We start from the raw sequence: 72,089 nt of genomic DNA, 5'->3' as shown, positions 1-72,089 counted from the left end.
ACTCTAGGACCATGATGGCACGCGGAGCCATATTTGCCAGCACGGCAGCCCTCAGCTCTGGCATGCCAACATGCACCGGCCAGTTGATTTTCGGCCTTCCGAAGTGCTGGGGAAGGTCGTTTTCGCGGTTCCACCACAAAGCCGCGTTCGACTAAAGCGCGCTCGACGAAACTGCGTAGCTGACGTCATCACAGGGCGACAACAGTGCAGAGACAGAAGCACGCTGTAAACGCTAAACCTAAAATTAACCCCTAAACCTAAACCTAACCCCCCTAAACCTAATCCTAAACCTAACCCTTAACCTAACCCTAAACCTAACCCTAAACCTAACCCTTAACCTAACCCTAAACCTAATCCTAACCCTTAACCTAACCCTAAACCTAACCCTAACCCTTAACCTAACCCTAAACCTAACCCTAAAGCTAACCCTTACCTTAAGTTGAATCGGCTTGCTTTCAAAGCGCTATTTAAAGCGCCCTTCTTTCTCCGCGCTTGCTGTTGTCGCCCTGTTGATGACATCAGCGACGCGGTTTAATCGGGCGCGCTTTAGTCGAGTGTGGTTTTGTCGTGCCACGGTTTTCGCCCTTCCCAGGCTTCAGGAAAGTCTCCGGAGCCTGGGGAGGGCAAAAATTCCCCCTCGCATGCGAGGATCACTTGCACATGCGCGGGTGGGTGGGCACACATGCGCAATTGCGTGTCCACACACCGTTTTGCCACACCTTCAGAAAAAGGTTCGCCATCACTGCTTTAGGATACAATATCAGCAAATCTGAATTAGTTCAATTGGAGTTCGTTTGGGGCTGTGTTTGATATCAAGATGTTATACAGAATGAAGGCAAATATACTGTACATGTCCAGGATAATGTTGCGGGATTCAATCATCTATCTCCAGGCCATCACACAGTCCTTTCAACAGTTGCAAGGAGGCGCGGCACCCATTTGCACTACTCAGATGACCCTGATGATAGAGATAAACCTCCAGGTGGCCTCAAAGACTCTCTAAAAGAATGCAAATGACCAGCTTTCTGCAAGGAGTATAAATCCTTCCATTCCTCACCATCCAGTTCAGAGCTGAAGAAACTTCTTGGATGACAAGCGAAACATCTTCAGAGAGAAACTGGAAAGACCAGTTGTCTCTTGAAAAAAAACAAACCCACCCTTGAGATGATCACTCTGGAATGGCATTCTGGAGAGAGAAAGAAGTTACCTGAGGATGGGCTTTAAAAGTCCAAAATTTTCAAAGACTAAACCTCTGGTCCCAATGACCGATTCAGATTGGATCCTAAAGTACTGAAAAAAACACATGAATGTCACTCTGAATATCTTTATAGTGTATGCATTTGGAATGAGTTGTGGGATCTCAGCAAGATGTTGCTACTGTAGGAGCACTTTACAAATATATTATCCACCGCAGGTCATATAAATATTTTTCCTTTGGAGCATACAAGGCTACCAACCATTATCTTCCCCACAGTAATATGTGATGCTGTAGGAAGTTATCACCCAGCCGTCTCCCAGAAAAATGAAATATCCTAGGAAATATTGAAAAGGCAGAATATTTCTCTGGATGTGAAAAGGAAGAAACATGTTTTAAAAGACAGAATAGCTGCCTGCAGCTTCCTGCCCATCCCCCTTTGTCAATGAGCCATTAAAGTCTGAGCTAGTCCACTTTACATAATAAAGAGTGCTCTCCTTCAGCTCCAGAGTGATGGGATTAAGGCATGATAATATTGGCCCTTTACCCAAATCGCCACATGGCATCTGAGAACTCAACCCAACCTGGATTCAAAACGCAGCCTAGAGAGTTGCCCCTGCATGGCCCCATGGGAGTCTGACAACCAATCAGAATACAAGCTGAAGATCAACGGCCAGAGGGGGATAAAACCAGGAACTCAGCTTCTCTTCCTCCCTTGCCTTCCCTTCTTGTCTCTTCTCCACCAACATTGAAGCATGTGATCACCTTTTCTGTTCAGGACTCAAGCCATGTGGTCCTGTCCACCATTAAAATCATCTTTCCAAGCAGCCTCCATGTTTCCAGTGTCTTTTTCTCCACTTGGAGCCGAACCCAGAAGGACATTTCTTCCAACAATGCCATACACATTAATCTGGAAACATCTGATTCGATCTACCTTATTCCTATTCCAACGTGAATTGCAGAAGAAAAACACCTCTTAGATCAGTGGTACAGAAATCATTGATCGGCTCTGACATACATTTGCCAAGACCCTTTTTGTATGTCTAAAGAATCCCCTGGGAATATTTGAAGCTGATGAATAATTATTTTGAAAATTGTACCAATTATTAACTGCAAATGCAGCTACTTCCCCCATCTCTTTTTATCCCCGATCACACATTTATTTTAAAGTAAGACAGATGTGGATGCATATGCTTAAGGCATTCCCTCAAAGATAACTTTTAATTGTGATGCATATTTTGGCTAGTTCCAATAATAACTGACACTGGATTGCCCAACTATAATTGTACTGAGGTAATCAGTATTAAAGATAAATTATGCACATCGTTCGGATATTCATTGTCGCCAACTTCGCTTTGTATTACAATATTTAATGAAGATGAATGCACATTTTCTCTCTCTAGATAAGAATGAATGTGGTGAGAAAGATGCCTTAGAATTGAATCAGTCAAAAACTTAGAACAGGTTGTCCTAGACTTACAATAGTTTGTTTAGTGACCATTCTATGTTACAAAAGCACTGAAAAAGTGACCTTATGATCCTTTTTCACAGTTATGACCTTGGCAGCATTTTCATAATCATGATCAAAATTCAGATGCTTGGTAAGTAGTTCATATTTATGACCATTGCTGTATCCTAAGATCATGTGATCACCTTTTGCGATCTTCTGACGTACAAAGTCGATAGAGAAGTCAGATTCACTTAACAACCAGGTTACTAATTTATGAACTGCAGTGATTCACTTAGCAGCCGTGACAAGAAAGGTTGTAAAATGGGGCAAAACTCATATAACAAAGGTCTCACTTAACAATAGAAATCTTGGCCTCAATTATGGCTGTTAGTCGAGGACTGTATAATACAGTGACGTGCGGTGAGGTTTATGGCTGGCGAGGCAAGCAGAGAAAAGCCGCCCTATGTCAGACACAGTGGCGGGGCTTTCCAAAAGCCCCGCTGAAGCCCCGCAGGCTGCCTCTATGGCAGACACCAGTGCTGGGGCTTTTGGTGTTGTGTCTGCCAGCGGCGGGGCTTCGGTGGGGCTTTCGGAAGCCCCAGCGCTGTGTCCGCCATAGAGGCGTTCCGCGGGGAGGCAAGCAGGCAAAAGCCGACCTATATCGGACACGGTTTTCAAAAAGCCCCCCGAAGCCCCGGCACTGTGTCCGCCATAGAGGCTTTTGGATGCCCCGGCGCTATGTCCGCCATAGAGGCGGGATGCTTTCAAGAGGAAAAAGCCGCCCTGCTGCTCCGGTGCAATGTCTGCCCTAGCACTATGTCCGCCATAGAGGAGGGACGCTTTCAAGAGGCAAACGCCGCCCCACCGCTATGTCCGACCGACATAAAAAGCGAAAAAGCCCTGCCGCTGTGTCCCACATTAAAAAAAGTGCCAGTAAAACACACACACACACAGAGACAAATTACTTACAATAATAAAATTACATACAAATTACATTAATTTTGAATTCCTCCCCCTCCCTCCGACCCACATACCTTTTCCAGCTGTTTCACAGAGGATTTCAACTCTGCTCTTGTCTGCCATGATGAAAATGTAAAAAGGGAAAAGGGAAAAGGCAAGAGCTGCTGAGGTCAGGCTGGGTTAGGTGCTGCCAGAGTCCCCAATGGATGACTCTGCTTAACAGTTTAAAAAAGCCCTTTTAAAAAGTGCCCTCTACAGGAGGAGGCGAGAGAACCACGTGCCTCATCTACATAAGGAATTTTTCGGCTTTTAACCCTTGCTTAACTTTGCTCAAGTGATCATAAAGATAGACTAAATGAGGCACGTGGTTCTCCCGCCTCCTCCTGTAAAGGGCACTTTTTAAAGAGGCTTTTTTAAACAGTTAAGCACTAAGCAGAGTCATCCACTGTGACTCTGGCAGCAACTACCTCAGCCTTTTTCCTTTTAATTTTTTTTCCTTTTCATGATGACAGTGGTGAGGCTCTGCCTCCCCTGACTGCACGTCCCTGGTATAATAGAAAAGAGAAGAGATACTATTTATTTAATGCCTATGTTCACAATATTAACTGATTTAACATGTCAGTTAAAGATTTAAAAGCTGCCCTACATATAGAAAGAGATAAAGATCTTAGAGAGGAATATGGGAGACAAGTCAAAAAGTGGGGGGGAAAGCATAGCAATTAAAGTATTGAAGCGGACAAAAGATAATGGACAGATGCTTTTTCATTTTTGGTGTTGTTTTGATTTGATTTGATTTTCCTCTCTCCTTCCTTCCTTTTTTTTTGTAGGTAGGTGACATGATTAGGTGTTAGGTAGGATAGAAAGAAAATGTTTTTAACAAGGATGACACAATTAAAAGTTAGAATAAGAGATAGAAATAAGAGAAAAGGGGAACATTAGTGAATACACTTTTATCTAATAAAATAAGAGAAATTAATAAGAGAAAACATGGAATAATTGAATAATGACAGATTGGCTAGCTGATGAGAGCTAAATAGATTGAAATAAATCTATACTAGTCTCCCTTTATTTATTTATCAGCACAAATACAATATGTGTGTGTGTGTGTGTGTGTGTGTGTGTGTGTGTGTGTGTGTGTGTGTGTGTGTATATATATATATTGCCTTTTTGCCTTTATAAATAAAACCAGATCAATATAATTTTCCAAAAGTATCGTAGAAGGTTGGAAGGAAATTTGCAAATTGTTTTGTCCAAACCCTCACCTAATACAGGATTTCCCACAATGGAATGTCTGTAGGAACGTTCTGGGGAAAGATCAGGGAATAGTTAGAGAAGGGACCACATAGCTCACAGCTGCATAATGGGCACAGTAAGAGCTCAGAAGGGACTCCCTCCCCCCCCAGCTTTGTAAAGGAGATGGCATGTGTGTCAATGTTCCCACAGATGCCCTAATTAATTCATGAGTCTCGAGCCAAGTTTCAAAAGAAAAGAAAGTTATTTATTACGAGCAGCATGTTGGCAGCTACTTGAGTGAGGTGAACCTTGTACCTTCAGACTTGCAAGATTAATGTTAGCCTTCCCAAGAATGACCAGAAGAACTAATTATACTTTATTGCAAGGTAAAATTAAAAGAAACTTGCAAGCCTGAAAGAACCACATTTTCTAAGTTAATTCATATCAATTGTTTCTTTTATACTTCCATTTGTTGTTATCTGAGGTTTTTTTCTATTATATAATTGTTTGGGGCGTTTTCATTTAAAAAAATATATTCCAAATCGTTTCTAGTTCTGCTTCCCTGAATATACCTCCGAGCATTCCTCATTTTTTTTTTCCTTCCAGGCCTTTTTCACCCTTGATTGCTTCCTCTGGATTATTCCCATTTGTCAGCATCCTTCCTGAAGTGCGTTACCTGAATTTTAGACTTAGACAGACAACACAAAATAAGGAGGAATGACTTTTTTTTGCCATTCTGTATAAATATCTATTTCTAACCCATGATCTAATAAAATTTAATTTTGTTGTACTGTAAATTACTTTTCTTAGGTAGCAGAGACATCTGGTGGTGGTTGCCATAAATTATTTTCTGAAGCTTTAATTTTATGATCCCTTTTTATTGCCTTTAAAAAAAATGTTAATATTATTAGTTTTTCACATCTTGAAATTTTCCAAATGACTTACTGACAAGCTGTGCATGCTAATTATCCAAGATTACAAACAGCATTTATTTATATTTCACTTTTTAATGTTTGTTATTGCTAAATCATATTTCCCTTGCATTTTTAGAAAATGTAGTAAATGAAACACATTTTTCAAAAATAATGGCAATAAGGATTTCATTTATTTACAGAATACTTCCCGCTTTGCCAATTATTGAAGTCACACTGTAATTTAACTCAGATGACTAAAGTATGTGGGCAGATCCATATATATATTTCTGGATAGTAATACAAGTGGTTTGGCTTTGCCTTCCTCTGAGAGATATTTAACTGGTGATCTCTATCTATCTATCTATCTATCTATCTATCTATCTATCTATCTATCTATCTATCTATCTATCCATCCATCCATCCATCCATCCATCCATCCATCCATCCATCCATCCATCCATCCATGATAAATACATAACTTCCCACTCTGGTCAAAAGCTTTGGCCTTCCTGAAAATATTTTCTCTGATCCTAACTGGATGAAAATAATTGTCTCAAATTTTGCATACAATGCTTGTATTTTGCATCATTACAATGCCACAAATTCTTCTGGATAGGTTTTCTGGATAGAGGAAACCTAGGTTCGTGTGTGTGTGTGCGTGTGTGTGTACTGAAACTTGAAAAATTAAAATATCGTGCAAAAGTTCATTTATTTCAGTAATGCAACTTAAAAGGTAAAACTAATATATGAGATAGACTCATTACCAGATGCCAGATGGAAACCAGCCCTGGTAAACAAACGAGCCCCACCCACCACCCAGTCCGTTACAACACAAAACAACAATGGACACACAGCCAGCACCAATCTACCAATCATGATACAGCCACACAGCCAATCAATCCACTTATTGAAGCAACGCCAGCACTCCACACGCCCCCACCAAGATTTATAGAAAGACGGCATCTCCGACCCTCGCTTTAAGCCAAAAATGCCAGCCTGAGGATGGCGAGTGAGACCTCGCCGAAACGTTGTCAAGACAATCTCAATCTTACATGGGAAAAGACCCAAATACAACAAGACCAGCATACCTACACCCGTGAAAATCTACGAAAACACCCACACACACCCACACACACTTAAAAATACTGTATGTGAATAAAAGCTTTCTCCCATAGTATCTATCATAGTTTTTTTCTTGCTTAATTTTCTATTATTTTTCTTTGTGTTTTTAATCTCTGAACCACTCAGAGTTGGCAGTGTAAAAAAAAAAGTAGATCGAAAATAAATAAATCATAAAAATAGGGAGTAAGAAATGAGTGCTGTATCATCTATCCAAACATGCATCTCTTAAAGAGTAAATATGCCTGTAATGAGTTGTATGAAGCAACTTAGGAAGTTGCACTCAAGACTATTTTAGAAATCCCATGGCAAATCCTATGAAATAGTAGCTGGGGTCATAAGAGGTGTAAAACACAATGTTTAAAAAATTGATTCAATGTATGTGGCCACCCAACTTACATACAGGACCTTGGACAGCTTACACAATTAAAACTAGCATGGTTTATTGAATAAATAAAAATGGCATTAAATGAAATTATACTTATTTATTTATATTTCATGTTTCTACACTGCCTGTTTCCGTCAAGGAGGGGCTCGGTTTAACTAAAATTTAGTTTAACATATATTAAACTCTCTCTACTGACAATACAAACTAAGAGTATTTCCAGCAAAGCAAAAAGTGCTTATTTGAATGGGTTATGTAGGGTATAGAAATAAATGATTACATACATTTGATATACTGTATATGATATGTTTCAGAAAGCAACAAATCACATAATAAAAGCCACTGATGTGCAATGAAAGCTTTATTTTGTTAGACATGAGAAAAGACAGGCATCACCACCTTTGCAACCCAGATTTTTCTTAACATTTGCAACACTCAAGGACTTCAGAATACTGCTTTATTGTTTGATTGAGAGTCCCTTTTAAAGTGTAGTTTTTGTACATCAAAGGAAACACCTTTGATGTTTCCTAAGCTACAAAAGGAAGCATGGATGCCAAAATACTATTATCAACTTTGATATTTAATAATTAGTTGTGGGAACAACTAATTCGCACAACACTGTCCTACATCCTGGTTTGTCAAACTACCTAGTAGGGCTGTATTACTATTAACCTTCTCATTTTTTTCTATTTCCTTAGCTTCTTATGACTAAAACTTTGTTGTTTGCATCTATGATGTATGTTGCTTTTATTTAGTATCCTATTATGTTTTATATTGATTGCTTGTTTAGTATCCTATGACTATCACTAAGTGTCATATCTTATGATTTATGATGATTGTATTTTATGATCATGATTTATCACTTGTTTGTATGTACAAAGAGCTTATATACCAGAGATAAATTCCTTGTGTGTCCAATCACACTTGGCCAATAAAGATTTCTATTCCATTAAAGTACTAAAACAAAGTCTAAAGTTCAATGTAAAAACAATACAGCAACTTAAAAAACCCCAATGTGAATAAGAGGTTGGTGTGTCAACCATTGTTTACAAACTGTGACCGAGTTCACACAACACGTGAAAACCAAAGCCATGCAAACTGAATGAATTGCTTAGTCCGTTGTGTGAATTTTGTGGATTAAACCTATATTCAGCCATTTGTTGAGGGAGAACAACTAGTGTAACTTGTTGCCCCCCGTTGCCTCAAATATTGATTCAGGTTATGAGTTATGAGTTATGAAAGTTTATTTATATGCCGCCCTTTTCCCTGGGGGGACTCAGGGCGGCTTACAACTCGAGGTTCTCGGTTTAAGCTCAGGATTGCCACTCAAATCTTCTGAAACTGGCTAGCGAAAAACTGAATTTAGGTGAGGAGAATCGTAGTCAACTATAGCAGTTAGACTTATATACCGCTTCATAGGGCTTTCAGCCCTCTCTAAGTGGTTTACAGAGTCAGCATATTGCCCCCAACAACAATCCGGGTCCTCATTTTACCCACCTCGGAAGGATGGAAGGCTGAGTCAACCCTGAGCCGGTGAGATTTGAACAGCCGAACTGCAGAACTGCGGTCAGCTGAAGTAGCCTGCAGTGCTGCATTTAACCACTGCGCCACTTCAACTATATCTAAAAGTCATCCAAGCAAGCCGTGTGATGGGGAAGCACTCCGATGGATCATTGGCAGGAATAACAAAACTGGTAGGAGTAGCCAACACCCCAGAAGACAAACTCAGGATCCAGAAAGATCTTGACAAACTTGACCAATGGGTCCTATCCAACAAAATGAATTTTAATGTGGAGAAAAGCCAAGATTTACATTTAGGCAGGAAAAATTAAAGGTATAAGTACAGATTAAGTGAGACCTGGCTCAAAAACAGTAACTGTGAGAGGGACCTTGGAGCACTAGTGGATGATCACTTGAATATGAACCAGCAGTGTGCAGTAGAAGTCAAAAAGGCTAATACAATCCTGGGTTCTATAAACAGAGGCATATAATCAAGATCACGTGAAGTATTAGTACTGTTGGAAGAAATGTCCTTCTGGGTTCGGTTCCAAGTGGGGAAAAAGACACTGGAGACATGGAGGCTGCTTGGAAAGATGGTTTTAATGGTGGACAGGACCACATGGCTTGAGTCCTGAACAGAAAAGGTGATCACATGCTTCAATGTTGGTGGAGAAGAGACGAGAAGGGAAGACAAGGGAGGGAGAGAAGCTGAGTTCCTGGTTTTATCCCCCTCTGGCCATTGATCTTGAGCTTGTATTCTGATTGGTTGTCAGACTCCCATGGGGCCATGCAGGGACAACTCTCTAGGCTGCGTTTTGAATCCAGGTTTGGTTGAGTTCTCAGATGCCATGTGGTGAGTTGGGTAAAGGGCCAATATTATAATGCCTTAATTCCATCACTCTGGAGCTGAAGGGGAGAACTCTTTATTATGTAAAGTGGACTACCTCAGGCTTTAATGGCTCATTGACAAAGGAGGATGGGCAGGAAGCTGCAGGCAGCTATTCTGTCTTTTAAAACATGTTTCTTCCTTTTCACATCCAGAGAAATATTTTGGCTTTTCAATATTTCCTAGGATGTTTCTTTTTTTCTAGGAGAGGGCTGGGTGATAACTTCCTACAGTACTGTGTTATAAAACCTTAGTAAGACCACACCTGGAATACTGCAACCAACTTTGATCATCATACTATAAAAAAGATGTTGAGACTTTGGAAAAAGTTCAGAGAAGAGCAAGGAAGATGATCAAAGGCTTGGAGACTAAAACATGAAGAACAGTTGCAGGATTTGGGTTTGGCCAGTCTAAAGAAAAGACGAATTAGGGGTGACATGATAGCAGTACTCTAGTATTTGAGGAGCTGCCACAAAGAAGAGGGGGGTCAAATTATTCTCCAAAGCACCAGAGGGCAGGACAAGAAATAATGGTTGGAAACTAATGAAAGAGAGAAGCCAATTAACCAATGGAACAGCTTGTCTTCAGAAGTTGTGGGCACTTCATCACTGGAGGTTTTTAAGAAGATAGGACAGTCACTTGTCTAAAATGGTATAGGTTCCTCCTGCTTGAGCAGGGGGCTGGACTAGAAGACCTCCAAGGCCCCTCCCAACTCTGCTATCCTATCCTATCCCATCCTGATTCACATCAGTTCCGTTCCCTTCTGTTCTCAATAGGGAAAGTCAAGGGCGGGAACGGAGCGAAGTAATCAACCCAGAGTCCACAGGAAATCCTCGGAATCTCTTGAGCGCGCGGCTCGAGACGAGTGCGAGACTGTAGACTTGAGAGAATTTATGCAACTACATTATAGACGTGAGGACTTTTAGCTCGAACGGTGTGAGGTAAAAAATAAGGCGCAGTCCCCCCTCAAAGAGACAAAAAAAAGCAGCAGCGGACGCCGTTTGACAATTCAAAACCGTTACTCGTCCCACCCACCCCCGACTAAGTCACCCTCTGATTGGCCGAACCGGCCCCGAAGGCTGGGAAAGCGAATGGAGGCGAAGGTACAAAGAACCGCTCCCCCCCATTCAGGCGCCTATCTCCCTCCTGATTGGCTCCGTTTAGCCACGAAAGCAGCGATTGGTGCAAAAGCGCTTCGCTCTGCGTCGATTGGCTGAGGGAAGAAGTGGCGCCTCTCAACGTTCTTACCGGCCCCCGCGGATGGTAGCGGAGCTTGTGAGGGAAGCCGAGTGAGGGTGCTGTACTTTTCACGCGCTGCCTCGCATCCCTTTCCGTGGTGGTAATAGCATTCCTTAGTGGGGTTTAGTCAATAATAGGGCCCGATTGTCCTTCCAACCGCCTCAGGAATAAGAAACGACGAGAGGGCGGAGGTATCCGCAAGACATGGTCAGAAAAGTCAATGACGGCTTTCAAGACGCGATCGAACCCCCACCTTTTCTGTGTGAGGCATGATCGTGGCTGCCATTTTGACTTTTTTGACCCTGCTCCTGCTTGCCACCAATGCTTTCCTTCCCATTTCCATTTCTTTACTGTGGCGTATATTGAATATTCTGCCTAATATTTTTTTTTCTAATGCTGTTGTCTTCTAAAGGATTTATAGGGTTTGACAATCACAGCAGAAAGAAGTGATCTGAAACGATCTAAGCAAGGTCAACGGGACCTGGGATTTGGAATCCCATTGCTGGAGACTGACTGGGAATAGAGTATGCTTGAAGAAGCAGTGGGGTTGACTTTTGTACTGTTAGGTAAAGCAAGGCTTATGGCCCCAGGATTGCAGCTCAGTAAGGAAACTTTTGCTTTGTAGAGCACTGCAGTCTGTGTAGTAAGAAGACCTGCCTCTTTTTGTGAGTTTTTGTCATTGAATTATAGCATTGAAGGACATAATTCACTAGAGCTCTGCAGGCATCAAACCTTGCACAAGCACAACATTGCTCTTACTGTATGAAGCCATTCCTTTTGCCAGCTTTTGAGCTGGTGGGGACAAAAGTGCATCTTCCATACGATATTGCAATAATTTCAATTCTTTAAAGCAGCTATGCTTTTATTAGCCTGAGAAAAAAACTGCTTTAAGGACATGGATAGAGACATAAAGTGCTCAAACAAAGTCAAAACATTTCCTTGCAAATTACCTTTAAAGTGCAGAGCCTAATAATTCACTATTGGATAATTGCAGTAAATGGCATTGTATTTAGATCCAGTCATTCAATAGTATTGACCATTACACTGATGGTTAACGTTAAAGTTCAAAACTTCTGGAGGACATTAGCTTGCCTATCCTAGCATGAATTAGTCTAAAGTTTACAAAAATATCGGCCCCTATGCTTAGGTTATAATCTAAAAACAAGTACATTCAGTTACCAATTTCTCCCGTCTTTCAACTTCCATCTCCTGAAATTAATTACTTCCCTCACAAGCACACATTTTGTTTGTTTTGAAACAGACATAGCAGATGATTTCTGTTGCAAGCTTACTTCACACAAAGCTAACATGGTCTGGATAGTCCTTGTTTAGTATGTTGTGTAAACCTATTCAGTGGTTTGTATAGCTGAGTGTTGTAATTCATTTTATTAACCCAACCTTTGCCTTATTTCAGGAGAAAGCCTTCAAGCCTCTTTCATATTCTAAAGATACAATAAAAGTATATAAAAAAGACTGGATTGTTCTGCAAAACAGTACTTTCACTTTCCAAACTTGTCATATTGTGTAGGTAAATATTCTGACATTGTGTCATTCCAAGCAGCTGCGGTGGGCGGGGGGGGGGGGGGAGATGGTGGGAACAATTGAACCCTGTCCCTTCCTGCCTATGTGACTACAATGCACATACAAAATTGGATTTTGATCATGTAGCTGCACTTATCATCTTGGCCTTTTAGACTCAGCTTTTCAGGGAAAACAAGCTGTGCTTGGAGGTGATAAGCTCAGTAGAGAACTTTGAGAAAATAGAATTGCGTGTTGCAAAATAATGCAAACCTTTTAAAATGCAGTATCCATTTTTAAAAAAATAATCTACTAATTATTATAATTTAATAATTTAAGCCATTTTAGTTCATTCACATAACCTTAAGATTTGAATTTTTTCAACTACTTTATGGCAATTACTGTATGATCAATGTAATGGTTTTCTTTTATTGTATAATAAAGAATTGTTTTGATAGTTACTGTTGCTTTGATTGTTTAATGAAAGCTAATCTAATAAATGCAGAGCTTGAAGTATAAATAAGTTACAGAAATAATTGCTGAGAATGTTGTTATTATATTCCTGTAGGGCCATGAGAAAATATCTTGTGCTTAAATACTTTGTTTTGGTTCTTTTTTAAGCTATGTGATTTGTGGTAGATTCAGGATTTGTTAAGTTTGGCGGCTACAAACTGTAGCCAAAATTAAACACTAATGAATTATAAATCAACTTTATCAAGCAAAAGATACAGAATCAGATACCATGATCAACTTTCCTTCCTTCAGAAGGAGATCCGGAGTATAGTTTGTTATATGTTTAGTTGTGAGTGCATGTTGTGTATGGCTTGCAGAAGAATGAAGAAAAATATATTGCTTGAATCCTCCTACAGATCACCAAAATTCTTATGCAGTATTACTTATCTAGCAGAACTGGAACCCCAAAGATATTTTCAGGATTCTAAATTCTAAGAACTAAATTTACATATTACACTCATTCAGAATATGATACATTTATGTAGGTATAAAGCAGAGATGGGGAACAATGACACTTTATGGCTTGCAGATTTCAACTGCCAGAATGCTGACTCAGTTCTGGGAATTGAAGTCCACAAGTCGTAAAGTGGCCACCCCTGGTGTAAGCAATATGCACAAAGGCTAATCCAATAATATTGGCTTAGTGTAATTTGAGAATTCTATTTAAGACCTTTTGCAGTCTATTTACTGAATATAGCTCATAGTATACATCTTATTGTTTAACATAATTATGGTCATTCATCTTTCTAAATTTGCATGACACATTGAAGTATAAATTGACTTTCTCCATGCTGGTCTTAATATTATATGTTGCTTCCAGAGACTTGGAGGGCACTTTCCATTCTGGCATTCACAAAAACAATAGAACTTCTGTTTTTCAACAGACTTAAACTGATTGGTACTTGGAGATTCTGGAACACATTTATATTTTTATTGCATTTTTATTTGATTAGTATTTGTATATGTTTTGTTTACTCAGTTGTATGTTATCCAAAAATTTAAAATGGGAATGATTAACAAATGCAGTAAATAAATAAACATGTGACCATCATAAAGGAGTAGATACAGTTTTTTGTTTCTTTAGCTTGCACACAATACTGTGCAGGTTCAAAAGGCAAAATTGAAGAACAATTATTCACAATTATTTAAAAATTTACATTCTGTGATAAATTTGTTAATAAAAATGTGCTATATCTAAAAATAGTGAATTCAATGGTCATTCCAAGTTTATTCTGAGTTGCAAATATGGCTTAGAAGTATAATAATAAAAATGAAGTTTTTTGTTAATGTTTTGTTAATGTAATGAAAATTATGTAAGATGAAATAGGATAGAATAGGAAACACAAATAATTCAGGCATAAAATCCTAATGCTACATAACATTATATATTTATATTTTTTGATGGCCTGCTATAACAGTTTTTTATTACTCTTATTGAAAAATAAAATAATAATTGAAATGTAGCTAGACGTTTTTGTTTCTATTAAGATAAATGAGATGAAAGCATTTCAGGGGAAAAAAACATCAATTTTGGTCTTTTAATTGAATAACTATAGCCCTGCTTCTGGTCTATGATATGTATGTAGCATTATGAAATAGTTGCTGGATCACTAATGGATGAGGAAAAAGATTAATAATGATGGCTTCTCAAAATAGTTGGATAGTTTCTATCTTTACCTTACTACAGTATGAAGGAATGGTTTGCTTTTGATTATGTTCCATCAGTTGAGTGTCAGCTCTCAGTAACCACATATGGTAAACAAATTTTCTTTAGGAGAAAAAATGGTTACTAAATACTAATAAGCACATAGTAACGTAAAGCAGATGTTTAGAGATTTGATGTAAAAAAAATCTTGATTGTTTTAATACAGAGCATTTTAAATGAAAACAGTATTAATAGATTGTCCTACTTTTCTACTTTAAACATAATTGTGCAGATACAAACATAAATATATAACATTCATTATTTTTTCTTTCATTGTAGATTATATTGCTTAAGTATATGAAACAGCCAAAATGCCTGTTAGGCGTGAAGGACAGGTATCTTTAGATTGTAGAATTATTTTGTAATAATTGATATTTGAAAGATATAATTATGCTCCAGCACTTACCTACTTTCAGAATAGTCTGGAATTAAAATGAAATCCTGGAGAAAAGAAATAGCTTTACCATTTATAATTTATTTGGTTTCTCACATAGAATAATTGAAATGATCTCATACCTCTCATCAGAAGTAGAAAGAAAAAGAAAGATACAGATTAATTTCCATTTCTTAGGCCCGGGATGGCAAACCTATGGCATGCGTGCCACAGGTGGCACACGGAGCCATTTGTCAGGGCATGTGAGTTAAGCCTTTTTTAAAGCCATTTTTTGCCCTTCCCAGGCTCCAGAGGCTTTATAGGAGCCTGGGGAGGGCGAAAACAGCCTCCCCCGAGGCCCTCCAAAAGCTTCAGGAGCTTCTCTGAAAGCTTCCTGTGTGCAAAAAAACAGCCCTATGGGCAAACCGGAAGTTTGGGAACGGACCTCCGGCTTGCTCGTAGGGCCAGTTTAGGCCCTCCGGAGCCTTCAGGAGGCTTCCCTGAATGCTCCAGAGGACTAAAAATGACCCTATGAGCAAACCGGAGCTCATAGAATTGCATGCACACTGGGGTGTGTGTGTGTGTCGCGCATTGCTTTATGGATGCGGCATGCCCATGGCACACGACCCAAAAAAGATTTGCCATCGCTGTCTTAGGCCTTTCCATCTTTACCAAATCCAAAACAGGTTCCATGAAATGTTTTGACTCAATGTTATATTGAGAAAGACCTATAGTTGTCATGAAGGCAATTGAAATTTAGACTGCCCCCATTCTGAATAGTAAAACCCCATGGCACCAAAGCTTATGAGTTATTCCTGCCTTCCATTGAGGATGAGTCAAAAAGAGGGCTGTGAAAATATATACAGACCCCCTCACATTCTGGACATAAATTGTTTCAACTTCTACTCTCAAAATGATGCTATAGGGCACTGCACACCAGAACAACTAGACAAAAGGACAGTTTTTCCCCGAATGCCATCACTCTGCTAAGCAACTAATTCCCACAACGCTGTCAAACTATTTACTAAGACTGTATTACAATCATTCTTCTCATCCTTCCTATTACCTATCTCCTCTCACTTATGACTATAACCATGTTTCTTGTATTTTTATGATTTATATTGTTCTGTTTGTTTGCTAGTATTATTTGATTGCTTATTAGTAACCTATGACTATCACTAAGTGTTGTATCTTATGATTCTTGATGAATGTATCTTTTTTCTTTTTATATACACTGAGAGCATATGCACCAAAGACAAACACACTTGGCCAATAAAGAATGCTATGCTATGCTATGCTATGCTATGCTATTCCTATTCTATTCCTATTTCTATGCTGTTCTATTCCTATTCCTATTCTATTCTATTCCTGTCTAAGTGGACTGTAGACCAAATGAGATCTATTCTGCTTCTCTGATGTAAAATCATGTGCAATGTCTTGAATCTGATCTCCAACTGGATGGGCCTTCTGGCAGAGTTAGTATATTACTGTGATGTAGAATAGTGGCCCCCAACCTTTTGGGCACTAGAGACTGGTTCCATGAAGAAAGGTTTTTCCATGGACAGGAGGGAGTGTAGTTTGCATGCTTCCTGCACCCCACAAATGGGGCTTTATTTGCACGGGCTGGTTTCTGGCATCCCATGACTCAATGCCCATCCACGGACTGGGAGTTGGGGAACCCTGGTCTAGATTGAGAGTATTGGTTAAGATATCAGGCTATAAACCATGAGTTCTAGTTTCACCTTAGGCACTAAGCCAGCTGGGTGACGGTGGACTAATCACTTTCACTCAGCCCTAAAAGGAGGCAATGCCAAATCATCTCAGGAAATCCTTGGCAAGAAAACTGCAGGGATTAATCCAGACAGTTTCTAAGAAATGGATCCAATTGAACGGAAGAAAAAAATGATTTGGTGTAATTTGGTGTAATTGGTTATCAATTGTTTAACATGCCCTTTTGTCAACAAACTTGCAATACATGTTTTATAGTTAACCACTTTAAATTATTCTCTTATTTTTCCATCTGGGCCCCAGTCATAAATAAGATACATGGTGATAGAAATTATTGTTAAATAGTGTACTAAAATAATATGTATGCATGTTATTTTTGACAGCTTGAAAAATGTGTGGATGAAGCTATAAGAAAACATGATTTTCACGCATTGCAACAGTTTTTGCAAACAGATTTTTCTGATGATATATCCCATAAATGCAGCAAGCAGTTTCTCAACAAATTAGACAAGCTTATATGCCAGGTGATGAAAATTTTTTGAACTGTATAAATTAAGATGGGAATTTATATACAATATAGTTTTAAATAGTTTTAACTTTTAAAATTATTCATAGTATTATAAATGCAACATCAAACCTTGGAGATGAAAAGCCTGCAGTACATATTTATGATTACTAGGTGGCAGTGATTGATTGTTTGACTGATTATGTGCTATTAAGATGGCATTGACTCATAGCAATCAGAATAGATTTCTCCAAGGACAATCCGTCTGTAACCTGGTCCTTGAGGTCTTCCAACAGTCTGCCCATTTCTGCTGTAACTGAATCCTTCTGCTTTGTTGCTGGCATCTTCTCATTCCAACTTTCAAAGCATTATAGATCTTTCAAAGTCTTTGCACAATGTGTGTCCAAAGTATGGTCATTGGAGCCCGGTCATTTGAGTTTGAAATGAGAACTCTGGCCTGATTTGTTTGGTGATCTATTTGTTTTCTTGGCTATTTGTGGTATTCACAGAGTTTTCTCCAGCTGCAGATGTGCATATATGTGTCAATATTCTGCTTCTTCAAGATCTGTAAGTGGTTAGTGGCCTTTTGTTAATTAAGTGACTTACCCAGTCAATATTGCCTAATTTCAAAAAGCTAAACAGTTTCAGACTTAGTTAAATCGGAGACTAGTTTAATGAAAAGAAGGACTAGGGATGACATGATAGCAGTGTTCCAATATCTCGGGGGCTGCCACAAAGAAGAGGGAGTCAAGCTATTCTCCAAAGGACCTGAGGGTAGGACAAGAAGCAATGGGTGGAAATTAATCAAGGAGAGAAGCAACTTAGAACTGAGAAGGAATTTCCTGACAGTTAGAACAATTAATCAGTGGAACAGCTTGCCTCCAGAAGTTGTGAGTTCTCCAATATTGGACAACCATTTGTCTGAAATGGTATAGGGTTTCCTGCCTGAGCAGAAGGTTAGACTAGAAGACCTCCAAGGTTCTTTCCAACTCTGTTATTTTGTTCTGTTTTGACACCACCAGGAAAACTCAGGGCTCTGCAAAGGTATGTTTTGCAATGTGCAGAAGTATATATAATGCATCTCTTCATAAGTCATTAAAACAGGCATATTTTTTGCCTGATCTGAACAATTTCTAGCATTATTCCAGCAAAGTAGGATGAAGGGAAAATAAATCCAGGCAGTCCTCGACGTATGACTACAATTAGGCCCAAAATTTCTGTTGCGAAGTGAAGATATGTGTTAAATGAGCCTGTTGCCAGGTGTCTGCATTTTGATCACATGACCATGGGGATGTTGCATGATCATGAGTGTGAAAAATGGTCATGTCACTTTTTTTTAGAGCCATTGCAACTTTGGTCAGTAAACCAACTCTTGTTAGTCGAGGACTACCTGTATTCCCCCTCCGTTCATATTCCCTGTGCCTTTTTCCTTTTTTTTTTTTTTTTTTGCTTTTTCTAAAGATGGTGCTCTGAATGAAAACAGGATAGTTTTATTACGGCAGTCTGTAATATGATTTTGATAGTCACAACATTTCAAAACTCACACACAGTTATATGGCAATTTAGGCATTCCTTGTTAAATTGTATTTTTAATATATTCCCAAATAAACAACTGACACGATCTCTGCATGGTACAAATTTAAACAGAACAACTTTCTGTAGATTTGACAGCAAATGTTCTACTGATTGCAGGTATATATTTATTTATTAAAATAATATATAGTTGCTATAGAATTCAGGCACCAAGTTTTGTTATTGTATTAAATATGGATTTTTCCATAAAAACTGAAGCAAGTTTTGATTTTCCTTATGTGCACTTTTTTTTACAATTTCAGCAACTTGACAGTGAAGAAATTAACAATGTTTCCACTTTGTTGAATACTCTTCAGAACCATGGCAGAAATATTAACATAGTAGATGAAGTTGGGTTTCCAGCCATGATTGAATATGGTCTTATTCAAAAGATAAGTATATAATATTTGAAAATAATTCTAAGACTAATTAGATAGCAGGTCTGCATAGGTTTGATATCTGCATATGTTTGACTGCTTAGTGGTTTAACATTATTGTTAATGCTATTCTGCAATTGTTTTTTGCATAAATGAACAAATAACCATAGTAATTATACAATTTTTTTATTTTCTTTTTGTACATGGTTAATTGGTTTGAAAAGGCCAAAGAGATTTTGGGGAAAAAAGACAGTGAATGTAATGAGGCATTTACTACTATCTTTGAAGATTTCTTTGATGTCCTAATGGTAAATATATCCCACATATATTTGACAAATTAGGTGATAAACTTAATATTCACATTACTTTGAAGAGCTTTTTTTCTTATTTGGCTTTATTTTTCCTCATTGATATGCCTAGAATAAGATGGGCTGAGATTTACTAAACAACAACTTAAAGTATATTTAATTTCAATTCTTACCATATGCAGATGATGACTATAACACTTAGGAATTCATTTTACATTAATCTCAAAAAGAATAGGTCCCATTTATGTATATTCAAAGAAATTCATTATTTATTGTTTTTTGAGAAAAAAATCTGAAACTGTGGTATGTGCTACCCAGGACTTAGAGTATAATAGTTATTTTCTGTGTGCAGTGTAATTTTAATACATTGTTTATTTTAATTGTAGATAGTACATGATACCAGCAGTGAAGGTATGTCTGAAAATCAATTACACAGTTTTGAATAAAGTTTTGTAATTTAAATGCAGCTATTTTGTTTTGAATATTCAATGATTGTAAGTGCCCTTGAAGTTAAATTATATGGTTCTGTAAATAATGTCTTACATTTTCATCTAGGTAAAATTCAAACACTTGAAAATTTCATATTGCGAATATGTGCTCTTGTTGCTGATAACAGAATTAGTATTTATATTCAGCAGGAGGTAAAAATTCTTTTTAATATTATTTTTCTTGGCTTTTAAACTTTGAATCGGCAATCTTGCTATGCTTTAATAGCAATATTAATTTTCTGTATCTCAGATATTTGAATAAGATATTAGACACGTATATCTAGTGCTCAAGCTTCCCTTCTAAATATTAGAAAAAGAGTAAATCTATTTATTTTTTTAAAAAAACCTACTGTATTTATTTAATTAACCATAAAAATGTATTCAGTAATGTATTTTATTTACCCATTTGTTCCTTTCTATAATTTCTAGTATCTAGATCAGTGGTTCTCAACCTGTGGGTCGGGACCCCTTTGGGGGTTGAACGACCCTTTCACAGGGGTCACTTAAGACCATTGGAAAACACATATTTTCAAAAAAATGTGGGGCAAGTGTCTACTGGAAGAGCCAACTTTTAAGGCCTTCTAAATGATAGCAGAGTTGGGGTCACATGGACCTAAAGAGAAACGTTGTCCCAGATGGCAGACATGACAACAGAGCTGGTGTGCCTATAAGATGCCGTTGTTTTGTCGATTGAGACTCAGAGCACACTGACCTTTTGTGGTCTTAAACAGTGTCCAGAAACAATGAAAGAAAGATGGCCTCTAAATATCTAGATCCTGAGCCACAAAAGATACTTTCAGCACCTTGAATTACACCTGGAAACCAACTGGCAACCGACGCAACTTGCAGATAGAGGTGTCATACCCATGTGCCCATAACCATTTGTGCTGTTGCATTATATACTAGCTGTAGTTTATGAGTGGTCTTGAGGGCGGTTCTAAAGAAAGTGTGTTATAGTAATCCAAACATCAGAGCCTAAGTGACAGTGATGGTGAGAAGGCTCTCCCTGTGCAGGAATGAGCCCAACTGGTACAGAAGTTGACTCTGTGAAGACCCTTCTAACCATTACTACTACCGCTTTGAGCAGAGGTGCAGGGCTGGGAGGACTTTCAAAACATAGGCTCCATGTAGAGAAATGCAGTGCTACACAGAAACTAAAGCTGGAGAGTCCCTGGAAAACTCTGCATTCCTCACTGCTCAGATCTCCTAGGGTTGAGCCTCAGGCTGTTTCTTCCCATCCAGACCTGCAACAATCTCTTGACGCTATGACAGAATCTTGATGCACCAAGATTGTAGCACTTGGTAAAGCCAGGGGCTAAGATGTACAACTGGGTGTTACCAGTACAGCTAGTCCTTGACTTACGACCACAACTGCGTCCAAAATTTATGCTGTTAAGTGAGATATTTGTTAAATGAGTCTTGCCCCATTTTATGACTTTTCTTGTCATAGTTGTTAAGTGAACCACTGCAGTTGATCAATTGGTAACCTGAATGGTTCAGTGAATTTGACTTCCCCATTGTCTTTGCGTGTTGGAAGGTTGGTGATCACATGATCCTGGGACACTGCAACTCTCATAACAATGAGTCAGTTGCCAAGCATCTGAATTTTGATCAAGTGATCATGGGGATACTGCAAAAGTCGTAACTATGAAAAACGGTCATAAGTCCCTTTTTCAATGCCGTTGGAACTTTGGTCACTAAATGAACTGTTGTAAGTCGATGACCACCTGGATATTAATGATACCTGATCTCATACAGTTGCATACTTCACCACTGAGATATCTTTTGTAAATATTAAATAGAGATAAGAATGTTGAACCCTGAGAAACCCCACAGAACTAAACCTTAGGCTTGATACTACCTCCTGCTCAGCATTGATTCTGGCATTAATTTTGATTCCATGGTTTATTTTTCTATACATTTGTTTAGATGGTCACTGTGATTGTGTCAAAATTTAATTCCCTTGTAAGGGAAGGTCTTCCTTTTGCTCCATTGATTGCCTTTAGTGTGCTAGGAAATATAATTGCACATAGCACAACTAACACATGAGAGGCACAGTAATTAAAACTAAAATCTCCATTACATTGTGTGGGTATTTAAAGATGTTTTGGGCTTCACACTGAGTCTTTTTTTAATATGCTTAATATTCAATTACCTCTTTTTATTATCTTTAGGCAGTAAGAAAACTGAACTACATGCTTACTGCTATGCCTCGAGATATTAGAAAGAAAACAATTTCTACAAAGGAAATGCTACAAGTCATGTAATTAACTTTAATATAATGTTCACATTTAACTTTAATATAACCCTGGGATCCCTTGTGGAAACCTAAAATCTTGTTAGGATAATGTTATTGCATGTTGAGATCATTTCATTTATGTTTAAGCAGAATTTGTTCAAAGTTAAACATTTTTAAAATTATTCTTAAAAACCTGAAGTAAATATGATACAGTTCTATTAATTAAGAATAATATGCAGTGTTTTAAATAAACCACAACTTATACGCAGTTTAAATTGGTTTATGGATATCCTATTGCACTTTCCAAAAACTTCTTCTCCTAGATGGAATAGAGATTGCATTTGGGGTGTCTTCTTCAAATTTTTATCTCACTTGTTTCAGATGACACTTTAAAGATGGAATATTTGTATTACACTATTGTATCAGTAAGACCATTGGTAACTTTTGACCAAGAGGGAAATCAACTTACATTTGCTACTGGTTTGCAAATGTGAGCACGTGCATGCGCAGAGCATCAAAAACGGGACGTGATGACGTCCAGGCGGTTGGGTGGAGCCTCCCGCTGCCACTGCTACTGGTTTGCCCGAACCGGATAAAACTGGATGAATTTCACCACTGCTTTTGACTCTGTGAATAAGACACAGGCAGCTTATCAATTTAAATGTCTCCTTCAGGCAAGAGAGTTTGAATAACTAGGAGTTGTAAGAATATTTCTGTAATCCTTATAGATTAATTGATACACTCTAATAGACTGGAATTCCTTTCCTGAAGAACTAGAACTTATAAATATTTTTAACAATATATCTCCTATATCATTTACCATAGCTAAATTGTCCTGGTTAAGAGAAAAGTTGATTAATAAATACATTCAGTATCTATTTATCAGTTCAATCCTCCTTAGTTTAAAAGCTCTGAAAAGGAGAGATTGGTCCATGAGAAGAAGCAAATATAAAAGAAGGGAGAAGTAGGATATACATCCAATAAATAATAAAATATATAAACTATTGAAAATAATGATTATTAAATCATATCAATAGTTATTATATCAAACATTTCTTATTTGTACTTTTTTTGTAGAATCAAAAGCTAAAAACAAATCATTAACAAAAACATTACATGCAAATAAGTTTAGATACATGCAGATTTTTAAGTAGTAATTCTTCAAGATATAACAATGCTTCGTGCCTAGATTGTCCTAGATGATGATTATTCTCATCATCTGGGAATTTAGAATGAAAATACTAAACCTTCTGAGAACTGGTTGGCATCCAGTCTGATGACATTCAAAAGTTATTAATGACCTGACTCAATCTGAATGGTTGAGTTCCTGTTGGATGGAGTTTTGGGCTTTATATGTTTTCTTCAAACTGCCTCTGGTCTGTTTTTTGTCTTTTGACAATTTTTTTTACTTTCAGTTGTAAGTTGTCCAGAGTCAATGGGTGGCCTATAAATTGGATAAGCAGACATAGTTTTTTAATATATGTAATGTTTAAAAAGCCAGTCAAACTGAATCACAGTATTTGTTTGACAGGAATGATATGGGGAAAAGAATTTTGGATGCTGGGGGTAAGCACAGATTATGATTTCAACCTATGAATTAATGTTATCCAGAGCTGTTTAATTCTAAGCGTATGCATTTTAGAAGTTTTCTATAGCTTCCATGCCACATGTGAAAAAATATTTTCATAGGGCCAGTGATACAGACAGGCTAGGCATTATTTTGTTCATTATTTTCCACCCAATCATTAATACATTATCATGAGCCGTGGTGGCACAAGTGGTTAGAATGCAGTACTGCAAACTACTTCTACTGACTGCCGGCTGCCTGTAGTTCTCCAGTTTTATTCTCATGGCTCAAGGCTGACTCAGCCTTCCATCCTTCTAAGGTTGGTGAAATAAGGACCCAGATTGTTGGGGGGGGGGGAGACACTGACTCTGTAAACTGCTTAGAGAGGGCTGTCAGAGCACTATGAAATGGTAGATAAGACTAAGTGCTATTGCTATTACTTATTTGTTTTTTCCTGACATGTCAGTTCTGTATTTTAGCTGCTTTATTTTGACTATAGTAGATAGTATTTAATTGCAGCACCTAACTTAAAGTTAAGTCAGAGGGTTTTAAGCTAGTGATTGTGTTTAGAATTTTAAGAGCAGGGGGTGGACCATTTCTTTTTCCTAGGAGGTAGGAAAAATACTTTCAATAAGGAACTGAAGAATAGCCAGCCACCATGTTTATTTTGTAAGAATATCTCTGAGGTTTATGTAGATCCTGAAGGAGTCCTGAAAATGCAGTTGGTACTGGCTTACAAGCTATCTTCCCATTTTGTTGGAAGTAAAAGAATGTTTTAAAAATTCAAATAGAGTAGCAGAAATTCTTGTGGGTGCTAAGAAACCTGTTTGCATATATATTCATACCTGTGAACACTACATTGAGTACTTCAGATATATGCAACAAATTTTATGTATTGTGTGTGAATGTGTATATACGATTATACTGCTTGGAAGCAGTAACATTTGATTACTATCAAAAAGTTTTATGGTAATGCTCCTCCCATTTGTATTATAGACTATGATCTCCAAGTTGCCATTACTGAAGCATTATGCAGAATGACATCAGAAAAACAAAGAAGAGAGTTGGCAAACCAGTGGTTTCCAATGGATTTTGTCAGCAGTGCATTTAAACAAATTAAAGATTCTGAGTTTGAAACAGTAAGTCATACTCAAATACTGGTTCTTTCAAAATAGCAAAATTGTCAAAGGGTTTATACTACTTTTCTCTTTAAACAGGACTGCAGGAAGTTCCTTAACCAAGTTAATGGCATGCTTGGAGATAAAAGAAGGTATGCATAATATTAACAAAATACAGATTTCTAATTACAGAATATATACCCTAAATAAGCATGGCTTTTCATAAGTTGAAAAAAAATAAGAGTCACAAGATCATTCTCTGAAGTTGTTATTCATGTTTGCCAACATCAGTAATCCAGATGTAGCATTAGCTGTTAATGAAACTTAATTAGTGCATCTAGTTAAATTTTATCTCATCAGTGTTTTGAGGATGTGTCTTATTTTATGGCAAAAGATAGGATAAAACCAATTACATAATTAGTACTCCATATATCTTATGGAGGGTGCTTTTATCAGTAGTGTATGTTTTTAAAAAAAATTCCCCAAAGGAAAAGGGTGAATGGAAATGGGAATTCTATTTTTCTGAGTAGAAATGAATAATAATAATAATAATAATAATAATAATAATAATAATAATAATAATAATACTGGCGCATAATACACCAGATATCACACTGGTTGAGAAAAATAAGGTCACAATCATAGACAATGCAATACCAGGTGATAGCAGGGTCGCCGAGAAGGAACATGAAAAAATAGCAAAATACCAGGACTTAAAAATCGAAATTCAACGACTATGGCACAAACCAGCAGTGGTAATTCCAGTGGTAATCGGCACACTGGGTGCTATTCCAAAAGCACTGGAATTACATTTAAAGCAGTTAAAAATTGACAAAATCACCATCAGTCAAATGCAAAAAGCCGCACTGCTTGGATCTGCACGCATATTACGAAAATACGTTACAACATCCCAGGCCCCTGGGTGCGGCCCGACTAGTAACCAATGCCAAATCCGGCGAAACAACTGGCCGCTGTGATACAATTGTATAACAACAACAACAACAACAATAATAATAATATAAGGTCACAATCATTGACATCGCATTACCAGGTGATAGCAGGGTCGCCGAAAAGAAACATGAAAAAATCGCAAAATACCAGGACTTAAAAATTCAACGACTATGGCACAAACCAGCAGTGGTAATTCCAGTGGTAATTGGCACACTGGGTGCTATTCCAAAAGCACTGGAATTACATTTAAAACAGTTAAAAATTGACAAAATCACCATCAGTCAAATGCAAAAAGCCGCACTGCTTATATCTGCACGTGTATTACGAAAATACGTTACGACATCCTTGGCATAGTAACCAATGCCAAATCCGGCAAAACAACTGGCCGCTGTGATACAATTGTATAACAACAACAACAACAACAGTAGAGCAATTAAACATAAGCCAGTACTGCTTTCATTATGAAAATACTGTACTCTCTTTCAGGGTATTCACCTATCCTTGTTTATCAGCTGCTCTTGGAAATCATGAGGTAAGTTCTTTTCTTTTGACTAAGTTCCATAATATATTATTTGAAACTTTGTGATGCTTTGTTTGAATTTGGAAGCTTTGCATTTGACTAGTAATAATTCAAAGAGTTTTGATTTAGAAATGGAATCAGAATGTTGTTAAACTAATATCAGAACTAGTCATTTGAATGCAGATATCAGCACAGCATAGAGAGCCTGTTCAGACATAAGTTATTTTAGGATAGAAATTATCTACTTAGCTAAACTGAGAATGTTGATTAACTGCATAACCTTTCTCACCTTCTTTTAAGTCCAGGCCTTTTGTGCCTTTGCTTTATGCTTTATGTTCTGGCCTTGTGTTTTAATATTTGAAACAAATATTAAATCCCAGCTCCTATTTTCAAACATAAACTGAAGTTTAAATACTAAAATAAAGCACTTAAGCTGTTCCACAAGAAGAGTGAATACACTGTCATCAACTTATTAAGATGAGAACATTGAAAATGTTATAAAAGGTTTATAATGGTTCTTTTTTTTAAAAAAACACCTGATTCTATTATATAGCTACAGATGCCAGCAGATGAAAACCTTGACGAATGTTGGATTGACTTTAACGTTGGTAGTAAAAGTATATCCTTCTATGTTGCTGCAGATGATGAAGTAGGTTAAGTTTTCTTTATTGAATCCAACTTTTTTAGATTGTAACAACCTTTTTAGTTATCAGAATTCAGAATAATTTATTGTGAAAGTCAAATGTTAAAAAAGCTCCTTCCTTCCCTCTTCCTTCCTTCCTTGTATGCTGCATCTTGCCAGTTAAGTTTTAATATGATCATCTTTAAAACATAAAAAAGAATCCATGGTTTTTAAAGCATACATGATAAAGAATATCAACCCGTTTCTCAAGTGGTTTTTTGCATATGCATACTTTCTTTCCAATGAAATAATTATTAAGCTTTATAATACATTATACACATATGCTGCCCCTCTTTCTGATGAAGATCAGTCCCTTTCCATTGCTGTTGTTGAGGCATTCCTTTATCCAGCAATCATCTTACCAGCATGACATCTATGATCTAAGTTTTATTGTTGATGATTCCTGGATGGGTGACCCAATGGGACTTACATGTGTATGATGAACCTTGTTCAAGTCGTGGTAACCACTGACAGCATATTTAGGATTTGATTTTCAGGGTTGGGCAAGACGACCTGAAATGACTGATTTAATACTTAGCACAGTGTCATGAGGAGATAATTGGCTGTTGAGACTGAATATTTAAGCAGTTTTCCTGATTTGTAAGGATGGAATGGAAATTAGAATATTTTTTTCAGACAAATATATTCTAATGGTTTCTTGATTCCTCTGAAAGTGTTTTCTACTTAGTTTGGCTGGTGTTATTAAAGTCCTCCTAAACCACAGAGTCCATATTGCTCACAATGGGATCTAGATAGTCTCCAAAAGAATTCTTTTCCCCAGATCTTAAATGACACATGTCGGATTTGGAAATCTTTTTTTCAGAACAGAACAGAACTGTTGGCGTGCCAGAGCACTTACTCGTGACTATTTAATTTGATCTCACATACTGCCAAGTCATTGTGATTAATCTACTTAGCTGTTTAATTCCATCTTAACACTTATGCTCATAACACAAAAAAGCCCTTGATTCGCAGGCAAAACATTGTTCCTTTTCAAAACCAACTGTCTGCTCATCTAAATTCCCTATTGTCTGGTAACACAAAAGAAGGATGAATAATAGTTTCATAACTGTTGTTATTTTAAGATATAAGATTGTGTTTGTACATAAAAAATATATCCTATGTTTACATAAAATTTCCTTCGGTAAAGTTATGATCAAATCCACATTCTTGTTTTGATCTGTTGGGAAAGAAAATATGTACCAGAGACAAAAGTTAATATCATTAACACAAACTACTGACAAACAGTTGGCATCCTGAAGAACTGTATTTTGGAAATACTACACCAAATCTTCAGCTGCAATCTATAACAGTAACCAATGTCGTACTTCCTTTTTTCATAAATTTAACTTCTAGGGTCAACAGTGGGAAACTGTATGCATACCAGAAGAAGATGTTAGGACATACATAATCGAAGGTACTTGAGATTTTAATGTACAGTATTTCTTATTTTCAGAATGTTAAGGATAAGTATATTCAAAATCACTATTTCTATTTCAAAAAAACTTACTATTTTTTTGGTGGTTTTTTTAATGTTTGCAAAGCAAATACCGAATTTTTCAGAGTATAAACTGGAGTATAAGACGCACCAAGATTTTGAAGAGGCAAATTTTAAAAAAAGTTTTTGCACTCTGCAGACCTCCCAAAACAGCCCGTTTCACAACCCTCCCCTTTTTTTTTTCAAAAAAGGCAATGAATAGCCTTTAGGAGGCTTGTAGAGTGCTCTTGGGGGGGTGCCCCCAAAAACGAGCAAAAAACAGCCTGTTTTTCATCAAAAAAGGGCATATATAGCCTTTAGGAGGCTTATAGAGGGGGGAGGCCAAAATCGAGCAAAAAACGGCCTGTTTTTCACTCATTTCTGCCCTTCCCAGCCCTCAGGAGCACTCTGAAAGCCTCCTAAAGCTATGCATGGCCTTTTGGTGAAGGGGGCAGGGCTTCAGGAGGCAAAAAATGCTATGTTCAGTCTATAAGACGTACCCAGATTTTGAGGGAAAAAGGTGTGTCTTATACTTCAAAAAATATGGTATGTTACTTCCAAACAAACAACTATTTAATACTAAAGAATATGTTTCATTTCTGTATAGAAAAAGAAAAAGAGAAATTGCTAATGGTACATCTAAACAACCCAATATCTGTTGGTGTCCAGGAAGGTGAGACAATAATCTTGCATTTCGATTCTGCATTGGAAATTACGGATGCAGTAAGAAAAGTTTATGCTGCAACAAAATGTCAGGTAATGTCTTTTTCTTTTTCTCTTGTGGAATAAAAATTACTAACCACTGTTTACTATTATGTTTATAGTTGACAATACTTGTCTGTATCTACGCGGTTGAAGATAGCATAATTTCAACAGTTATTGCCTGAATAATAATAACAACCATAAAATAAAGAAAGAATGAGATACACTTTTGTTTACATTTTAAAAATCTATAATATTCCTGGGTTTTAAATTACCATGTCAGATAATAAGTCATAAATAAATAAATAAATTTTTCATCTAGAAAGCCAGTTTGGTGTTCTTCTTAAGGCATCACACTAGAAACTGGGAGATTGTGAGTTTTGGTCCTGCCTTAGGCACAAAGCCAGCTAGGTGATCTAAGATTTCACTTCTGAAATCTTTAAAAATAAAAATTGCAGGTAGTTGGCAAGAGTCGACACTGACTTAAAGGTGTGCATGTGTATGTACATGCACACATACACTTTTCACATCTAGTTGTTTTTTTAAAAAAAAAATACTGAATTTGCAGTGTTACTTTCAAGTAGGATGAAAATGAAAGAATTGAAAAAATATTTTATAAATGTTTGCAATCTGGAGGATTTGTTTCTCAATGAAACAGAAAGCAACAAAATGTATGAATCACCTTTTTATGGTAAATAAAAATAAACTAAGCTAGAAAGAAAATGACCTTTTTATGTAATGCCTTCCTCTTTTTGCTTATATATTGCTTCAGGGGTTTACAAGGAAGAATACTGTGTCAGTTGCAAAAACAATGGTACATGTAGTTTTTGATGAAAGTGGATCACAGGTAAATATTTCAATTGCGATGATAAATATTTTAATACATGTGTTTAATCCGAGCAATACATATGGAATGCAAATTTTGAAGCTACAGATGATATACAGTAGATTTTATTGTTTTTTGTCAATGTGCCTTTCATAAAAACTTCCTACTAATTTAGAAAATTAATCCTGCCCCTATTCAGCAAACAATTGGATCCCAATATATAGGATCTCTCTATTAGGTCAGTGAAGTTAATTTTTAACAATTGGAATTTACAGGATGATTAATCTGAACCATAATACTTCTAAGCATTATTATACTAATGTAATATGAAATTAATGGGGAATTTTATTTAAAAGTGAACATATAGCATTTGCAGCTTTGTTAGAATAAAAGGAGAGGCGGTACCATGAAAGCTGATGGGTTTATTTAGCCCACTTACCCACTTCTTCTCTCTTTGCTGCCATCTATTGGTCAATCAGTTGAACCCTCATCCCAAAGTTTCCTGATCTAAAAAAATTCATACCATTATAAGTACTGGGGGGGGGGGGGGGGGCTGTATTGCATGGGATAACCAGAGTAAGGGAATCACTAGTTAGTATCCTTAAAATATTACAGATAAGTTGTACTTTAATACAACAAAATTGGATCAAGGCTAAGGTTTCAAAAGATCAACTATTTTATAATATAAATGTCCTCATTGCTGGCTGGAATTTAGTCTTATTTGAAAGCATAGTTATAATGGGATTTTTTAATATTTGAAATGACTAGGTTCTTATACCGGAAAGTCAGTTATCACCTTTGAAAGAGAAAGAATGTAAATTACAGGAAGAAAAAAATAGTTTCTCCTCTCAACATCAATATCCTCAGGCAGAGATCAATCTAAGTAAAAAAGCCAGTGAGATGGACTTCCAAACAAGTCAATCCAAGGTAGTTTAAGCTTTCAAATAGAAAAGAAGAATTCTTGTTTTGTTATATTTGATTAAATGGTTGAATGCTAGGTTAAATTATACTTCTCATTTTATTTCAAGACCACCCCTGGTAAAAGGAAAATGTCCGAAGCATCAATGATTGTGTCGTCTATGTCCAGGTTTTCTGTGCAGAGTCCATTTCCCTTAATTAGTACTTGTAAGTTAAATGACATATTGTATTGTGCCTTCATTCAGTATGTTGTTAATGTATTTTATTATTTTTAGAAAATGTTCCTCTATCATCATGGGTCAATAGCTATCATTAGCCTCTAGAAATGATGTTAGTGAGTTTGCAGGTTGCAGTCAAGTTGACCTCATAAAATCACTTCAAGTTTTGTAATTATTTTTTTTACTCTACAATTCCCTGTACATAGAGCTATTAGCATGACTATCATAAGTAGTATCATTTATGGCCTAGTGAGTTGACAGATTGTGTTCCCATTTTTCAGTGGAAACGAAGTAGCCCGGAAACTCTTACGTACCTGATAGGCTGAGATGAATCATTTTACTGTCTTTCTTCTCTAGCCCTAGGCTTGACAAAAATTTTATATGAAACAGGAGACTAGTTTGTGGTGGTTCTGATAAAGAAATAGAGAACTGAGCCTCCATGGAAATAGTATGAGTTTAGAGAGTTCCATAATCCCTAAAAGGGAATATTTCCTGTGTGCTATGGAAACAGAATTCTGGATAAGCACTAGAAGTGGTGAAAACTTCCCAGCTATTCACTTCAAGCTATTCGAATATGAATTCATTTATTGCCTCACACCAGATAAAGGGAGCTAGCAGGGGAGTTTCTAAACGTCACACGGCCATCAAGAGACAAAAGAAAATCACAGTCAAGCAGCATTTCTAGAAATCAAGTTCTGTGGAAACAATTTTACTTTGGGTTTTTCTTATGTTAATACCCAATTTACTAGCAATGATAGATTCTGGAGAAGAGCTGCACGCTATGTTTTAATGCAAACATCAAGAGTGCATTTTGTTTACATCCAGATTGTTTTATAACCTTCCTCTGTTGGGGTGCAGTATCTTCACTTAACCCATCTTAACTTCCATTGACATGTAGCATTTGGTTTATCAGAATCTTGTATGGGTTCTTAAGAGGCAGGATCTCAGGGTGATGAATATTGGTTAATCCACTGTAAAACTGAAGGACGCCTTGAGCAATTCTTTTCCACGAAACAGCGAATTCAATTTACTGTAATTTACGTGGAAATGTCACAAAGCAGTACAAGTTGCATTGAAAGAAATGAACTATGGGTTCTTTCCCAGCCACTCCACGAAAAGGGAAGATTAAAACCCCTCTTCAGATGATGAGCTTAGTGGAAAGAAATGAAGTTTTCTCAGTACCTGAGACAAGCGCTATGAAGGCTGGCCGAAAAGATAATTGTGCACCTCTAATTTCTGCAACCAAGGCTCTTAATAGGAATACTTCTCTTGAGAAGGTAACTACTTTAGATTTGTAGAACAAATTTAAATCTAAAAAATACATGAATATTTTCTAACCTCCAAAGTTTGGTTAAAAGGTACACATTTCCCCAAAGAGTAATTGAAAAAAAAATAGAGTTAATGAAGTACACATGGCAGTTGAGAAATTCTGTATTTGAAGTACAATATTTTTGATAATAATAATCCAATTTGGTAAAGGAAATTGGAAAAATTAATCGTTAAAAAAGAGAATAAGTGAAAGAAACAAAAGTGAAGTAGAATAATTGCAAGAAGAGAAAGAACAAGCTTTATATGGAAAAAAAATAGGGGACAGCTTAATCTTCCAACAGATTGCTTGGAAAGTAACATAAGATGTCAAAGTTGCTTGGAAAAATAGTTCAATAAAAGAGGGCCATAGATATGTGAAATATTATTTAGAAAATATTAAATTCACTTTTAATCAGGGATATGTTTTTGTATCCTGTACGTAACTAATTGGTGTAAAAAGTAATATAAATAAATATGCATTTTAATAATATTTGTGATTTATTATGTATACATATAGCAAATTCCAGCTGAGAAAATGAAAAATATGATCCACAATGAGGAAGATCTAGATATCAATGGAAAACAAAATTTAGGTAAATTGCTCAACATATTTCAATAGACATCCTTTTAAATAGTTTTCATGTTGTTCTAGCAAATCTTAGGATCGCATTTCATGTCTAATTTAATATATATGTTTCACATAGATGAGTTAAGTGATATTGTTCCTGATTCCCAACCACCAGTATATAAAAGTGACAAATCATTGTAAGTACTACAAATAATTATAGATAAGTAATATATATGCTAATATGCCTAATTTGAACAACACACTCTGCTCTAATTTCATGTTGGTAGAGATTTTCTACATATATATGTCAGGAATGCAACTAGTTACCTTTTATCTGATTTCTCAACAACAAGTATCTACATGGACACTAGAAAGGAGGGGTTTTCAGCATTGTAGTTGTTCTTGTATAGGATTAAAAAATAGTATTTGCCAAATTTTTATCATTACTTCTTTATTTCTTGTTTTAGAGACAGTACATTAATATATTACTCTGACATAAAGATTATTGAACTCCGAACCCCACATTTCGAACCTGGAAACTTGCACAGCCAACTTATTACAGCAGTTTTTGCCTATACAATTAACTCTTATCAGGAAGGATTTGTTGTCATCAGGGACCATGAAGGCCTGTCTTTTCTGTTGCTACCCCTTTCCATGGCCAAAATGTTGCATTGGGTCAGATTAGTATCAACACTGCTAGCATTCAGGAAAGTTTTTAATGCTTGATTGTGTGGTTGGTCTCTTCCATAAGTAAGCAGTTCTTGTTGCTATGACTGCTTTTCCACCATGCACTGATGCAAAGGAAAATTTGTTTGGCATGGTTACCTTTATATTTGCATCTCTGGATGTCATGATATTACAGACAGTACCTTCAGCCAATCATTGTTCAGCTCAAGGTAGATAATAGTTGAACACAAAAAATGCAAGTAAATCAGTACCAACTGTCTTCACTTCAAACCTGCAGAATGTCATGTTCACTACTTGTCTAACTGAAAGGGCCCTGAGAATACTAGCGGCTTTATTAACTTCCTCCAAAGCAAAGAAACAAAAAGATTCTAGCTTTCTTTTCTCCAAAATCATGCACGGAGTTTAGGTGTCTTCTACAGGTGTATCTCTATTCATTTGTCTGTTGAATTAGAAAAATCATTACTCTTCATAGCATACTATTAGGATGATTGGAAGGAAGGTGAGTTTTAAAATATTTACAAAATGCGGAAAGGCAACATTGTATACAGATCAGTATTGAACTGATTAGTCAGTAATTTGAATGCAAAAATATGATAAACAGTAGCTTGGTATTCAGAATAGTTACAGTTTATTTTGATTGAAAAAACCCCAGAAAATGAATATCAAGAAATGCAAATTAGCATGGCAATAAATATTGGGAAAACTGTAATTAACTCCCCCCCAGCTTTGTATGGGGAAATACATTTGGATTCATATAAGCAGCCAAGTTACAAATAGTTGCACAATTTGGCTAATATTTTTTAAACAGAATGCATTTTATATTTGAAACAATCACATAAATCAAATTATGAACATGTTAAAAAGTTGCTAAAATATGTATGTTTTTTTTTTAGATTGCCTGGCCTTTCAAACAATTTTGTTGCTGAAATTAAAACTCAGAAAAAAACAAAGTGCTGGATACCTGAAACAATAATAACTCAATGTCAGAAGATTACTGCGTCAGAAAGTATAGTATATCAAGGTTACATCTTTATATAAAAAGTCATATCAAAGTTATATTAGTTTTTTTCACAATTATCCAAATAAAGAATTTCGAAAAAATAGTTACCTTTAAACTGTGTTTGCTATATGTGTGTTTGTGTATCTTGGTTATCTTCTAATAGCAGAAAAGAAGCAGATATGTGGGAAAAAAGCAAATATCTCTTGAAAGGGGTAACCATTTTTTACCCATTGTCAGTTAGGACTCTAATATGATTATCCAATTCATTGTGTTCATGATTGTCCATATTTCTCCCACTCCATTTCTTCTACCTGAGGCACAAGCTCACGTAGAGGACAAACACTTTAGGCCTTAATATAAAAAAGTTAAAAGTCAACACTTAAGCAAAGGAGATTATCCCTCTCCTCCACAGTCAGTCTGGGAGTGTTTAATCTCGATATCCAAGCTTCCAGCAACCACCAGCATGATTTAATAACAGAAGCATTTATTCCACCTCAGTGGAAGAATTATTTCTTTCTGCCAGTTGCGAAAAGGCTTCTCTCCTTTCTCCCTCTTTCCCATTAAGAGCCATTTATCTCTTTTTTCTTGCCTCCTCTCCATTTCTCCATCTAGTTCTGTTCTAGACTTTAGCTTCCTGTCCTTCCCCTCATCCCACCTGCATCCTGTTTTCCTCTTTACTATTTTTATTTGATATGCACTTAATATCTAAATGTGGGGCAAGACCTATTTTCCCTCCTTAACATACTTGTGAGGTAGGTTGGGTTGACAGGAGGAGAATGGTTTGCATGCACCCATAGCTTAGGATAGATCTGAGGATCTCCTCCTCCTCCCTCTGAAAACAGGAAGTACGGCCTGTGAATGAGAGACACAGTGGTATGCAGATAGAGGATCAATTAATTTCTAAGATTGAATCAGTGATGTGCAGTGAGGTTTATGGCTGGTGAGGCACTGACACAGTAGTTTCAAATTTTTTTAGACTTGTGGACTTCAACTCCCAGAATTCCACAGCCAGGCATGCTCAGTTCCGATTTAAAGCGACAGCATTTGTTTTTCTCCTTTGCGAAAAAGTTTTCCTTCATTCTTTTTCTTCTCCCTCCCCCTCCTTCCTCCTCTCTCCTTCCCTCCCCCCTCTCTCAAACAGACACACACACACAGAGAAGTTGGATCCCTCTCTCACTCACTCTCAAACAAACACAAAAACAGAAATTGAATTGGATATATTTTCCAATGGCTTGAAAGCAGCTCCTCTGTCATACCACCCCCCATTCCCCTGCTCCCTTCCGATCCGAGCCTTTGATTGCAGGTGGAGCCACGTTGCCTTTTCAAACTTGTAATCAGTGAAGCTGGGCTTATATACTTTTATCCAGCTCTGTGTGTGTGTGTCTCTGTGTGTGTGTGTGTGTGTGTGTCTGTGTAAAGGCAATGTAGCTCTGCATGCAATCAAACTATACTTGGGGAGGGATCTACACTTGAGGATGAAGTTTGAATTCCTCCCCCTCCCTCCGACCCACACATGTACCTTTTCCAGCTGTTTCAACTCTGCTCTTGTCTGCCATCATGAAAAGAAAAAAAAATGTAAAAGGAAAAAGGCAAGAGCTGAGGTCAGGCTGAGCTAGTTGCTGCCAGAATCACCGTGGATGACTGCTTAGTGCTTAACTGTTTAAAAAAGCCTCTAAAAAGTGCCCTGTGCAGGAGGAGGCAGAAGAATAAAGTGCCTCATCTATGTCAGGAATTTTTCGGCTTTTAACCCTTGCTTAACTCTGCTCGAGTGATCATAAAACACCAAACTAGATGAGGCAGATCATTTTCCTGCCTCCTCCTATAAAGGGCACTTTTTTAGAGGCTTTTTTAAACAGTTAAGCACTAAGCATCCCCTGTGACTCTGGCAGCAACCAGCTCAGCCTTTTTCCTTTTACATTTTTTTTTCTTTTCATGATGACTGCATGTCCCTGGATTGAATGCCCTTTTTACAGGCAATTAATTTTAAGCAATAGTTATTAATGCAACTAATATTTATTTATTTATCCTAGAATTGCACTTTTAAGAATGTGGCTTCAAACCAATAGCTATATATACAAACAGGCATACAAATGTGAAAATACATGCAAACATATTGGAGGAAATCCCTAGGAGTGGTTTTACCTGGAGTTGGCAGCCCTAAGTTGATAAGCTGTATAATTTTTGTGTCTGTAAAAACATGCAATTCTGAGTTGACTTCCTTTTTAATAAGTATGGTAATTTATAACACTTTACTTAATTTTAAACTTTTGTTTTTGTTTTTTATTAGCTGCTAATATAAGTGACAGAGCTGCTAAGCAAAGAGCTTTTGCTTCAATATTTACAATGACTTCTTCCGAGTTCAGAAATAAACAGCATTGCAGTGGCAAAATCATAGAGGAGCAACACAGCAAAACCAATAAAATACCAGATTCACAAACCAATGTTAAGCATTTAGATGAGAAAATACCAAAAAGTAAAAGCAGAAAGAGTGTCAACACATCTGAAATATCACTTCCTGCTACCAAAAAGAATAATAGTTCTCTTACAACTTCAAGGCACTCTAAATCAATGTCTGAAATGAATGATCATGATATTAGATTGAATGTATCACCTGCTGCAAAAGAGACTGCTAATAAGAAAACTGATCAAATAAATTATGAGAAGGTAAACAACCTCAGCATTGCTTTTCTAGTTATATACTAAATCAAAATAGTGATTGCTTTTAGTTTATTAACTATTTCTTATATTATTGACATATTTGGTAACCCTAATTGGCAAACACCAAGAACAGAAAGCATTAAGGACGCCACCGTATTGAATTTTTTTCTTTCTTTTTTTCAGAAAACAAAATCAAAAGATGTGATTGAAGCAGCAGAAATGTTAATAAGTAAAATCAACAAAAGATATAAAGAAAAGGATGGTATAAAAAATACAGCAAAATTGTATCAGTCATTTTCTGATAGGAGGTATTGTATATATTTTTTCTTTTTATGTAACTGAAATGTAAATAGATACTGCATGTTAAAAAGTAAATATCTTTTTTAGTTATCTTAATGTAGTTTTTTTTACATTTTCCTACGTTTATCTTTTATCTCTTTAAAAATTTTCTAATATTATCATGAAACGGAACAAAATTTTTAGTGATTCTGTATTTTTTCCCAGTCTTTCACTTTTTGTGTTATTAATTGCATTACATTTATTTATTTTATTCATTAAATTTACATGCCATCCATCTTACAGATTAGGTGATTCTTTTACATAAGAGTAATATAGTTGTAAGGTTATATTTCAGTTTATGAATAATGTCACATTTTTTAAAACAAATGTTATCATATTTTGAAGTTTAAAGATTTGGAGCTGCTTCCCCCTCTGTTGCCTGAAAATACTAATAAAATATACTGAAAGTAATCAAATGCAAAATGGAATTAATTTTATAAAAATAAATGATCTCGACATCTTTACTACCATTAACATCTATTAGAAAATTGCTTATGGCAATACTATAGACTACTGTATTTAAAATAGCGACTTATGACTGGTCCTTGCACTTCCAACTATTGCAGGATCCCTATGGTCACATGATCAAATTGGGGCGCTTGGCAGGCATTCATAGCAGTTGCAGCATCCTGGGTCACATGATCGTAATTTGTGATCTTCCCACAGGGCTTTTGACAAGCAAAGTCAGTAGGGGAAGCTGGATTTGCTTGATAGCTGGTCACAAAATGGTTATAAAATGGGCCACAACTCACTTAACAACTGTGTTACTTAGCAGAGGAAGTTCCAGTTCAAATTGTGGTTGTAAGTTGATGGCTCTCTGTATTAGTTCGCAGATTTCTTTTCCCCAGTGACACCTGGTTTTTAAAAAAAAGCTAGTAAAAGCACCTGAAATGGTGCCTGAGCAAAAAGTTGTGAGGGCTCTTTGCTCTAGGACAGTCTGAAGCTCGTACTGGAGTACTAGAGCAGGGGTGTCAAACTTAAGGCCCGGGATCTGAATCCTCCTGCGGGGTATTTACACTATATTGCCAAAAGTATTCTCACACAACTGAGTCTGATTATGTGGATGGGTGAGCAAATACTTTTGGCAATATAGTGTAGATCTGGCTCGCGGGGCCACGCTGGTAACAGTGAAGGATTGACCTGCGGTGCTTCTGCCAGTGAAAATGGGTCTCCGAGCTCTGTTTTTGGCTGCCATGGCCTCCTGCATGCAGCTCTTCCGAGCTCCGTTTTCACTGGCAGAGGGTTGTAGGAGCCATGGCAGCCTAAAATGGAGCTCAGGAGCATGTTTTCATTGGCAGAGTGCTCAGGCCAACACAAGCATCCCCGACATGAGTGATGTCAAGCTGGCCACACCCATGAGTGATGTCAAGCTGACCACACCCTCTGAGGTGTGTCCTCACATCCCTGATGCAGCCCTCAATGAAATCAAGTTTGACACCCTGTCCAAGAGCCATTGGAGAGCCAAAGTTGGCCAATCCAAAGCACCTCCAAGCATAGACCACAGTTCACTATTTCATAATCTATAAACATTCATTCATGCCATAATATGTGCCTACAACTTTTTCTTATTTTTTTATGCAACAGACTAGCATGGCTGTTCTTGAAACCTTTTCAAGGAATGTATTTCATCGTTTAATTATATTACTTAAGATTGCTATTTAAATACAACTTTATTTCCAAATGAAGATTTCTAGCTTGGTATTGATTTCTATTCCATCCATTTTTCTTACAGCATGCCATTAAATAAAATTGATAGCGATGATAAGGTATTTTTTTTTCCTTTACAAATTTGTCTGAAAATTGTTTTAGGTATTTGTTTTTAGGCATGGTGAATTAAATGTATTTGAACTCTGAACCAAATAAATGGTTTTGTTCAGTAGGGGGATTCAAATTTTTTTACTACTGGTTCTGTGAGCATGGCTTTGTGGGCATGGTGTGGCTTTGTGGGCATGGCAGGGGAAGGATACTGCGAAATCCCCATTCCCTCCCCATCCCACTAATGTGCTTTCCAGCTCCGTTCTCCTGTTCAGGGCAACAAAAGGTAACAAAAAGTCAGCTGGGAGGCAGCGGGAGAGGTGCCAGCCTATTTCCCAGTTCTCCAAACTACTCAAAATTTCTGCTATTGGTTCTCCAGAAGCTCTCAGAACTGGCTGAATACCACTTCTGGTTTGGTTTCAAGAGTGGCATTTATAGTGGTATTTTTTCAAGTTTTGTAATTGAACTGATCGTATTTCTCAACCTTGGAATCTTTACAATATATGGATTCAACTCTCAGAATTCTGGTTGGTGAATGCTGGCTGGAGAATTCTGGGAGTTGAAGTCCACACATTTTAAAGTTCCTAAGGTTGGAAAACACCAGTCTAGGCTGCTCTTTAATGTTTTATTACTGGGCTGCTCAGAAATTGCTGGCATGTCTCTCTTTCTCCCTCCCACCCCACATCCTCTCTCATACACATACACACCAAACAATTCATAATAAAGAGTAATGAATGATACTACATTAAGTGATTTAAATTTATAATTAAATAAATGAAAAACCTGCATAATTGTAAATATTTTGTTTTTCAAAATGTCATTAGGAGATAGTTCCAAGTCACACAAGGCCTGCAAACTTCAGTGAATGCTCTTGTGTGGCCTTGCAACCTCTGAAAAGAGCAGGAAAGTATGCCATCATCTCACATTAGAGGTGGATTGCGCATGATTTGGCCTGGATTGGGCAAACTGGTAGTGGCGATGGCGGGAAGCTCAGCCCACCCGCCCAGATACTTCTGCGCATGTGCATGCGAACAAGCACGAGCGAGCTGGTAGAGCCGGGATTTGCAACCCACCTCTGTCTCACATGCTTTTGCATGTCTCCAGAGGCCTTTCAGAGGGCCCTCCTAGGAGGACCCCCTCATGGGACTTCCAGAGGGTCTGGAGGTCTGGCATATCACCAAAAATGAAATGCCATGTCGCCAGTGATATGCATGCCATAGGTTCACCATCACCAGCTTAGACTGAATGGGATGAAGTGCAGCTGGGAGGAAAGCAGGAGGTGAACCCATGACTAAATAAAAGAAGATTCCTCACAGCTCAATAACTGCCAAAACAGAACTGGGAGACTCAGAGTTCAGGAATCACCTTTATCTGCAAGGAAAAACATCATCCACAAAAAAAAAAAACAACCAACCACTAATTGCTTTGCACTTATCATAATATGTTACTTTATGTTGCTAAATAAGTAAGGTGTTAGATCTTACAGAAAAGCTGCTAGAAGAATGTTTTTGTTTTAAAGAGTGGAGATGTACTGATTGTGAACGTGAACAGATTTAACTGCTCCCTTTGCCCTTTATTGTTTGACTGAGTGATCCAGAAGTTTTATTTAAACAAATTGGGGGAAAAAACCCTCAGGAAACAGGGTAGGCTAGGCCCGTTATATATCACCTTATTTTTTTATGCCTAGAAAAAAAGACAGAATAAAAGGACTGGAAATTTCAGAACTATACCACACAACAATACTAATAAACAATCTGTGTAAGTAAACAGTAATTTAATACAAATCTAGCCATTTGAGATATGAAAAGAAAACACTAAACGAAGTTTTATCTCCTTTGATAGGGATGATGTCTATGACTTTAATCAAAGTGGATTTGATGAACCTACAATAAAGCTTGGAGTAAGAAAATTATAGCATATTAATATGTCAATAATTATATTCAACAATATTACTTATTTGGAATTTATGCTTCTTATTAATTCATTCTAAAATATAGTTTGATTCCATAGCAATTTCACCCTTCTCTTGGCTTACGTTAAAATTGTACTTTGCTGTAGCTACCCAAGTTTGCTACTGGTATTTCTTAATAAAAGAAGGAAAGAATAGACAAAGTTATTAGAATTGATCATCTCCATGTCATATGCAGTTTTCCTTATTAATAGTAAGGATATTTCTGGTTATTTTGGTGCATTTTTGTCAGTGTTATCACAAGCTTAGCCAAGTCCAATTTTACTTGAGCATGTTCACGTTGTTGTATGCAAGCTAAGAACACAAGCCTAGAGACTTGCAAATCAACATTAAATGAACTCAACTTTACTGGAGAGGCTAGATAAGAGTTTCTCAACCTTGATAATTTAAGATGTGTGGGCTTCAATACCCAGAATTAGCTAGCAAAGTCCACCAAGGTTGAAAAACATAGGGCTAGATAGCCATTTAAGAATGCTGCTGACCAGGAAATTGAGCTAGATTTTCTGTACAGATAGTCCTTAATTTACTATCATTCATTTAGTGACAGTTCAAAGTTACAAGAGCACTGAAAAAAGTGACTTACAACTGGTCTCCTTGCACTTAAGACTCTCACACCATCCTCACTGTCATATCAAAATTCAGGCACTTGACAACCTGCCTGTATTAATAACAGTTGCAACATCCTGGAGTCACATAATCGCCATTTATGACATTCTCAGCCAGCTTCCCAACAAACAAACTCAATAGGGGAAGCTGGATTTGCTTAACAACCGCAATGATTCATTAACAACCATGGCAAAAAATACAAAACTGAGTGTGACTCACTTTAACAATTGCCTTGCTTTGCAAAAGAAATTCTGGCCCCGATTGTGGTCATAATTTGAGGACTGCTTGTAATAACTTTGCTGATCTTTGCGTTCTATTGTTTCTTGTGTCCCACCATTAGAAAATACTGACACACTAAGATATATTAATTTTGAAATTGCAATCAGTATTAAAAACTTATATATTGTCATGCTCAGAGAGCAATAAAAGCAAATTGTATTTGTAAAGAAAATAAAGATTTTAAAACAATATGTGATATTGAGGTCATTTTAAATAAGCACTAATTATCTTTTGTTTAAAAAAAGTCTTTATAAAAATTACAGATATACAATTCTAAAAATGTATACAATTTTCATTGAAAATGAAATATAAGAAAAATATATGTATATATAGGAGGATATAAGATGTATGGAATTAATTGGAGTAGATAAAAATATGTAAAATTGGACATAGATATAGATATATAAAGATATATGTATGGATAAAAGGGGTATAGTGGATATTTAAAGATGTAGAAATGTTGATGATATGAATGTTTATTAAAAATAAAAAAATGAAAAATTCCTAGTGTCCCCCTACTGCAGTTTTCGGAACATATTTTGTAAGAAACTTTGACCTAGGAGTATCTAGGAGTGAAAAAAAGAGATTTCTGTTGAAGCATCATTCTTTCTGCACATAAATTCCTACTGAAAATTGTGAGGATGCTTCATATCATAGTTTTGCATTCCAGACACTTTTAGATTACAATAAACTGTCTTTAAGTATTAAAAAAAATTCATTAAAAAATAGGAAGAATGATTTGTTTACTTGACAAACATTTACAAATAGGCAGAAAAATCAGCTACAAATGGAACTGTAACACTTGTGCTGTTTATTTAGGTCCAGGAATTACATCATATTAGTTTAGAAGCTACTGATGTACTCCCAAAGAAAATGTAAGTATATTGTCTATCAGCAGAAAAACTTGTAAATAAGAGTTATTATAATAAAATTAGATAATGGCAATATTCTAAATACATGCTTTATGTTGGTTTGGTAAAGGAAAAACTGTCTAGATGATATGTGGTAGGTGCTTTAGCTGTGGAAAGTGGTTGCTTTCTACTTATGCAAGTAAATAAAAAATGAATCCAAATGAACCATTTATTTCCATTCTAATTACTACAATAAGAATGTTTTTATTTGTTTTAGGGCTCAGAAAAATGAAACAAGTATAACCCAAAAGAAGCAAGAAAAGAAGGTATTTTTTAAAAAGGAACATAATTTTAGTAAAAGTTGTAATTTGTAAAGTACAAGGTTGTTTGTAATATTTATAGCTCAGGTGTAGGACAAAGGTAAAGGTTCGTTCTCCGAGCTTGTGGATTGGTTTCCGGTGATCACAAAACCCATCACAAGACTCACTGATGACTCACAGCTAATCCATCAGAAGACCCTCACTTGACACACACACACCTGAAGCCAGTGGTGGGTTCCTACCAGTTCGGACTGGTTCGACCAAACTGGTAGTGGTTTGGCGGCCTGGATCGCTGGAACCGGCAGCAACCCAGGCCTGCCACGCCCCTGAACCGGTTCGCCTATGGCACCACTATCTTGTTTATTGCTTCTGCGCATGCACAGAACATTTTTTATTGTACTGCACATGTGCGCATCAAGCATGCAGGGCGGGCCCACAAGCTAACCGGCAGTAGTGACCACTGGAACCCACCCCTGCCTGAAGCCCTTATAAACAGAACACTGACATCACCTAAACTCCCCTGAAAATGTTACCTACCCTGGTAATTAAATGTTCAGAAACCAACCGACAAGCTGGGAGAACGAACCTTTATCCTCACAAGGATGTTTATTTATAGTAATAGTTCTCCTTAGCTGCTATTATGTATATTTAGTATGATTGCTAGGTTGGATTGTGTTTTTAATGCCATGTTATATGTTGCTGTTGCAAGATGGACAGAAGGTGGCATGGGGAGAGGAAATACCACAATTTTACAATGTGAAACTGCAAAATAAAATCTTGAGATTTTTTTTACTGCCTTTTAAATTTTTTATTCAGTTGAATCTTACTTGCTTTAATTTAAAATACTATATATCAGGGATGTTAAATCTGTGCTGTGTTAAATCTCATTAATAGCAACTAGACAAATCATACTGTTAATTAGATTAATAGAATTGTGTTTAGTAAGATCTCAATTATAATTTATTTTCATAAATTTAATACTGGTTTTTACAGATTGCACTGGTTTCCAAGTAGAATATGCTAATGAAGATTTAAGTCTTTGAAGAACTTGTTTCTTTGACATTTGAGAAAATGCATCACCTTGAATTTGTTAGCAGATTAAGATCTAGATTTTCATTTATATGCATGATATGGGATAGGTTATAATGTTTTAACAGATCATTCAATTAAACAGTGATTGCTTCTAAAATATACTAGTAGATAAAATGGCCTGGTATTTTGTTTTTTGGCCATATCTAATCAGAACAAGTGTTTTGCAGTTCTATAAAAGAATAAAAGTTCTTTTAAAATAAAACAAATACTTATTTTTAAAAGAAAATTATTATTTTTGTTCTATAGGGCAGGACAAATAGAAAGTACAAGCATCTTTTTAGTGACACAGACACCGAATATAGAGGTGATGATAACAACACAGATATTAGCTGGTTAAGGGAATCAAATAGAAAGCCTAAACCTCAGCTCGTAAATTACGGCAGAACCAGAAAACCAAGGAAGTTCCAAACTCTGGAACCAGGCAAGATGTTTATTTATTACAAAGCCTATAAATCAGATTATTTTCCTGTAATTAAAATGCAGTTCTCTTGGGGCCAATTCAAATATTGGTATTTACATGAATTCCAGAATCTTGGTAGGAATGCTCCCTCAAGTTTCCAAGCAGGAGATTTGCTTGGCAGAATACAATCCAACTAATGTCCTTACACAACACACTCATACACAATTGATAATATTAGCTTTTGGTATAGGTCAAACACTGTTATCCCCTTGCAATTATCCATGTCTGGTTGGATTTTTAATAAAAAATAGACCTAGAAATTGTTGAACTTAAGTGAAATAGAACAGCTTTATATTTGCCTGCTAAATACATACTCAAAAGTAAGATCTGCTGAGTTTAGTGATATTCACAAGGAGGATTGGCCTTAAATTATTTATTTGTATTATACATACAGAGAAAAACGCAAGGTTTTTTGGCTGTCTCTCAGATTTTCAATTTATTGTGCATAAAGCAGCTCTAATTCATTTCTGGAATTGGACATTCTATTTCTTCTTGTCATTTCTGATTAGAATACATGCTTCCTTTCCCTAAAAGCATAAAAGTACTTTTAAAATATGGCTTATTTTTCAAATTGCATTTTAAAAAGAATCTTCTATACTTTCTAATCCTTTTGTGAACTTTTTCTGCTTTGTTTTTTGTTCTTACTCTTGCAAATGCACAGAACTAGAGATATGTACATATGTATGTACTGTATATGTCCCAAAACATCCCTACTCTTATACTGAGGCTACACCTTTGCTTCTGAGTAGAGCACACTTTGCATAGTTAAATTACATTCTAACAAACTACATTCCAATAAGAAAACATTAAAACATTTTACCTTAATGTATTTTTACGTCACTTGATTTTTGCATCTTGTTATTTTATTTACCAACCAATAACTAGTTTGATGTCATTGAGAAATATTGTAAATATTTCACATATACATACAATATTTTCTCTAGCTCCAGTGCTTGTCCTGAAGGCATAGTTAGGGAAATTGGACGTTCCAAGATTGCATGTTGGCCTTGAGTTACTTTTTGTAGCTTCCAGCTTTCTCCTCCAACCACAGCCATCAAAAATGCCTGGCCTCCTTTTTGCCACAGGAAGAACACACATTCAAATAAAATCAAGCAAACCCTCTCCCCTCATTGAGCTTTATTTTATTTTAAATAAGAAAATTTGAGTAGATATAACTGGGTAGAAGTGATCCTTCAGATCTATTTTTATCGTATTTTATTTACTTTTATTTACTTATTAATTCATTCTTCCAATTTCTTTCAGCAGCAGCTCTAAACAACCACCACAGCTTAAAAAAAGACTAAATATAGGCAATAAATAACAGTAATGTCTTACGCTAGTAGCCTTCCAGTTACACCCATTATTCTTCAACCATCTTTGTATAATTGTGGATTGATTGTGTAATTCTAAACTCTATTTAAACTGCCTTGGTAATTTCTTTACTGCTATGATCAGAAGCAGTGAAAATTGAATGATAATTGTTTTGATCCTTGTAGTAGGATATAATTAATCTTGGGCTTGTTTGGTCATCAATGTTGAATTTTTAGATAAATTATCTATATCACCAGGGATGAGGGAAATATCTCCACCCCCAAAAAGCAGAAGTAATAAGGTAACTCTTTCAATTGTTCTTGTTTATAAACATTGGAACTGTTTTCCACACACAAAGAGTTAAATGATCAGATTGTTTTTTTAAGATAGACTGTTCAATCTGCTCAGCAGATTGGAATGGAATAAGTCAATCTTAGAGTTTTTGTTCAATCTTTCTACTCTGCTATTCTTGTCTTGATGGATTGTCCTTTGTTTTCTAATGTGGTAAATTTATATTTTGAAGCCTATTGTATTAAGCTGGTAGGGATGATTATATTTCTTATGAGGTTATACAGTTAGTCCTCGACTTACGACCTCAATTGGGCCCCAAATTTCTGTTGTTAAGTGAAACATTTGTTAATCTTGCTCCATTTTACTATCTTTCTTGCCCCAGTTGTTAAGCAAATCACTGCAGTTGTTATGTTAGTAATACAGGTGCTAAGTGAATCAGGCTTTTCCATTGACTTTGTGTATTAGAAGGGTGCAAAAGGTGATCATAAGACCCCAGGACACTGTCATAAATATGAGTCAGTTGCCAAGTGTCTGAATGTGACCATGGGGATGCTGCAACAGTTGTAAGTGGGAAACGATCATAATTCACTTTTTTGGTGCTGTTGTAACTTCGAACAGTCCCTAAATGAATTGTTGTAAGTTGAGGACTACCTGTACCTAATTGACAATCCATTTTTGACCAGTTTGTCCCCTCTTGTGGTGAATTAAGACATTGGAATTTTCCAACAAGCTGTGATCATCCAATGTACTTAACTTGGCCTTTTCTGAACCACCATCCTCTACAGGTGTTCCTATTTTCCTCCTGCCAGCTTGTCTAGTTGAGATATAATAAATAACAGTGTTATGTCATTAGACAGTATCAGACAGGGATGGCTAACATACAATCTCTGAAGTCAAACTTTGTACTGAATTTTACATTATAAATAGCTATGAGACATGCTGAACAATTAAACAAAGATCTAACTTTAATATTAACACAGTGTGCAAAGTATTTTTTTAAAGTATCTATTTCTAAAAAGCAGAATGATAATGGTGATGGGGAAAGAACACTACCGACTAGATCAAAAAAAGTCAGAAAAGCAGCCCTAGCCAAAAAATGTTACAAAGAACTCTCAAGTTCAGGGATGGAGAGTGAAGAGGAATTTTCGGAATATTTGAATAAGAACACTTCAAATGAATATGTAAGCTTTGCATTTTTTGTACCTTTACTAAAAGTATATGTTCCTGGAATTTGTATTTTAGGAAATCATTCTTGCTTCTGTTTTACCTAGAATTTGATTTTCAAAAGAATGGAATAGTATTTAACTAAGAGGAATAACAGTAAACGCTGTGATTCAAAGAAAAAAAAGTTTTTAAAAATTTTTTAAATAGTTTTTAAAATACTATAAGGTTTTACAAACCCATTATCTCAGCTGGTTTTAATAAGTTCAATTACAATGTTATTTAAAATGTTATCAAGACCCAGAATCTTTATATGACTTCAATTTAAGCAGCATAATTCTTGGGAAATGCAGGGCATTCTCTGTCCTTAACTATTAAAAGGAGCAATTTTGTGATTTCTTGGGAGGACATCATAAGATGGTGTGGGCTGTTTTCAATTCCTGCAATGAGGGGAAAGAAACCCACCAATTAAGTGCACAATCCATCACTTCAAGGATTTCTGTAGAGCAGGTTGTCCTTGACCTATGATTTGCTCTTTATGCTCATAAGTCACAATGCTCATAAAGCAAGTCATCATGTGACAATTTTACTGCTTTTTTTGCAGCAGTCCTTAAGCAAATCACCATGGTCATTAAGTGAATTCACAGTCGTTATAGCAAACACCACAATCATTAAGCAAACCCATTGTTTGCTATGAGGCATTTTTGCAAAAAAAAAAAAAAAAACCAATTAAGCACCAGTTTTCAATTGTGGTCAGATGACAGGATTCTGCAAACAGCTATAAAAGCAGGCTGGTTGTCGAGCACCCAAAATGTGGTCATGTAACTGCAAAGGGTAGCAACTATCAGAACTTCACAACCAGGTCATAAGTCAGGGGCCGTTGGTGTTCTCTGAGCTTGCTTGTTTTCTTGCAAATGTTTCATTACCCAAACTCAGTAACATCATCAGTGCTAGTCCTAACTAGTGCTAGGTCAGTGATGGTGAACCTTTTCGGCACCAAGTGCCCAAATTGGAGTGCGCGTGCTGGAGCACTGGAAGCCCGATGACCAGCTGGCTGATGTGCATGCGCACTTTGGCTATCTGGTCTTTGGGTTTCCTGCATGCGTGCCAGCCAGCTGGTCTTTGTGCACACCGGAGCACTAGAAACCCAAACCCCGTTGGCCAACACGCGCATGCCTGTGTTTTGACCAATTTTTGGCAATTTTTTTGGCCGTTTTCAGGCTGTTTTCTGGTGCTCCGGCACCTATGAAGACCAGCTGGCTGGCGCACAGGTGCACACCAGAGAGACAAATCACAAGTAATGATTTGAAGAAAAAAGTATCTTACTGGGTAAGATAGGCCTACAAATGCCTATGAGTAATTTTAGTACTTAAAAAACTAATGAAAACACAAGACTTGTAAGCACCTAAGGAGGAAAGTAAGCCAAAGAAAAAATGGATGGAAAATGGATTATTTTAGCACAGTAGACTAATGTCTCATATTTCTACTTTGAGCTTCCATTTTGTTTAAGAGAAACTAGATTTTTTTAAAAATAACTTATAAAGTACTATTTTGCTTCTTTCTAAAATGCAGTTTAATTAGTATGCAGTGAAACTGTGTCTGATAGATTTTTGTATCTCTAGCCAGAACATAAAATCACAGCAAAATCTAGAGCTATTAATCAATCCAAGATACAACAACATACAATTGCCAGTGAGACAGTCGGAGGAAAATTGATAAATCAGCCCAAAAGATCTACTAAAGCAAAAGATGACATGATAAAAAAACGAATGGAATTACCATCGTCTCCTTTATCTGGGAGTCCACCTTTCTCTGAGACAATGAGATGTAAGATTTATGTTTTGTTGTTATGTTTAACTATAGTAGGATAATCTTAACTTAAATTTCTGTACTTGAGATTTTTCACCAGTTAACAATTTTTTGACAACTATAAAGTATATCAGGTCAGCTCAATAAGCTCCAGCAATTTTGCTATAATATTTTTACAGCACTATGTTCAGATGTCTTGACTTACGATTAGCTATAAATATCCTTTATCACTCTAGTTGGCAATGTTTGTAGCTACAGGGAAGAGCCGGCTCATGCAATCAGATATACAATTAACCACAAAGCTATAGATAACTACTACTTATATTATCTGTACATACTGTATATTAATATTTAACAGGCCTGACCCAAAGCTATAAACTAAAATAGTGTCCTTTTTTAAATGCAAATCATACTGTTTTCTTTTTTTAAAAAAATGTGATTACCAAGTGCAGGCATAAGAAAACCTGTGAACTCTGCATAGGCACCAGGAAGGGCATCCGGGCAGTAAATGCTCAGCTCCATCCAGTCACCTCAACTCTACCCCGAATTAAGGGATTACAGAGTTGTAAAAAGGGAGTTTTATTGTATTTTATCAGATATATCATAGCCCATAGCAAAAAAATTAGGGAATTAGTTCCTAAAAATACTGTAATGTATTGGGCATTGTAACATTATTGTAGAGGACTAATGCTCAGCAGCACAGCATTTCTCATGAAAAATGTATTGAGAAGTAGGAAAGCTTTTTGTTTTCAGAGTACTGAGCTTCAGGGACTAATGTACTGTACAATACAAGGCAACTTTATAGTTTTATTTTTCATACGTTGTTTTCTCATTTGAATTGCTCATAGTTTAGCATTTCAGGGAATACAGCAATTTGTGTTTATGTCTGTCTGTTTGTTTCCTTTCCAACAGAAATTTGCAGTTTCACTTCTGTTTTAGATTAGTTGTAATTTGATATGATTTATGTAACTTGGTATGATTTTTAAAGCTGGATTGTTATACATCTTAAATTTTTAAAAAGGCATTGGGTCAGAAATGGATCCAATCATTCTTCTGGTTTAATTATCTGTTTCAACCTTCAGTTCATGAAATCAGCTATTTTTAACCAAAAAAAAAAGGCGGGGGGTGTTAATGACACATCTAAAGCAGAAGCTTCTGATCTGGGCTGTGCCAGAGAGGAGAATACACATCTGAGGCTCTCATATTGTTAAGGGTGATTTAATGTTGCAACAACATATAGCCAATGTTTTGAAATCTGTTTATGGAATTTATTGAGGTTATGAGAAACCTACAGAAGAATCTACTGAAGAGAACATATCAGTGAGAAGGTCATCCTTATCATCCTATCTTGAAGAATTAACACCTGAAAAGGAGAAATCCTTAGAGAATATTAAAGCAGATTTTACTATGGAAAAAATAAATTCAGAGAGTGAACTATTGAAGGATCTTCCTGAAAAGGAAAGAAAACTGGTATTTGAAACTGAAGATCTCTCACCTGTGATAAGTCCACTTTCTTTGGTAAATATTTACAAACTATTTTAAAATGTATTTTTCACTCCATGAGTTTGCTTTTCAATATTGTATATTAATTTAAAACTTCCAATTTTCTGCACTTATAAACCCAGAATGACCCAGAGGAGTCCTCCTAGAATTTGGTCAAATTGAGGTGGTATATAAACCACATAAATAAAGAGAAGAATAACAAAATACCATTATATAAAAACCCACTCAATAAACTGAACAATGTTTATAAAGAATAAATAGAATTATTAAAAGTTTATTTTAGATAAAAACTTTTTTCAAATAATGAGAGGTATACCCCACTCTAATCCTGGAACAGCTGTTATTCTACAAATGTCAAATAAATGTGAATGTTTTCAACTAATTTTTAAAAGAAGAGAGTACAAAAGTCATCTGAATTTCCCTTGGAATTGAGAATAAAGGCACAGAGATTACTTTTTATCTTTGCTAAAGTTTAAATGAATTTAGATGCAATATAGAAGAGCCTACATTTTCATTTCTGCTTCTATTCTTCACAGATAATTTGGATGGTGATATTTAGTTTAATTATTAAGAATATTGGGATTGCAATGTGCAATTAATCATATTGGGAGTTCATATTTGTAAGAGGTTCTTACAAAATAATCATAAGTTTAATTGCAGAATCAATGTATTTAGAATTTCAGGTTTGCACTGTAATCTTTCAATAAGACTGTATACGCTGAAAATAATGGGTAGGATTGCAACCTTAAACATTTCTGTTGTTTCTTAAATTGGAGAATTTTTTTTAAAATTTGTATGGTTGTGTACTCACTACTACTAACTATGTTTTTATTGTAGTCCAACATTAGCCCCTTCAATAGAAAAAAAACATTTATGAATTATAAAAATTCAGAAATCGCTGAGGACAAAATCTGTGATGCTGATGAAGTAGTGAGCATTACAGGGGACCTTTTAAATAAATCACTTCATACAGAAATGGATGATATATCTGAAAATATCATGAACAGTGGAAGAGAGGTATAATATTGTCAAGATAATCTTGACTTTTTTTGAAAATTGGTTTTATCTAATATAATTCTGCTGTTATTACTAACTTAAGTTCAGTTTAAATGTGTTTCTATTTAATAGTTTATTACCTTTCTAACAAATGGAATAAGCCAATCCAGAATTGCTCTTTTATTAAAAAAAAAGCATCCTACCTGTCTTTTATATATTGCTTCATTTTACATAAAAAGAATGATTTCTTCTTTATCTTTGAAATGTAAAAGCATATTTTTACAAATGTAAAATTATTAAGAACCCAGTTTAGAATAAAATCTTATAGACATATACTGATTTATATAAGAAGAATCTAAATTATGAAGGAGAAAAAGTCTCTTTCAGATGAGTTTTTTTTCAAGGTATGGATATTCTTTGAACCTCACTTTGATGTACAGGGTAATAGTACTAATGCCATGTCTCAGATATCCATTTAACAGTGCTCATTCCCTTGATTTCTGTACTTTATAGAATGAAGTTTCAGGAAATTTTACCAAATTTCTATGTCCATATTCATACTTGTGTGAAAATATACATGTGTCCATATCCAATGATCAAGATATTTTCAGCAGTGTAGGACAGGCACAATTAATCAAGCACTGCATGCTGGGAATCAGAACATTTGTTCAGGAATAACAATCAAGATTGTATAATGGGTTCTTTTTGCTACAAATGTTTTTGCAAAAGACATGCTTCAGATATGCCAACTTCATCAGTATAGCAATAAGCGAGAAGCAATGAGTTCAGAAAGAACAGAATTGTTTGATAAAACAAAGAATGGAATAAGAATTAGATACGGTAATTGCTAGAGCTGCCTTTTGGCTCTGCAGAATGCTTCCTCTCTGTATTTCAAAATTTCATAGTTTTTAACCTTTCAGATTTGTAGGTTTGGGCTGCAGTGATATTAGTAAGTACATGATGAACTGCTGTATTTGTTTTCCTTCACCATATCCCAGATAAATTTTGAAATTTAATTGATATCTAGAGAGAACTATTGGATGGTTGAAGGCAAACAGGTGGATGCTTAAACCCTGGAATGATCTGGGTGTTGGACAGGGCTGGATTTCAGCCAGTGTTACTGTCAGTTCGCTTGTGTGTGTGCTTCACACATGCACAGTTCAATGGAAATTGTTATGCGCATGCGCAGAACCAAAAAAAAGATGCCAATGGTGACGACCAGGAACCCGGTTCAGGGCCGTGGCCAGGCTGGATTGCTGCCAGTTCTGCGACCCAGGCCAGCATACCACTACCAATTCGGACGAACGGGTAGGAACCCACCTCTGGAGTTGGAGATATTATTCAATTTTAAGCAAGGTTACATTTTTCCTAGAGAATCCTAGAGGTATTTGGGGTTTTTCCTGAAGTCTCCTTCAGTAATCACTGAACTGATTACTATAGATGGAGCAGTGGTGGGATTCAAAAAATGTTACTACAGGTTCTGCGGGTGTGGCTTGGTGGGCGTGGCTGGGGAAGGATATGGTAAAATCTCCATTCCCTCCCCACTGCAGGGGAAGGTTACTGCAAAATCCCAATTCCTCCCAAGCCGTTGGGAGGCAGAGAATAGATGGGGGCAGGGGCCACAGAGGTGGTATTTACCGGTTCTCCGAACTATTCAAAATTTCCACCACTGGTTCTCCAGAATTGGTCAGAACCTGCTGAATATCACCTCTGAGATGGAGGTACTGTATATACCTGATATTTGTGATTTAATAATTTTATACCATCTTCAGTAGGTTTATCATCTTTACATTTCTTATATCTTTTCTGGAATCACAGACCATAACTCAGTAATGTAAGCCCTGGTTATACATAAGCTAGAATTTCATAGCAGATTTCTTTAAAAATATATTGGAAATAACATATCCATGTTTCTATTATTAATAATACATTGTTTAAACTTTAGTTGAACTGTATATCTTTGTTAACAGCACTCCAGAAAATTAATATTAAATTAGTCCTGTTCTTTTTGATAATACTTTTTATATGCCTTTATTAATATTATTTTAAAAGAAAGGCTTGAATTTGTATTAGATCAATTTACAAACTGATCCTCTTACAAATGTTTAGGTTAATTAATATATCTTTCTTTTTAGGCTTCTTTACCTCCATCTCAATCAACCACACCCTGCAGAAGTAGAGAAGAATTACAGCAGGAAAAATATCTTACCAATGTACATGAATCTGGTATGATTTCATAAATCATTATAAATACAGATATTCCACAATTTAATATACAGAGAATGAAAATATCTACAGTTTGAGCCATGTGCAGGCTAGTTATTTTAAAATAAAGACTCTCTTACTAAAATTGTAAACTGGCCAGAGTAATTTAGAAAGAGAATTGGACATTGTATAAATCTGATTAGTAAATAAATGAATAAAATAGAAGTTCTCCCCACCCCAATTTTCTTTAACTCGTTATTGCTAATCACAGCATTATCCATGAACACTCTTTCTTGTCAAAATATGGCCCATTCACCTCCCTTCCCAAATACCTCTTTTTGTATTGCCACTTATAATTACTAGTGGATTTTTTGTTACTTAAGCAGTAGACTTATATACCGCTTCATAGGCCTTTCAGGCCTCTCTAAGCGGTTTACAGAGAGTCAGCATATTGCCCCCAACAATCTGGGTCCTCATTTTACCCACCTTGGAAGGATGGAAGGCTGAGTCAACCCTGAGCCAGTGAGATTTGAACCGCTGACCTGCTGATCTAGCAGTAGCCTGCAGTGCTGCATTTAACCACTGCGCCACCTTGGCTCTATCTTATCTTAAGAAGATAAGAAAAAATTCAGTTGCAGTTTTCCTGGCAGGTTTGCACATTATTTGGAGACATCCTCTTCAGGATGTCTGAACTGTGCATAACAGCACTGCTACTGTTGTTTATAATGTGTTTAAATATAATTTTATTAAAGGACCTACAATACATCCTACTTTCAAACGACTGTATCAGGAAGATACAGAAAATTATTCAGATGAAGAAGAAATGAGGGAGGAAAGGAAAATAAAGCTTCTCCCTAGAAAGTTATTCAAAGCAGATGATAGCAGTTATAGAGGTGAGCTGATGCTTAAATTGAGCTGTAGAAATCATTGAAGAAATGACAGAAGACATAAGGCATATTATAAAACTGTTAATTTATGTCACTTACTGTTACTTTTCAATTTGAGAAGACCATGCTACCAGACTACAAGCTCTTCTGATTTCATTTTAGATTTGTAAGAGTCAACAATCTTCAGACTACTTGAGGGTTCTTTGGTGGATGATTTTTTCCGTTTAATAGAAAATTTTATTTTCTTATCTGTTGTCTCAAAATAAAAATAATAGCAGGAAGTTACTTTGAATAAGGGAATAATCAGTAATGAATAACATGAATTTATTTTTGTCAACCTGCAGTTCAAAAATAGTATGACTTCTATATATTACTATTTACTCTTTTTATACGAAGCTGTAATTATTTTTCTGTCCAGAGAATAAAGCCCTCTGATAAACTGCTAAAATGGTCCAAAGAGGCAATGACGACCTGCTTTTCTGTCCATTTCCTCCCAACTCTTATGAGAAAATTGCTTAAGACATTGATTATTAATATTCTTTGAAGATGTGTTAAGACTTGTAGGGCACATTAGTACTAAAAGGATAATTCAGTTGAGTAAACAACATCTAAATCTTAAAATATTCTTTTTCAGTGTCTGAAAGCTTATCTACTTTTTCTGTCAATGAGACATCTCTTTTTGATGGGGAAAGCTGGGATACAGATTGTTCAAATGTAGAGATTATTTGTCAGACGCTTCATAAAGAATTTGCTAGGAAAGTACAGGTGAATATATCTTTCTTGAAGGTATATGTTTAGTGTATAATGTCTTTGCCTCAAATTATGTGGGTAATGATGAGCATGTATGTTTGTGCATGCATATGTGTCTGTGTAACAAGCATTCTCCTCTTTTATAAAAGTTATTCTTTATAATCTCATTGTAAGGTCATATTTCTATGTTTATTCAGAACATTACGGATACTTGGATTTATTATTTTTGCTCACAGACTTTTCTATAGCAAAAATATATTTAAAAACCCAGTTTTCTGGTTTGTTTTTCTATACTCTTTTAAATGATTACTGCCATGTATAAATTCTCCCTCCCTCCCTACACACACACACACACACACACACACACACACACACACACACACACATATGCATATGCTGCTCTTGTTGTATTCAAGCCCCACCCACCACCCAGGCCGTTACAACACAAAACAACAATGAACACACAGCAAGCAACAATCAGCAACTATCTACCAATCATACAACCACACAACCAATCAATCCACTTATTGAAACAAAGCCAGCACTCCACACACCCCCACCAAGATTTATAGAAAGACGGCAGCTCCAATCACACTTTAAGCCGAAAACACCAGCCTGAGGATGGCGAATGAGACCTTACCGAAACATTGCCGAGACAATCTCAATCTTACACGGGAAAGATTACACCCGTGAAAATCTACAAACACACAAACACACAAATAGAATAGAATAGAATAAAATAGAAATAATAGAGTTGGAAGGCACCTTGGAGGTCTTCAAGTCCAGCCCCCTGCTTAGGCAGGAAACCCATTTCAGACAAATATATGGTATATCCTGAAAAAAATATTTCCAGCTGATTGATGAGTTGTGACTTTTAGGTAACATGGACATGATCTGATTTCATAATTGTAAAAAACATTTTTTTTATTTCAATCCAGTTCAATTTGAGAGGAATAATCATGTAGCTTTTGTATTTTTAGAGCCGATCAAATAAAATTGACTGTTTTGCAAAACAGTCACTGAAAACAACTCACCAGCATATGAACACAATGGGAAGAGAATTAAATAAGCACAGGTTTGTATAGAATGAATTCCCAGAGTTTCATGTTGTTATTATATACGTTGTATATTTAACTTTTGCTTATATTTTTCTAGATCCAAACAGCTGGAAAATCTTCATTCCTGCCTCCTGAAAGAGCTTGAAAGTTTTGAAAGAGATTCACAAATATTGAGAAATATAGAAAAAGATTTTTCAGTATGTTATTTTCCTTTACAAAAATATTAAATTACTTGAACATTATATTTTCATTGTCTTTTAAAAATATTAAAGGCAAATATATTCTTTGAATTGGTACAAAAAAAAAGAAAGAAAACATACTAGCCATCTTCTAAGGCTAGCTTTGATGTCACAGACTATCAAACAAAATTTTGCAACTAATTGTACTAAACCATTCCAGCAGTAGTAAATTGCTCCGTACTTTTGTTTCACCAAACCACTGCTTGGAACTGACCCTCTTCTAAATAAACAAAATGCTTTTCAGCAGCAGCACTAACTTGTAACTGCTAGTACTATTTTCTTTTCTTTTTTTAAAGAAAACATCAATGCTATCAACACTGGCCCATTTTTTATTTGGTGAAAATCAAAAGCCTCAGTATGCATATCTGGATTAAAATTTCCAAGACTGGAATCAGGTTTTTTAAAAAAGAATGACATCATGCTTTGAGGTTGAATATGATCATGATTCACTATATCTCTTACTTCACTGCACATTTTTACAAGTCCAAGCTGATCAATAAAAATGGCAGTCCATGTTGACTTCATTATCCTATCTGAAAATTTATGGGCCTAAACAGAAATTCTTGTAAGCAAGTGATTAAAATAGAGCATGAAATCTTCACAGTTGGTAAAAGTTACAGCTTGCAGTAAAGTTATCTTTTGGTTTATGATCAAAGACTAATGAAATTCAAATTTGTATTTCACATTGGCTATTTTTAGATTTTTTCAAAGAAGCATTTGGAAAAGTTTAGCACTTACAACAAGAATGAGCAGCAGAGGTTAGTATATTTCCTTTGTATTATAGTACAACAAAGACATTCTGTTATCAGTGTAATTATAGTTATAATTATACTTTTAAAAGCCATTAATTTACATTCCTTAGGAGGCTTAAAATGTAATAATAATGTCTGAAAATCAAAATTGATAAATTATGGCATAAGCCAGCCATGTAGTCCCAGTAACTATCTTTTTTATTTAAGAATTTTTTTCTTTTCATAATCCTAGAATTTCAGCTCACTTGTTGACATTGATTCACAATATAATTAAACCAAAGCAAATCATGTATGGAATTTGCTGCCATAAAGTGCAATGACAACTGTTAACAACTGCTATTTGGATAATATAATCCATAGTGCTTAGGTATTATCTTCAAATGTTTATATTCTCCTCCAAATAATTTTGAGAGAAAATGATGTATAAGTAATAAGTGATGAAGCATCCATACAATCCTCAAGTTACTCTCCACTTTCTACTGTTATTATCTTCAAGAAAGAAAAGTTATTATCTTCAAGAAAGTCTTAGAAAAAAACATGTCAGTTGGTTGCCATGTAAATGTTGATAAAGTTTATTATGATACCTTAAGACCTCTATATGTCAATTTGATTAACACATATTCCTTCCAGGTTTCTATTTTGCTGATATGTTCCCATTCCTCTCAGCATTTATTTCACTCACAGTAACAACAGGTTGCTAAAGCAGCTGGCCTTCATCCAGAGGGCTGCATTCTTGTGACTATAAGTTTAACTATAATTAAATGGAAACAAGTATTTTTAATGATGAATATTTTTCTCTATGTCAAAGCAAATAACTCAAATATTGGTTTGATCTATGCCTTCTTAGACTTCAGAATCTTAGAACTTCATTTGAGAAGAGCATTTACCATACTGCTGATCAAGAGGAAAATATATTTCTATCTCAGGTATGTATTTCTCCTTGCGGCTGGCTGAGGTGATCGCAATTCAATTCAGTTCCATTCAGTTCAGAAATCAGAATGAACAAAATCAACAAAAATTTAGTAATCACCTCTGTATATTTACATAGCAAAGTTATTTTCCCAATCAGTTCTTGTAGGCATAGGGAGTAGCAAATCTACCCACAATGGGCTGATTTTGGGGAGAAAGTTGAATAGCCTTTCTCTTCCCCCCCCCCCCTCTTCCTGCCTTCAGAATAAATCAGGTACATATTTAAGGCATCAGCAAGGGAAGGTTATATATTATCTATTTTATAAAATATCTAGCAGACAACTGGTTAAGCCAGGGGTATTAAACTCATGTGGTCCTGGTGGTATCGCATGGCGTATCAGGACTTTTCCCCCCTTCACTAAATGGGTATGGGCATGAGCATGGCCAGCATATGATGCATCCAGCCCGTGGCCCGGGACTTTGACAGACTGGGTTAAGGCAAAAGAGGAAAATAATGATCTAATTGGGATCAGAGCAGGAAAGTTGTTATTATTAGCTAGCACAAAATAAAGTACTTAGGGTTTCATTGATAAAACAAGGAGGAAATTAACTTGAATAAGCAAGATTTTGTATGCTGGTCAAAAGTACATTTAAAATACGCATCTCTTCCAAACACACTGTTTCTAACACCTACTTTCAATATATATAAAAAAATCTGCAAACTGAAATAGCTACTACCCAAAAAAGATAATATGGTGTGAATGTTCTACTGCTTGTACCAATTATTAGTGTTTACGTTGCAAACCTAGTATAAATATTAAACTTTCCTTGTGAAACAATGAGTCAATGCAGCTTCTCCCTCCCTCCCTTCCTTACTTCAATATTCTGGAGCATAAAAAGTGAAACCTTTTCTGTTTTTCTGCCACATAACTAGTGGTACTCACCTCTTTGTGCTTAATTATATATAGTGTTTGGGTAGTCCCACAGGTGGAATATGATTCAGCAAGCATATTGTTGGCATCTGTGAGCATAATTTCCCAATCACAGTGTGTGCTAAGTGCTGTTTCTCTCTGCAGTTCCCATAGTTTCTTTGAATCAGCTTTGACTATCAGTAAATGGTTCTGCTACAATCTTTTCAACTCTCTGAATCACCCCCAATACAGAATTGTAGTAAAATGTCCGCCCTGGAGGAATTTTTATGGGTGTATGATTTATGTGTCTATAACTGTTCTCAGTTTTTCCCACAAGCAGTGGATAAGATAATTACTAGTTTAATCTTACAAGCAAAATCAGAACAATTATTGAAAAACAGGGATTGCTTACAAGGCATATTACCACTTTTATTTGTTTGGGGTTTTTTTAAAATCACATTTCTGAACCACCCATCTCCCTCAAAGGCTTCTGTTTGAAGTTTTGGAAACATAGAAAATTTGGATTTGGGAACTAAAAAGGAAATGAAAGAAGAGGGCTAACTGTGAACCTTTAAAAAAGTTCTTATGATTCTTGAAACTCTACTATAGAGTAGTGATAAGTTCCAGCCTAGAAGTTGTGTTATACAAACACAGAATTCTGAAATGACTGTGTGTTAGGAGCATTGTATGTTGGAAACATTGTAAAGCCATTGACTTACTCTTGCTATCAATTATAGATTCAAGTTTGCTTCAAAGTAAATAATTATTTTGGATGCATTTTAGGTACATTTTTTCAAAGAAGATATTAATGGGATTCAAGATAAATTTCTTAAGGAAATGGTAAATATTGTTATCTTTTCATTACATAAACATTCAATTATGTATTCATTATCTAAACGTTAAACAGGTTTTGGGAAATTATTTTTAAAAATAAATTATGTTTATTTTTTATCACAGCATGAAGAAGAATTGCTTAATGTTCGCAAAGGATTGCGATCACTCTTTATGGCAGAAGATAGAAAGTTGTAACATAATTTAGAATGTAAATGCGAAAAAATGAAAGTGTATATATTTATACTGCATTTTAATGTGAACAGTAAATTTACCTCTGGGACATTATTGGTTAGACATAATTATAAAGAGGAAACAATTTTCATGAAAAAAAAATCAATTGTTATTGTATCTTATTCAAGATAAGGATTTTGTTAATGTTTTTTTTAAATGCCGCTATAAAAGCAATATTGGAGATATTCCAAATAGACAATGGCCACTTAACTACAACTCACATTCATAGAACTTAGTCATAAATAACTTTAGATGACTTGGATCTAATTTACAAAGGCAATCTAAAATGCAATTTTGTGTATTCTGAGAAATTCAGTTTCCTGATCAGTAACTTATAAAGTAAACTATTTTTTGCCATTATGTTTGGACATAATGTGGGACCAATGTCCATTAAATCCTTCAGATGTTTTAATGTTCCTTTTTATCCTGCACAGTGTCCAGCCACACCATGTCTTCTTTTGTAGTTTCTGAGGTTGGTCTTTTAAAATCTCAGAAATAACTAATAGGAAGGAGATAATTTGATCTGTTTTTCTCGGGACTATTGTCCTTGAGAAATTACTGGATAAAACTTATCATATAATAAATACATTTGTTGTGTGTTGACTTACTGATTTTACTAAATTTCTTTAACAGAGTAAATCTAAATTCAATATGCAGGTTCATCAGATACATTGAATATTTTCATAATTTTACCATTAAAAATAGCAGTATACTAAGTATATAATAATTATAAATATTAAGAGATTAAAAAAATAAATTTAAAGGTTTTATGAAGGTTTTTCCAAGTTCACTGCCATAATAGTTTAACTGAAATTGGGGGTCTAAAATTGTAACTCTATTCTTCAGCTATATTGTAAGTGTATTTTTAAAATGATAGAAAATTGTATTTTAGAAGATTAAATTATTTTTTTAACAAAAGATTGATGAAGAAAAATTGGTGGTAATTTTCCTCTGTCATTTGAGGCAGAACGTTATATAACTTTATATAAAGAAATCTATATTTCGGGGTACATTTAATGTACCACTCTGAGCAGGTAGTGAAATGATGGCTTAAATGCTTCCTTCTAATGCAAATACTAATGTAATTTTGCAGACATAAATTTTCTACATATTGTATTTTCATAGAAGGTCACATTTTCATGGTTATAAGTATAACCATGAAATATATTGAGTTCATTGAAGCACATGTTCTTCCACTCTTCCCCCTTAAAAAAACTACTAAATCAGATTTCAGTGAGAAAATACAATATCTGCCAGGAGTCTTAAAATTAATGATTTGCTTACAATATAATTCCCATTTGAATTGTATATTAACAGTGTAACCAAAGGTCTAATAGATTTTTCTTTGGATAAACACTGAAAATATAGACAATTTTTAAGCCTAGGGGCAAATAGGTAAAATAGGGAGGTGAAATAATGACCCAATTTGCCACTTTTCTTTTATAAATACAGCTTATTATACTTTCCAGATATTGCTGAATTACATTTATATAATTATAATGGAGGAGCTTCTATCTATACAAGCCATTGGTTTGAGGTATGGGGTTTTTAGGCTGGGGCATAGTGTGGAGTTGGCACTGATTATTCTTGTGGATGGCCTGTGGCAATGTCTGGATAGCCAAAGTGCAAGCATCCTGGATGTTCTTCATTTCTTTTCAATACTTTGATCATGGTACCTTCCTGAGCTGACTGCAAGTCAATGAGTGCAGAGATTGGATGGGGGAAACAAGCTCAAAGAAAACCCTGGCAAGGTTGAGTGGTGGTGTGTGTGTGTGAACCTCATCATTCTGGACATCCTCCACTGCCCTGTTCAAGCCTGGTGCATGATGTGGGTGGTCTCTCTTGCACACAGTTCCTGCTTGAACAGCTGGTTGGTAGAAGCTGTGATTAGGAAAACCTTCATATAAGTAAGTCCATGTTGTACCCTTCTCTTCATGCAGTCATGTAGGTATTGGTCATCTCATGGATGGACACTAGTGAAATGTACTCTACCTGAGGGTTCTCTTTAAAAAAACACTTGGAAGTTATAGCTCATACCAACGTAACACCCATGTTCTATGCAATGCATTAATTTATCGGTTGCCTTCCAGGTGCAATTCAAGCTGCCGCTTGTCACCTTTAAGCCTTAGCATTGTGATGGCAAACCTATGGCACGCGTGCCACAGGTGGCAGGCAAGCCATTGCTCAGCTCCACCACGTATGCATGCACGACTCCCACCGGCCAACTGGTTTTTGGGTCTCTGCTGCACATGTGCGGTGGGAACAGGGAGCGGGTGGCTCATGTGCACATACTTGAAGGCTGGAGCAGGGGGGGGCGCATGCTCATTGCATTACGCGGGGGGGGGGGCGCTTTCGGCATGCAGTGACGAAAAGGTTAGCCATCCCTGCCCTAGGAATTTGCATGTTGCTTACCTGGACAAGTTTTGAAGGAGAATGAAAAACAAAGCTATTCCCCAGGCCTTGTGTTGGGGTAACTGAGAGGCCTTTTGTCTACTTCCTACATCTGTCGGTGGAAGAAGAGGGTTGTTTTTTGTTCCTTTTGATGACACTGTCTTCTGGGACTTATTTCTAATTTTACTTTTTTATAGCCCCTCAGAGTTACCTGAACCGTGAGATGGCCGGCAAATAAATGTCATAAATAAATATATTAGGGTTAAAATATGAAAAGTGAATAAACAAGTAAACTTTTAGGATATCAAGTTCCTCTTGCTGATTTACCAAGACAAAATTACCATATTAGGGATTTTTTTTCCAGGTAGCAGCCCCCTCAAGGCTTCAATCCTTGAATCATGCTAGGCCTATCGGATTATTGTTGATTCTGTATTCTGACTGTTGCCCTTTATGGAATAGCTATTATCAGTGTTCAATGTGTTCAATATTCTCTGGAGCTATCCATTTTTCGTCTTGTCAGATTGTGGTTTTCTGGATCACGTTCCCATACTCCACCAAAGGTACTCTGCATTGGGTCCAGCCTATCTTACTTGCAATTATCTTCCATTGAAATCAGTGTGAAAAGTAAGCCATTTCTGCTTTATTGATTCCAAGTGCAACTAAGTTTGAACCCAACCGTATTTATGTAGATAGAAATAGGGGTATTGGGGGGGGGGGGAGGCTCCATTCTTGTACACTCAAAGATATAATAAAAGAATCCTGTAGCAAAAAAAATGGATGGTTCCTACTAGGTTGAGAATCTGTTTGCAAACTAGAGAAGTCTGCTGCCGTTTAGAAGATATCAATGCAATATTTTGCAAGGAGTCCTTGGTGCTGAGGTTGGTTGTTTCCTTGCAGACATTTTAATACCTAAACTAGGTAACCCTGAGGTTATTCTTCTCTGTTTTTTGCATGCTAAATCAGGTGGTCCCATAACTATTGCATTAACAATTGAAACCGACACAGATATTAAACCTGCCTCTCTGCTGTTGTGGTTTTATTTCCTCAAATCTAGAAAACTGCTGCAGAATTGTTTCTATGTAATTTATAATAGAGACGAGGGATTTAATAGGGATGGGATAATATAATCAATACAGAACCATGGTATAGAAAATGCAGGATGTGGTGGCTCAGTGGCTAAGACACTGAGCTTGTCGATCAGAAAGGTCGGCAGTTTGGTGGTTCGAATCCCTAGTGCTGTGTGACGGAGTTAGCTCCTGTTACTTGTCCCAGCTTTTTCCAACCTAGCAGTTCGGAAGCATGTAAAAATGCAAGTAGAAAAATAGGAACCACCTTTGATGGGAACGTAACAGCGTTCTGTGCACCTTTGGCATTTAGTCATGCCGGCCACATGACCACGGAGATGTCTTCGGACAGTGCTGGCTCTTTGGCTTTGAAACAGAGATGAGCACTGCCCCCTAGAGTTGAGAACAACTAGCACATGTGCGAGGGGAACCTTTACATTTAGGGATGATTCAAAAAATAAATCAAGATAAACATTTTTTCTGACAATGTAATTGGAGGGACAAAATTGAGAGCTAAGGTTTATGGCAACAATGAGAACTAAGGTATTCTGAATTTCCAAATTAAGGAACTAAAACATTAAACACTTCCTCTTTTTTTCCCAACAATGAGCAGTATTTTTTATTGAACGCTTAACCTTAATGGATGAATCATATTTTTAAAGGAAGATGCTCATTCAACTCAAAATTCTTTAATCATTTTACACCCTAACGGCAAACCTGCAGTTAGGCTTTCTGGGATTTCAACCAGTGGAGCTGAGTTGAATGCAATTTACTTTGAAAACTCTGCAGTAATTTTAATTCCCACTAGGTGGTCCTCCTGAATTTTGATTGAAACCAACTCAATTTGTTAGAAAAACTTGAAGGGATAGAAGATGAGCTTGGAGGCATTTTCTTTTCTTATTTAAGGGACTAATGAAAAATCTGTTGTGCACATCTCTTAGTCATACCACAATCTACATGGCAATGCACACATCCACCAAAAGCCTCACCTCCAGCTTCTGATGCTTTATACATAGAGTTCATGTGTGCATCCCTGACACAGCAGGTGGGAGACCAATAGAATAATAGAATTGAAAGAGACCTTGGAGGTCTTCTATTCCCACTCCCTGCTCAAGCAGGAGACCCTATACAATTTCAGACAAATGGTTGTCCAATCTCTTCTTATAAACCTCCAGTGATGAGGGCATTTGCAAGTTCTGGAGGCAAGTTGTTCCACTAATTGTTCTCATTGTCAGGAAATTTCTCCTTAGTTCTAGGTTGCTCTAAATCCAGGTCTTTCCTTACATCTTCATTCTGCTAAAGGTGATTGATGTGGTCAAAGCAGATTGGAGCTTGAAAAATAACTACACAGAGAGATCCCCTTTGTGCAATAATGTGTGCCATAAATATATTATTTTTATATTATGGGGTTAGATTGCTTCAATTAGCAGTTAAGTCTACTTTTTCAATTCCTCACAGTGGAATAAAAAATGTGACTGCAACACTAGAGAAATTACAAGTTTCTAGGCATGTATAGGGTGGCCAACCTAAACATTAAATCCAAATCAGATCATTCTAGAGCAGGGGTGCTTATATCTGGCCCACGGAGCTAGTCTTGAAAACAGCAAAGGACCAATCCGCAGTGCCTCTACCAGCAAAAACAGCTTGAGAGGGCTGTGGGCTGCAGGAGGCTGTTACAGCCAAAAAACGGAGCTCATGAGGGCCGCAGACAGCCCTCCTGGGCTCTGCTTTTGCTGGCAGAGGATTGCAGGAAGCAATCACAGCCAAAAATGGAGTTTGGGAGCCCATTTTCGTTCGTATCGGGCCATCACAGGCACTCCTGACACGATTGATGTTGAGCTGGCCATGCCCACCCAGGCCCCCCGAAGTAAAACACAACCCTGATGTGGCCCTCAATGAAATAGAGTTTGACACCCCTGTTCTAGAGCAACTTTCTCAAATGTGGAATTTTCTGTTGTATAGACTTAATACTGATAGTATTAACCATAATAGCATGTTGTAAAACTCAGGGAGTTGAAATGAGCCCTTTTGGAGACCCCCCTGAGATTTGGAAATACTGCTGTATGTATGGTCATACATTGTTAGGTGACCAAAGCCTGGACAAAATTCAGAAAATAGTAAACGCCTAATCTCCAATCGAGCATTGGGGGGTGGGGGCGAGATTTTTGAAAGCTAAATGCATTCATGTGAATTGAGCAGAACAAATTTTATAGAAAGCATAGTTTGGGAAAGAGCAGTTGAGCCACATTCTAATTTATTTATTTTTTAAATTAGATATCGTATTTTCCGGTGTAAAAGGTGACTTTTAGCTTGTAAAAACCATTCCAAAAATCAGGAATCGTCTTGTATGCCGGATATATGGCGAACTGGAACTTACCAGTTCCAAGCCGGTCTGAATGCCATTAATTACCGCTGCCGTTGCCGTACTGCCATACTGAGCTGCATTTTCCATGCCGGCAGCGCTGAGCCAGCAGTTTCCACATAGCATGTACCGCTATAAGCCAGCCTGCTCAGACTGTCTTGGAGTCAAGAAGTTGGGCTGATGATATCACACCCTTTGCCAATCCGAACAGGCCTTGCATTCATTAATAGAAAATACATTGCTTGCCATGATTGGCTGGGCGCTGTATACTGGAATGACAATACCTGACCTGACAGTATTACTGCACTGCACTGCCTGAAAGGCAACTGAAGCAGTATCGGTACATACAGTACAGCACCAGTATCTGTACATACAGTACATACAGATCTCGATGACAAAGTAAATAGTTCCCATCAATACGTAATACAACAGCACAATAAACATGGCTATGCCTTAAGTAGTATCGGAAATATAGATGAAACTCCAATGAATTTTGATATGGTTGGAAATAAAACTTGGAAGTGGGGTAGTCTTATATGGCGAGTATAGCCCAAACCCTATATTTTAACAGGAAAAGTAGGGAGTCGTCTTATATACCGTCACCTTATACGCCGGAAAATATGATACCTGTAATTTATTTCAGGAGAGAATGTATCAAGCTGCACTGTGAGGATGGTGACGAATGATTGTGAAAAAGAGGAGAGGGGGAACAAGTAAAATGGTGATGGTTTTTCTGAATGCCTGTAAGTGTTCCGATGGATCTGGGTGGACCTATCAATTTCATGTTAGGCATGAGCCAGAATTATGAAGCAGGTGCTAAAAAAGACTAATTTGGTATGGTATTCAGAGGCCGCTGAAGCACGTAAACTTATATAGTCAAAGGCAAATACCGCTCACTCAAAACAAAATCTCAGAATCGTAAAGTCTACAAACTTGAAATTTGGCAAGTATGTTCCTCTTGGCTTCTAGATAATCTCTAAGAAAGGATTAATGGAAATGACTATCAGATGATTAATATTTCTTATACAATAGTTAACACGCTCTGATGCTAAGGAGTTCAACTCACCCTCCCCACATGAAAAGAACTCTGTTCCAACTGCCAGTTGCCTCACATTCCACTACCTCAGTTCAAACTGGCAGACGTTCCACTCCACTCAGGAGTGCTCTGGGGCTCCTTACAGTACTAAATGCCGGTACCTCACCAAAATGTCTATGCTGTCCACCTATGGAAGTGCTTCCAGACTCAAGATAGTAGGAGTGATATCCCCTTATGAGTTTCAGTCAATGACCACCACTGAGCCAATGGATTGAACCGGATTTCTCCTGCATTGCCCAATCACATAGTTTTGTCACGAAGCACGGGTATCCAGCTAGCAAATTAATAATGTTGGAAAAAATCTATTCTGCCCTTATCAAACTCTTTTTAGAGGCCTGGGTTTAGTTCTGGGCACTACAATTTTAAAACAACTAGCAAGTTCATAGGATAACTACTGAGATGATGAGTCTCAAATTTAAGTTGGATGAGAAATGGTCAAGGGATCTCTGCTTGTTTCACCTATAGAAGAGATGACAGAAGACTCAGCAACATTTTTTTTTTGGCACAAAGGATGTTATAATGAGGTGGAACAAAAAACTGAAGGCTTTTCTTATCCAAGTATCATCTCTTTTCACTGAATGGAATGGTCGGGGATTGTGCAATTGCAAATTATTCTGATTGGAGAGTCGACTTGTCAATCACTGGTTCTCCTGGATTCCTCCCTCCCCTCCTTCAATGAGGGAATTTTCCTCCTTTGTTTGTTGTCTTCAGCTTTCTTGAAACCAAAAATTAGAGTAGAACAGGAAAATGAAAATATATTCTAGATTGCACCTCATACACCCCATCTCATAGCCTGAATTTTGCCTGCACTAATGCACATGTCCCTCTGAAGAATTTCTGAATGATTGTATATATTGTACATATTCTGGAAATACTGTGACTTCGTATTGAGATAGCAGCTCATTATGATTTGGTCAACTTTGATTTCAGTTTCAGTGAAGAGTAATCTACAGGGATCTTGTCTGCACAAAAGTTCTCCCAATTAAAATGAATTATGGAAAAGGAAAGCAAGCTCTTCAATATGTATGAAACTGTAGCCCAGGACTTTAAGGATAATAGACCTTTGAAACACTTTTCAGCATAAACATCCTCCCAATTTTAGGAGTGGGGATTACTCACGCATATAAACTGCAACATATTTACGAATAACATCTTGCATAATGCAAACTCAGAATATTTTTAAGCATGCATAAACCAGACTTAGTACATATATTAATAATTTACTCAGAAGTGCATTGGAGAGAGACGGTGCTAATCCTGTGGGGAATTTGTGTGGAATGATTTTACTGTGTCTTTTATTCTTTTCTCTGACATCATGTTTAATGCCTCAACTCAAGTTTGCACTACTTGTGATCAGTCAGATGCTGTCACATGATTACCTATCAAGGCTAGCTGTTGGTTTGATGGATTGATTCGTTGATTATGTTCCTTCAAGTTGTTCTCAACTTTTAGCAACCCCACAGACCATTTTTTTCCCCATGATGATCTATCCCTAACCTGGTCTTTTAGTTCTTCCAACAGTGAGCTGCTTATGAGATTAGTAATTTCTAGCTGGCTGCTGTTTATGCCTCATGCATTATGTTTTCCTGAATGGATAAACGATTGCATAGGGCTGCATTTTCTATAAAAAGGTAAAAAAATAAAGCTTCCCCTTGCGTGACCCGTCAAAACTGCGTTCCACAAAAGCGCGGTCGACTAAATCGCGTTTGTGACGTCATCACAACGCGACGAAAAAGATCGAAAAATTGAAATAAAAATTAAATTACAGCAAGCCGATTCACATAAAGGTAAGGGTTAGGGTTAGGTTAAGGGTTAGGGTTAGAGCATTAGCGTTACGTTTAGCGTTAGGTTAAGGGTTAGGTTTAGGGTTAGGTTAAGGGTTAGGTTTAGGGTTAGGTTTAGGGTTAGGTTTGGGGGGGTTAGGGTAAGGTTTTCGCTTTATTTTTACATTTTTCGATCTTTTTCGTTGCGCTGTGATGACGTCACATACGCGCTTTCGTCGACTGCGATTTTGTCGTCCGCGGTTTTGTGGTGGAACCTCCCCTTGCACATATGTGCTAGTCATTCCTGACTCTAGGGAGAGGTGCTCATCTCCATTTCAAAGCCAATATGTCAGCGCTGTCCGAAGACGTCTCCGTGGTCATGTGGCCGGCATGACTAAACACCGAAGGCGCACAGAATGCTGTTACCTTCCCACCAAAAGTGGTTCCTATTTTTCTACTTGCATTTTTTACATGCTTTCAAACTGCTAGGTTGGCAGAAGCTGAGACAAGTAATGGGAGCTCACATGGCGCTAGGGATTCAAACTGCCAAACTGCTGACCTTTCTAGTTGACAAGCTCAGCGTCTTAGTCACTGAGCCACCACGGCCCTGCATTTTCTACACCCTGGTTTTATTCAGCTGCTCTTTGCATTTTGTCTGCAACTGGAGGACTTGTAATTCTCATGGAAGAAATTAGACATGTGCTGTAACACTCAATTTCCAACATTATGTGTTTTTGTCCGTTGATTTTACTCTTCCAAGACTTACCTAAAAGTATTGGTGGGAAGTGATCTGAGACCATTGGGTATACAATTGCATTTCACCAGTTACCCATATACCCAAGCAGTTGTGGTTGTGCCTATTGTGGAAACTATCTCACATCAGGATCCAGCTGTACTATTTTTTTATTTTTTGCTCATTTACTTCCATAGCTCTTCCAGTAGGAGCTCTTTCTCCATTAAGGTAGGCCGTTACCAAATTTCACATCACACTGTGCAAACAAATGGATTGCAACCATTTCGCACGTACAGATATGATGCATTTTAATCCTGTCCTTTTGAATAATAGTAGCCAAATATAGGTCCTCACCAAGGGTGGTATACACTTACCTTCCCTACTGGTTCTCAAATGTGAGCGTGCACAGATCCTTCTGCACATGCACTTTTGGCAAAAAGGGGGCTAAATGGGATGCCATAGAGCTGGGTGCGGGTGGGCGGAGCCATCCACGATTTCCACAACCAGTTTGGGGATCTGGTCTTAACCAGTAGAATAACCACCTCTGTTTCCTCTCCCTTCAACTACCGTTTTTTCCCCCAATGAAGTAGTTCAACTTCTCAGTTACCATAATAAAAATTGACCCAACACCATTGACTTTTGCAATCCTACACTTGAATCTTCCTTTTGGAAAATGGAAGCCGCTAAAATAAAACTTGCTTGAGGGAGTGGGGGGAGGGGGGAGAGAGAGAAGAAATCAAATCGTTTCCCATGTTCCTTTAAACTGTGATGCTAAATCCCATAAAACATGGAAGTCTGTGGAATTGTTTTCTGCAGTAAGTAATCATTTAATTAACAAAAAAAATGAACAGGAGTTCAAAAAAAAAGAGGAGTGTTTTGTTAGACATTATATATATAAAAAAAGAAAAGAAACAATATAGTAAATAACTTCGTAGAACATGAACATAAGTGTTTTGTACAAACTAATCGTGATAAGTCCCCAATGTCTCGTCACCATGATAATACTGAATGATGGTGTGCGCTGTGTCCATTATGTCGGAGGCCTTGGAATGGTAGAGCCTGTACATGCACAACATCTCCTTTCTCAAGGTATGCAGCAATTCAGTTTAAAACAAGTAGCAAAGGAATGCAGTCATTTCCCTTTGGATGAGTTCAATATTGTCAGTGAATTCTCCCACACCTTGATGGTTGCGGGTCCAAGGTGACGGCCTTTATCGGATTAGATCGTTTTAAATATTGAGCTGCAGGGATAGAATCTGCAGTCTTTCCAGAACTAGAAACATCAGCGTCTCGTAGACTGAACCTCAGAGAAAGGCCTTCATGTTTTCCCTGATGCGTGTTCAGTAGTGGATATCAAAAAAAGTAGACAAATTCTTCGCAGAAGAAAATCTCTATGGCCTGTGGAATCTAGAAGTTAAAAGGAGAAGACATAAGTGACCATGGCAATTGTTTAGAAGGTCTATTTAAAAAAAACACCACAATTTCATGTAAGAAAAGGGCAGTACACAAGGACCTAAGGATGAGTTACCATATTTTTCGGAGTATAAGACACATCGGAGTATAAGATGCACCAAGGTTTTGAAGAGGCAATTTTTTTAAAAAAAAAAGTTTTTGCACTCTGCAAACCTCCCAAAAAGGCCCATTTTTTTTTCAAAAAGGGGGATGGATAGCCTTTAGGAAGCTTATAGAGTGCTCTTGGGGGCTGGAGGGGGGGGCAAAATTGAGCAAAAAATGACCCATATTTTTTGCTCATTT

General features: G+C 36.5%; 3 protein-coding genes across 5 annotated transcripts in view; 2 read left to right on the top strand and 1 right to left on the bottom strand.

Moving 5' to 3' along the window:
• Positions 1-12,161: 12,161 nt before the first annotated feature.
• Positions 12,162-19,199, top strand: LOC148044746 (synaptonemal complex protein 2-like). Its single transcript, XM_087720868.1, has 4 exons — positions 12,162-12,409; positions 14,897-14,952; positions 17,102-17,242; positions 19,059-19,199. Exons 2-4 carry the CDS (start codon positions 14,929-14,931, stop codon positions 19,197-19,199), a joined length of 306 nt encoding a protein of 101 aa, XP_087576994.1. The 5' UTR covers positions 12,162-12,409; positions 14,897-14,928.
• Positions 19,200-19,354: 155 nt separating this feature from the next.
• Positions 19,355-61,766, top strand: SYCP2 (synaptonemal complex protein 2). The gene is made up of 38 exons (XM_087720867.1): positions 19,355-19,480; positions 19,867-19,891; positions 20,036-20,121; positions 22,143-22,231; positions 23,739-23,773; positions 24,771-24,913; positions 24,992-25,044; positions 26,330-26,375; positions 26,917-27,012; positions 28,402-28,462; positions 29,130-29,278; positions 29,997-30,071; positions 30,819-30,977; positions 31,079-31,175; positions 32,291-32,463; positions 33,012-33,087; positions 33,199-33,259; positions 34,643-34,755; positions 37,037-37,413; positions 37,591-37,715; positions 39,479-39,512; positions 43,175-43,230; positions 43,484-43,532; positions 44,865-44,922; positions 46,626-46,690; positions 47,703-47,861; positions 49,464-49,668; positions 50,927-51,168; positions 51,991-52,170; positions 54,285-54,375; positions 55,107-55,247; positions 55,876-56,006; positions 56,972-57,066; positions 57,147-57,246; positions 57,988-58,046; positions 58,888-58,966; positions 60,644-60,700; positions 60,818-61,766. The coding sequence occupies exons 1-38, from the start codon at positions 19,376-19,378 to the stop codon at positions 60,887-60,889; spliced, it is 4,017 nt and encodes a 1,338-aa protein (XP_087576993.1). The 5' UTR covers positions 19,355-19,375; the 3' UTR covers positions 60,890-61,766.
• A 9,371-nt stretch (positions 61,767-71,137) lies between these two features.
• Positions 71,138-72,089, bottom strand: part of PHACTR3 (phosphatase and actin regulator 3) — a 296,138-nt gene continuing 295,186 nt past the window's right edge. For all 3 annotated transcript variants that reach the window (XM_087720528.1, XM_087720529.1, XM_087720530.1), the window contains one exon: positions 71,138-71,741. In XM_087720528.1, coding sequence (XP_087576654.1) covers positions 71,726-71,741 — 16 coding nt within the window. In that variant the 3' untranslated portion in view covers positions 71,138-71,725. The remainder of the gene's footprint in view (positions 71,742-72,089) is intronic.

Source organism: Thamnophis sirtalis, unplaced genomic scaffold (genome assembly GCF_051295495.1).
Source record: "Thamnophis sirtalis isolate CommonGarterSnake01/CBP01778 unplaced genomic scaffold, rThaSir2_p1.2 scaffold_7, whole genome shotgun sequence".
In the NCBI taxonomy this organism is placed as follows: Eukaryota; Metazoa; Chordata; class Lepidosauria; order Squamata; family Natricidae; genus Thamnophis; species Thamnophis sirtalis.
The sequence above is the reverse complement of the archived record's forward strand: the minus strand, read 5'-3'. Positions and strand labels throughout refer to the sequence as shown.

Excerpts from the sequence above, each read along its gene's own strand:
- LOC148044746 (XM_087720868.1), top strand. The coding sequence starts at position 14,929 with ATGCCTGTTAGGCGTGAAGGACAG. Across the intron at positions 14,953-17,101 it reads CTGTTAGGCGTGAAGGACAG|CTTGAAAAATGTGTGGATGA; the intron begins GTATCTTTAGAT and ends TATTTTTGACAG. Across the intron at positions 17,243-19,058 it reads TAGACAAGCTTATATGCCAG|CAACTTGACAGTGAAGAAAT; the intron begins GTGATGAAAATT and ends TTACAATTTCAG.
- SYCP2 (XM_087720867.1), top strand. The coding sequence starts at position 19,376 with ATGGTTAATTGGTTTGAAAAGGCCAAAGAGATTTTGGGGAAAAAAGAC. Across the intron at positions 28,463-29,129 it reads TAGGACATACATAATCGAAG|AAAAAGAAAAAGAGAAATTG; the intron begins GTACTTGAGATT and ends ATTTCTGTATAG. Across the intron at positions 54,376-55,106 it reads TACCAATGTACATGAATCTG|GACCTACAATACATCCTACT; the intron begins GTATGATTTCAT and ends ATTTTATTAAAG.